This window comes from Canis aureus, chromosome 22 (genome assembly GCF_053574225.1).
Source record: "Canis aureus isolate CA01 chromosome 22, VMU_Caureus_v.1.0, whole genome shotgun sequence".
NCBI classification, from domain to species: Eukaryota; Metazoa; Chordata; class Mammalia; order Carnivora; family Canidae; genus Canis; species Canis aureus.
In genome coordinates this window covers 17,508,736-17,569,683 of record NC_135632.1, presented here as the reverse complement: position 1 = coordinate 17,569,683, position 60,948 = coordinate 17,508,736, and the positions used below count along the sequence as shown (strand labels likewise).

Genomic DNA, 60,948 nt, shown 5'->3' with positions numbered 1-60,948 from the left:
GCATCTGCTTTTGTTTTGTTTTTAATTTTTTTTTAAGATTTTATTTATTTATTCACAGAGACACAGCTAGAGAGAGAGAGAGGCAGAGACACAGGCAGAGGGAGAAGCAGGCACCGTGCAGGGAGCCTGATGTGGGACTCGATCCCGGGTCTCCAGGATTACACACCGGGCTGCAGGCGGCGCTAAACCGCTGCGCCACCAGGGCTGCCCCCCATCATAGAATTTTTCCTACCATTATACCTGTCTTATACCATTCTATATGGTTTGAACATTTTATTTTTTTATTTTTTTTAATTTTTTAAAAAATTTATTTATGATAGTATCACAGAGAGAGAGAGAGAGGCAGAGACACAGGCAGAGGGAGAAGCAAGCTCCATGCACCTGGAGCACGACGTGGGACTCGATCCCAGGTCTCCAGGATCGCGCCCTGGGTCAAAGGCAGGCGCCAAACAGCTGCGCCACCCAGGGATCCCCCAGCATCTGCTTTTGGATCAGGTCATGATCCCGGAGTTCTGGGATCCGGTCCCACATTGGGCTCCCCCCAGGGAGACTGCTTCTTCCTCTGCCTAAGTTTCTGCCTCTTTTTCTGTGTCTCTTGTGAATAAATAATTAAATATTAAAAACAAACAAAAAATATTTTTTTTTAAATCCAGGAAGTAGAATTACTGGATCAATAGGTATAGATATTTGTAATTTTGAAGGAAACGGGATCCGTGGGTGGCTCAGAGGTTTAGCGCCTTTTGGCCCAGGGCGCACTCCTGGAGACTAGGGATTGAGTCTCCTGTCCGGCTCCAGGCATGGAGCCTGCTTCTCCCTCGGCTTGTCTCTTCTTCTCTCTATCATAAGTAAGTAAGTAAGTAAGTAAGTAAATAAATAAATAAATAAATGAACAAATAAATAAATCTTAAAAAAGAAAAAAAGAAATAGGCTTTGAGGAACTTTTTTTTTTTTTTTTTTTGAGGAACTATTTAAAAAAAAATTTTTTGAAGGATATTGATCGATTACCATCTTAAAAGATATGCTCTTAACACACTCACCAGCAGAGTATTTGAAAGTTTATTTTTTAGAGCTTGGAGACTGGAAACTTAGAAATCATATTATATGGCATACTCACCTTACCCAGAAAGAAATCAAAACCCTGAAAGATTAAAAGAATTGCCCAAAGCCATAGAGCAAGTTAGGTATCATTTCTAAATTCTTTTTTTTTTTTTTTTTTTTTTTTTTTAGATTTTATTTATTTATTCATGATAGTCACACAGAGAGAGACAGAGAGGCAGAGACACAGGCAGAGGGAGAAGCAGGCTCCATGCACCGGGAGCCCGATGTGGGATTCGATCCCGGGTCTCCAGGATCAGCCCCGGGCCAAAGGCAGGCGCCAAACCGCTGCGCCACCCAGGGATCCCTCATTTCTAAATTCTGAAGGAGGAGGCCTGGATACTGAGCTCACATATTAGAAAAGCAACAAAGCCTCAAACAACCTTTTCTTCTCACAGCTCTGGGCATACATGCTCTTTCCCTTCCTCAACTGCCATCAAAGACCAGCACAAGGGGTGCCTGGGTGGTTCAGTCAGTTAAGTGTCTCTTGATTTCAGCTCAGGTCATGATCTCAGGATCAAGCCCTGTGTTGGGCTCTGTGCTCAGTTCAGAGTCTGCTTGAGATTTTCTGCCTCTCCCTCTCCTCTGCCTCTCCCCATCATGCTCTCTCTTTCTCTAAAATAAATAAATAAATAAATAAATAAATAAATAAATAAATAAATAAAGTCTTTTAAAAAAATGCCAGCACAAAAATGTCCAGTCATATACACACCAGGACCATCAACCATGGGAGGAAGAGGATAGAAAGGGAGAGGCAGATGGGATGCAGAGATTACTCAAGGGGGAACCAGACACTACATTTGCCTGGAAAGCAAAGTAATAAACATATAAGGCTTAGAAGGAAAATGTTATAAAACACCTAGACATGTCCACACACACATACACACATGCACAAAGGTTATAGATGAATTATTTAATACTATGCAACTTTAAAAAGAATGAAGGGGACACCTGGGTGGTTAGTTGGTTAAGCGTCCTACTCTTGATTTCAGCTCAAGTCATGATCTCTGGGTCGTGGGATGCCCAGAATCTACTTGTCCCTCTCCCTCTGCTTCTCTCCCAACTCACATTCTCTCTCTCTAAAATAAATAAAAAAATCTTAAAAAAAAAAAATGAGGCATTTCTATATGAACTGATCTGGGACAATCTCCAAAATATTATTCAATGAAACAGATATAGTAAAATATGCTGCTATTTGGTTAAGCATAGATTATCATCAGAAAGACATAAGAGGGGCACCTGGGTGGCTCAGTGGTTGAGCATCTGCCTTTAGCTCAGGTCGTGATCCTGGGGTCCTGGGATCAAGTCCAACTGGCATCAGGCTCCCCGCAGGGAGCCTCTTTCTGTGTGCCTCTCATGAATAAATAAATAAAATCTTAAAAAAAGAGAAAAGAAAGAAAAAACAAAAGAAGACATAAAAAACTAACAGGGGTTGCCGGAAGAAAGATAATTAGACGCTGGGAAACAAGGTTGAAGAGCAGAATTTATTTTTATGGTTATTCTTTTATGCTATTTGAAATTTATCATGTTCATGTATCATCACTACTTATTAAATATATAATTTATAAAGAAAATGTACATATACAGTATATATTTAATGTATTATATATTATATATAATGTATTTTTATATATAAAGAAAATCCATAAGTGGGGTGTAATTTAGTGAAAGGACTATCACTGAGGAAGAAGAGGCAAAAAGCAAGAGAGGAAGGGGTGGTGCCTTGTGAGAGTTGGTGTGGCAATGAGGGCACTAGAAGGACAGGAAGTAGGTTCAAGGACTAGCCTTGAAAACTGAGAAGGCTGATCACACTGTACTTTAAGTGCAATTGGTCTTCAATCCTATTACCTTGCAACTCTAGAATGGTGTCAAGCACTGAAGAAATAGAAGTTGAATGTTGGAAAACAATAAATCAGGCACTTTTAAAACCAGTTAGGGCTGGTATGCAGAGTTAGCTAGATCAAAGATTATAGCTCTGGTTCCCAGGGGGTTTGGGTGTGACTCTCCCTTCTGGAATGAAAACTATTTATCAAAAAAGGTGCTGCCCTTGTTTGTTGTTTCGGACAAGCTACCTGGGATTCCCCTTTAACCTGTTTCTATAAATAAGAAAGATGATGTAATGTAATTAACATTAACATTAAAAATAATCTGCCACCTTGAACACATCGAACCAAGAATTTTCTGGCCCATTAGGAAGGTGTCAAAGCAGAAATGTCTCAAACTCCAATTCCAGTGGCCTATTTGTAGTTTCGCCCTCATTCATCCACTACTGAATTTTTAGTGGGAAGCTTATTTTCAGCTCCTCAGGCAGCTCAAAGGCTTTATATTTGCAAAACAAAGCCCTAACTTCAAAGGGAATTACTTTAGTTTAAAAATGGGCTCCATCACAATGTTTTTCCTTAGGGAAAGGCCAAAGTGAAGATTTGGTTTTCTAGAACTTCTGCTTCTTCTTAATTAAGTCTTTTTTTTTTTTTAAGACTTTATTTATTTATTCATGAGACAGAGAGAGAGAGAGAGGCAGAGACATAGGCGGAGGGAGAAGCAGGCTTCTTGCCAGGAGCCCAATGTGGGACTCAATCCTGGGACTCTGGGATCACACCCTGAGTTTAAGGCAGATGCTTAACCACTGAACCACCCAGGCATCCCTAATCAAGTTTTATTTCCAGATGTAGGCAGTTTGTCTTTTTATACCAACTTTTGATACTGAAATCATGCAGGGATCACAAGTCTAGAGCAGTCTTGAAATACCTATGCAAATGAATAGGGAAATTTGCAGGTGTAGGATGGGTCTTGAAAACAAAAACCTGGATTGCACAGTCTGAAAGGGTGGGGACCAGAGTGAAATGTGAAATGCCTTCCCTAGTCCTCAATCCCCCAGACTGGTCAAGAGGCAGATAAATATTCTTATAAGATCAAGACTTACACACTCAGAGGGTTTAGAGATATTCCATCCAGACTCAGTTTTCAGGATGAAATCAGTAAGTATTTTTCAAGTATCTCCTTAACAGCTGCCAAGAGAATTTCATACAAGGCTGTGTTTTTCAAATCCAATAATACACAGACACTTTGGAGAGTAAGAAAATGTTCCCAGACCCTTGAGAATATTCATTTCTTCATTCACTCAGTAACAGTCACAGGCCCTGGAATAAGTGGTGGAAATATGGGGCTGAACAAAACAACTTCATTCCTACAGCATATGCTACAGAGGAAGAAACAGTCATTAATGAAGTCATCACATGATTAACTGCAAATTACAACCAAGTGCCATAAGGTGGGGGCGCCTGATGCTGTGAAAGTAAATAATAATGGGGCACTGGGTGGCTCAGTCAGTTGAGCATCTGCCTTCAGCTCAGGTCTTGATCTTGGGGGGTCTTAGGATTGAGCCCCTCATAGGGCTCTCTGCTTAGCGGGGAGTCAGCTTCTCCCTCTGACCCTCCCCTCTCTCACTCATGCTCTCTCTTTCTCTCAAGTAAATAAATAAAATCTTTCAAAAAAAGAAAGAGAAAGAAGAAAGAAAGAAAGAAAAAGAAAGAAAGAAAGAAAGAAAGAAAGAAAGAAAGAAAGAAAGAAAGAAAGAAAGAAAGAAAGAAGGAAGGAAAATAATAATGGAAGGGGAAAGCAAAAGTTTTCCTAAGAAAGGGAAAACTTGTCTCAGTCTAAACTAACAGGCAAAGAATGGCACAGAGAAAACAGCCAAGGCAAGGGTCCCGGGGACAGGAAGGAATATGGCTATTTAAAAACCAAACAAGAGGGCAACCCGGGTGGCTCAGTGGTTTAGCACCGCCTTCAGCCCAGGGCCTGATCCTGGAGACCTGGATCAAGTCCCACATAGGGCTTCCTGCATGGAGCCTGCTTCTCCCTCTGCCTGTGTCCCTGCCATTCTCTCTCTCTGTGTCTCTCATGAATAAATAAAATCTTAAAAACAAAAAACAAAAAAGACTAGAAAGCATGGGATGACTTAGGTAGCCATTACCATCAGTTGATAATATTTCCAGTACTCTTCCCCTCTGGAGCACTTGAGAAGACTGTACTTCCCTGCTCCTTTGAAGTTAGGTAGAACTCTTGAAGTTGAGTGGAGCCCTGAGACTTGTTTGGCCAGTGAAATGTGAGCAGAAGTGGTATCTGTTACCTCTCAGCCTCTCTGTGGAAGCATTGAAGAGATGAAGTGGGTTTTTCTCTTTTTCTCACTAGCTAATATGAAGGTCCACAGGAAAGGAACAAAATCTTTGACCCAATACAAGAAGGACAGCTATCCTGGAGAGCCGACAGGAGCTGACACAGACCGCGCATGATCTAGAAAAAAATCTTTGCCATGTTAAACCACTGAGGCTTAGGAGCTGTTTGTAATTGTAGCAAATCCAGTCAATCCTATTGATACAGATCCAAATCTGAGAAACTCCGTGTAGAGGAAACACATAACCTAAAGGAGGGGGAAAACCCTAAAATAATTCAGAATTTATTTATTTATTTGTTTTTAAGATTTTATTTATTTATTCATGAAAAACACACACAGAGAGCAAGGCAGAGACACAGGCAGAGGGAGAAGCAGGCTCCATGCAGGGAGCCAGATGTGGGACTCCATCCCAGGACTCCAGGATCACGGCCTGGGCCAAAGGTAGGTGTTCAACCACTGAGCTACCCAGGCATCTCAATAATTCAGAATTTAAATGCAAAGAATGTCTTATATCTACAGCTATTATCTATATCGCATCTGCATATACGGACATTCATTCATTCACGAATTTCAATATCTAGTTCTTCAAAACTATCTGATTTTCTTTTCTTTTTTTCCCCACAATGTATCTGATTTTCTTTTTTTTTTTTTTTTTTTTTTTTTTTTCAGAATGTATCTGATTTTCTATATGAAGTCTTAAACACTGAAGAATAATGTTTCTTTATTTTATACAGTTTGAATAGAAAACAATTTATCAAGTGCCTCTCTACTATCCATTAGCACCAGATTAAGTATCTGAATTTACTCATTTAATCTTCCTACTAGCCAAGGAAATAAGTCTATGATGATATGTATTTTCCAGATACGTAGTATTATTTCAGATATATATAATATTATTTCAGATGCATATAAATGAGCCTCAGAAAGGTTTATTTGTTTATGTATTTATTTAAATTTAAATTTTTATTTTTTTTATTTTTTATTTTTTTTAAATGTTTTATTTACTTATTCATGAGGGACACAGGGAAAGGCAGAGATAGGAGAAGCAAGCTCCCTATGGGGAGCCCAATGCAGGACTTGATCCCAGGACCCCAAAATCATGACCTGAGCCAAAGGCAGACACTCAACCACTGAGCCACCTAGGCATCCTTAGGCTCAGAAAGGTTTAACAACAGCTGGGAAGTGACATACCTAAAACTGAACCCAGATCTGCCTGACTCCTTAACAAATGGGCCTAACTTTTAGTGAATACTGTGGATATCTTGAGACTGAAAACTCTATTGGAATGAACTCCTTCAAGGTAAGGGTAATACCTTATTTCTCTTTGCATCCCCAGCAGAGTCTGTCACCTAGATATCCTCAAACCATATTTTTGGAAGTATCAAATGACTAATTGAAAAACATAAATGAGCTTTATTACTGATAAACTATATTAACCTCAAGGGACTATATTTTGTCTATGCACTTGTAATTCCATTTGATGGTAAACTCTTTGGGGACAAGTATTGTTTTTTGTTTTTTGTTTTTTTGGCAAGATATTGTTAAATAACAAAACCCAACTGAGTCCATTTTAAAGACCTACTTGGCTTTTTTAAACAGTTCATTAATTGGGCAGCATTACATCAAGCAGGTAGAGGGGAACTCTGAGGAGTTGTACAAAATGGAAGGTTTTTATAGAAAGCAGGATAGGGAAAGAAAGCTATAAGAAAAAAAAGCATTGTTTCAGGCAAGATCACCTTCCCTTATGGGGAAAAGTAGGGGGTCTTATAATACAGATTGCCTCATCTTCCTTTGGGGAAGGAAAAGGGCCATGTGAGAAATTACCTCATTGGTGCTTATCAGAAAATTGCTAATAGACAGGGTAAGATTTACATTTTGAAAGGAGGTTGCAACTTGCAATTATGTTAGGTATTAAGCCCCTGTTTGGGAACCTGGCCTAGCCCAAAAGACACCATTTTGGGCCTGTGGTTTTCCTAACAATACAGATACAATGTTTATTTTTATACCTTCCACAGTTGACAGAGGGGCTTGCTGAGTCAGTTTTTAGCAAATGTGGATTAGGTCCCTTCTTCTGAATCCACAAAGCCAGTAAATGCTGACGTAGAGATTCTGTTCATGGCAATAGCCCCTGGTCTTTCTACACCATACTAACTGCTGTCCTCTAGCTTCCCTGAGTTCTATTCTTCTAGGAATAATTTAGTTAATTCAGTGTTTTTGTGTTTGGATTCTTTTTCAATTTATGGCTCAACCATATGTAACAGAAAAAAAATGCAATTTTGTATTCAACTTTGAAAATGATTAAGTCATCTGTTATGGGGGGGGTGGGGGGGTGGAGAAAACACACCTGAATGTACATATGATTAAATGGCCTTGAGGATGTAACACAAGCCAACCAAAGCACAGAAATCCAGAGTTCACCCTGCAACAGCATCCTGAAATTGTGTCTCCACTTCCACTCTGGGTCTTTGAACGAGCTTCCCAGGTGTTATTTCCCAGTGATGACATGACTCAGTCTCTGGAGCTCTGGGTTGCTCTGAACTGGAAGGATACTATCTTATCACATTTCAGTCCAGGCAGCTTAAGGTAGGCTTTTTGAAACTTTTGACCAACTCCCAGTAAGGAATGCATTTCACACTGCATCACAGTACATTGAGTGTGTGTGTGTGTGTATTTATAATATTTATACTGAAATAAAAATGTGATGTAACAATACTTCATTATATGTGCTGCACTCTGATGTCGGCTAGTCTACTTCTATTTCTTTCTTTTTTTTAAAAAAGATTTTATTTATTTATTCATGAGAGACACAGAGAGAGAGAGGGAGGCAGAGACACAGGCAGAGGGAGAAGTAGGCTCCATGCAGGGAGCCCGATGTGGGACTCGATCTTGGCTCCCCAGGATCACACCCTGGGCTGAAGGCGGCACTAAACCGCTGAGCCACCTGGGCTGCCCCTCTATTTCTATTTCTATTCTATTTCACATTTTAAAAATTGTAGTTGGCAATCTACCAACTTAATTTCACCACCCATTGAGTCTCCCAGTTTGAAAAACACTGGCCCAATGCATCCACATAAGTTGCTGCTCCTTGAGTTCAGGGACACATGTCTTTTCTTACCTGTGTCTTTAGAACCTGTCACGCTTTTTTTTTTTTTTTCCTGAACAAATGAGGGAGTGAATACCTACCGTGTGCTAGAAGCGCAAGGATAACCAACACTGGGAACTAACACTGTAGAGATCCTTGCCCTGGTGGAGCTTATAGCCTATTGAGGAAAGGAAAAAAAAAAAAAGACCCACTAACCCACCATCAATAATCAGAGACAAGGAGTTGGGCACATGTAAAAAATCTCTTCCCATCTCTACTCCACAAAAAAAAAAAAAGTTCCTGGAACTTGTTGTTTCTGTCCCCATTTTCATTGGAAGCCCCAGTCCCCTCATTCCACAGGGGCCTGGTAAGACTCCTTATTTGAGAACTCCATCTCTACCCCCTGGAGTGAGTGGGGGGGCCTGGCTACAGTAATGATTATGATTGGTTTGACTTCAAGTGAATCAACTGAAGTCACCTTTATAATCAGTACATGGAAAGGGTGTCTTTTTTCTCTGGGACTATAGCTGTAAGATTGAATGAAGTGAGAGCTAACTTCCATTATATGAAGAGAACAGGTCAGAAAATGAAACTGAAATACAGAGAAAAAGATAGCTAAGAGCAGAAGCAAGAGAAGAAAGACCATCATTTGAAACTCAGTCTAAGACAGGTCTAGGGTCAGCAGATCAGCAACATTTCATAACTATTTGAGCTAATAACTCCACTTTTGGCTAGCACTGGTTTTAGTTGGATCTCTGTTATTTGCAGCTAACTGTGAAGGGAAGGTAGAAAGCCAATTAACTTCTTTTGTTTATGTATTTTAATATTTTTAATTATTTTTAAAGCTCTTCATTTTATTATTTTTTTAAAAGTTTTATCTATTTGAGTAATCTCTACACCCATGATGGGGCTCAAACTCACAGCCCCTAAGATCAAGCCGCATACTCCACCCACAAGCCAGCCAGCTGCCCCTAATTTCTTTTTTTAAAAAAGAGTAGAAAAGGGGGCCCCTGCCTGGCTCAGTTGGTAGAGTATGCAACCCATGATCCCAGGGATTGCTTTAGTTCAAGACCCAGATTTGGCATACAGCTTACTTGAGGAGAAAAAAAAAAAAACAACAACAACATTTGTGGGGTCACAGACACGCTTCTCCCATGATTGAGAAACTTGCCCAGAATATGCCAGGTTTCAAGGATTCCAGAGTTACAAAGTTGGCTGTTTTCTTTCCTTCCTTCCTTCTTTCCCTCTTCCTTCCTTTCATCTCTCTCTCTCTCTCTCTCTAAGATCACCTTATCAGTTGTGTGGAGAAAGATTAGGGGGGTTTATTAAGGGAAGAGAAAGCAGGGAAGCTATGATATATATATTCCTAGCTAGAAAAATAACTAGCTAACATAATTTAGACCCGAGTGTCATGGTAGCAAAACAAAGGAAGAGAAGCAGATTTAAGAACAATTTTGGTGGCGCTGCTAGGACTTGGTTATGGACTAGATAGATGTAAGGGGTTGAATTGTCAAAATGAATAAATAAAATGGATAAATTAATATATGCTGAGTTCAGCACAGAGAAAAGTGGTATGTCTTAGACCCTATGGTACGAAGTGCAATAGTGAAGATGAAAAATAGTCTCTGTCTTCAAGGAGTTTATAACAGGGATTTCTAAGATTCTTCTTCTTCCTTTTTTTTTTTTTTAAGAGTTTATTTATTTATTCATGAGAGACACAGAGAGAGGCAGACGGTGAAGCAGGCTCCCTGTAGGGAGCCCAATGTGGGAAAAGATCCTAGGACCCTGGAACCATGATCTGAGTCAAAGGCAGATCAACCATTGAGCCACCCAGATGTCCTGCTCCTAAGATTCAAAAAAGAAACCCAACAACAGCAACAACAACAACAACAACAGGAATAGCAAAGGTCTCACCAGCAGTTGAAAGAATGGGCTTTGTATTCCTTCTAGACGTGGGAGGACTGAGCCTTGCCTTTATAAGACAGAACTTGTGTTAACTCTGATAACCTAGCCTCTAGCCACCCCCCCTCCAGGCCATTGTGGGGATTAGGGGAAGGACTGCTATTGAGAGGGCAGTGGGTGAGGGGAAGGAAAAAAGATGGAGGCAAATATATGCGAGATGGGAGCCCATGCTGAACTTCATTGTCATAGTCAGCAAAATAGGATTTGGAGAAACAAGGGGTATGAGAATAGGTGTTATATAGTGATGGAATGCTAGCTTCTGAGTGCTCTATCAGGCCAACTATCTCAGAGAGCACAGAACAGAAAGAGTCTCACACCAGGTTAAATGCTCAAATCACACTCATTATTAAATCAAGGAAAAACACAAAGAGGGAGAAGCAAGGGGAAAGATGGGTTAGATTGACACATTTAGGATAAGATGCAATGAAGTGGAAGCGTGACAGTACCTGAATCCTGGAGGGAACATAACGTTCATGTGATCTGTCTCTTGGCTGTATCAGGACCAATATGTACTTACATTTTGGTGTACTTACAAAGTCTAGAGTTGAAGTTCGAGCAAAGGCGTGCCCACCTAGAAGTTTCCCTGAATCAGTGACACATGCTGACACTAGGTGACACAGCAGTACACCTGGCCACCAGTGTACTCATCAAGTGGCAGGTGAGCAACTATGGGGTGTTACTTGTATATTTTGGTCAGAGGATGTGGCCAGACTGGTTGTTATAGTCTGCATTAAGACTTCATGCAGGAGGGTCATCTGGGTGGCTCAGTTGGTTAAGTATCTGTGTTTAGCCTCAGGTCATGATCCTGGGCTCCTGAGAATGAGCCCCCCCATCAGGCTCCTGGCTCAATGGGGAGTCTGCTGGTCCCTCTCCGCACACCCCCACCTCATGCTTTCTCTCAAATAAATAAATAAATAAATAAAATCTTAAATTAAAAAAAAAAAAGACATCATGAATGAGGGGCCCCTGGGTGGCTCAGTAGGGTAAGTGTCTGACTCTTGATTTGGGCTCAGGTCATGATCTCAGGGTCCTGAGAGATAGCCCTGCTTCCTTCCAGGCTTTTTGCTCAGTGGGGAGTCTACTTCTTTCCTCCCACTCCTTCAGCCCCTCCCACCCCTCTCTGTCCAAAATAAATAAATAAATCTTAAAAAAAATCACTTCATGTATGAATATTTAGTGTCTTGGTACATTTGGGATAACACCAATACTTTGAGTTCCAGTGTCTCATATACTTTAACTACCTCAAAAATAGTAGGTATCTCTTGGACCTTCCATCCTTTGTATATTTAACACACACATCTTGTATATATTATCTTTCCGTAACAAATTTATGTAAGGTTTTGCCATTATCTTATAAATCATAAACTTATTCCTTTTCTAAAATGGAATAAAATGGTCTACAAAGCAAACGCATGTTACAGTAGGACAGTGTATCCAAGTCAGAGAAAACTCTGGGAATGGTATAAGCTAGTACCTGGAGAGGAATACCAAGTAAGATCCCTGGGGAGGACCCTTCAAAGACCTAAGAGGAGAGGGACTTTTTTCCTTGGGAGTCAGGAGCTAAACCCAGGAAGGGAAGGGGGCCAGCCAGAGCCTGCAATGGAGTGCTCAGGGGCCCATGGCTAGAGATGTGATAGGGAAGCAGCTAAGATAAGCAAATGCAGCCTATTATCCAACAGGATTGCTGACACCCAAACTTGGAGCCAGAGACTTTTCCCTGAGGCCCCCAAGGAAGGGAGAAGTCACAGAAGAGGTGAGAGGAAGCACTGCCAAGCAGAAGTCCAGCCTAGCCCAGTGCAGCCCAGCCTTAGGGCCTGTGAATAAAAACCAGCTCATACCAGGACTCCCCAGGTTTCTTGCAAATCTGTAACTTCCTTAAATTAGCTATTTTTGTTACTCCTTGTTTCCAGGCAGTTCAACTAGCAAAATGAATACGGTTTAGGCAAAGACAGGAGGAGGTGCAGTGGGGTGGGGGGTGGGGGGACTGGTTACTTATTTAAAAGCTGGCCTGGTGATTGGGAGCAGCCCCTAATGGGGAAGGTATGTGCTGTTGGGATGGGGTGGGTGGGGGAGGGTACAGCAGCGCCCAGGGAACCTACGGGAAGAGCTGAGGGAAGCCAGCTGCATCCTAGTGGAGGTGTGAAAGCTGGATGGGGCCGGCGTTGGGGGGGATGAGGGTTGAAGTGAGAGCTCTGATCCCGGCTGCTCTGCTAGCCCCTCGGGGTATACTTGGGCTTTTAAAACCACTTTGCTTTGTAGTCAGAGGTATAGGAACTGACTGCTGTGGGCAGGGGAGACTGTGGGAAAGAGTTGGGCCCCTCCCCTCGGGGCTCCCACCGTGCCTCCTCCATCACTGTACACTCATTGTCTGTTCTCTGTGGGTCTCCCCCGCCAGACGTGAGCGTCCCGGGAGCAGGCACTGTGTCCGATTCACCTCTTTCTGCCTCACAATGTGGCCCAGCGTGGGGCCTGACACTTGGAAGTTTCTCAAAGAGTTACTTGTTGAATGAATGAACAAATGAATGCTTTCTCCCAACTACTCTGAACTCTAGAAGGGATTTACAAAGAAGGAAAGGCCTGATCGCTGCTCCGGATTCCTTACATCACTTAGCCAGGCATTCGTGTGCCTCCGGGATTCAAGGAGGCAGTGAACCCCTAAGATTTAGTTTCTATGTTTATGTGCATTTTCCTGAGGATAAGATTCTACATAATTTATCAGGTTTTCAAAGAGGTGCCTGTCCCCCCCAAAGAATGAGAGTAATCATTGAGAAAACAGTTCCAGGATGGCGATTTTATTAAGTTTGTTCAGCATTTATTTCTCTGAACAAAATCACTTTTCATACCAACACTGCTGTTTTCTTCCTGTCTATAATCTCTTGAGTTTATTTTGTAATGTCAGAATCATCTGTTCACCTGAGTAAATGGTAACAAGATGCTGATGGGGGCCAGGGCATGCTACCCTGAAACAGGGCACCCTCACTTATTCAATATTTATCTTAAGCTGAAAGAATTTTTTTTTTAAAGATCTTATTTTTAAGTAATCTCTACTCCCAATGTGGGGCTCAAACCTACAACCAGGAGATCAAGAGCCACTGGCTCTAATGCAGAGACCAACCAGATGCCCCTAGCTGAAGGAATTTGTAAAAGCCAAGAAGCAGGAGGGTCACTCTGACCTCCCCCACTTTCTTCCCTGAAACAGGTCATAAAACTCCCCTGTGAAAGGCACCCTCCCTGTACCAGGAGGAAGCAGGACATTCTTGTTAGCAGGGACAGAGGATTTAGGCCGGAGAAGGCTGTGTAAACAAGCCGTGTTAAGCTAACCATTATCTTCCTAGTTACTTCTTCACCGTTTACTACCCCTAGCCCAAACCCCCTTGTCTTGTCAATTGTTCACAAACTTTTATTTCCCTAAAAGGTATAAAACCTTCCTGCTCTGGTCACTTCTTGAGGTCCTCATTCTCTTGGAAGGCTCTCACGTATATGTAAACATTTTTGAAAACCGTATATGCTTTTCTCCTGTTCATCTGACTTTGTCAGTTTCAGTTTCTGACCAAGCCAGGGACCCTGGGAGGGTTGAGGGAAACTTTTTCCTCTCCTACGGTACTATCACCTTCGCATTCTCCCAGAGCTTCCCCTTTTGTCACCCCGGCTAAGGCACCCTTAATTGATTTCTCTTGCATTCGGGGGTTTTGCAGGCGGGGAGCCAGCGGGGAGCGGGTGTGGGGCTTTAGAAGTGAGACCTCCAGCGCCGAGGCCGAACCAGGAAGAGAGCTGCTGAGATACTCGGCTACCTAATCCAGTTCTCCTGGCACGCTCAGCAGCCTCCCCTCCCTCTGCATAACAATGGAAGGAAAGAGGAAGTGGGAAAAAAATAAGGTCGTGTAATTGAGTTAGAAGGGGTAATTACCAGGACCCCGGAGCAGAGGGAAAGTACCTCTCAGAAAGAAGAGCTGAAGACCAGCCTACGAGGAATGAGTAACACATACTTGCTGGTGCAGGGGAGCAAAAAAATAAAACCTCAGTGCTGGATTGGCCAGGCACTGGAAAAACCTGAGGTAGGCAGCGAGGACTGGGCTACAGTAGATTCAAGGGAGGAGGAGAGTGAGCTCCGGGCCAGGCGGGGATTTTGCAGCAGCTGCTGTGCCCTGATACTGAGTATCGGTGCCGCAAGGGAGGGATGAGTCAGTCCCAGCAGGTCCAAGTTTAGGATTAAAGAGAGAGCCTGTAGGAAGGCACTCAGCAAACACCTTCCTGTGAGAGGGCTAGTGACCATGCTAAAGAGGGATCCCAGTCCCATACGGGACACCAAGGAAGCCCTGAACCTGCCAGAAGGGCTCATTTGCATGGAGACTGAGCATGAAATGCGGTTTTAAATTGCCTTCCCTTCCTCTCCCCAGAAGTTCCTGCCAGCTTTGCCACCCTTCGCTTGATTTCATAGAGTTGTTTAAAACCAGGGTTGGGGGATCCCTGGGTGGCTCAGCAGTTTGGCGCCTGCCTTTGGCCCAGGGAGCGATCATGGAGTCCCCGGATCGAGTCCCACGTTGGGGCTCCCTGCATGAAGCCTGCTTCTCCCTCTGCCTGTGTCTCTGCCTCTCTCTCTCTCTGTCTATCATAAATAAATAAATAAATCTTAAAAAAAAAAATAAAATAAAACCAGGGTTGGCTTAGAGTGGAAGGCGAAGGGGCAATGCCAGATTACGGTGGTGAATGTCACATCTTGCTACAGGAGGCAGGGAAGGGCAGGGCGTTTTGAAACGAGAATTCTTGGTTATGGGTGTGGCTGTAAATGCATCCTGCACCTTGATGCCTCATGGGAGAGAGCTAGGAGCTGTGCGGGGACCCGGCAACAGTGGGCTGGTTTCTTTGAGGAAGTAAAGCCCACCACCCCATCCTGACGTTCATGGTAGTTGAAAGGATGGCAGGACCCCACTGCATCACTCATCCTAAGTCTGTATGGAAACAGAAAATGCCCTGGGCACATACTGACCCGCTGTATGGACTGTTAGTTCATGGTGCCTGAGCAGCCCCTGAAGCAGCATGTTAGAGTCCCATGCAGGGTAGGAGGTTCTTAATAGGTGACTTTGATTAGATGGTTTTGTGTTTGTTTTGCGGTAACATATATACATCATGAAATTAGCCATTCTATTTTCTTCTCTAAAGATTTTTTTTAAGATTTTATTTATTTATTCATGAGAATACACAGAGAGGAGAGAGAGAGAGAGGCAGAGACACAGGCAGAGGGAGAAGCAGGCTCCATGCAGGGAGCCAGACATGAGACTCGGTCCCGGGTCTCCAGGATCACGCCCTGAGCCCTAGGCGGCGCTAAACCGTTGAGCCATCGGGGCTGCCCCTAAAGATTTTATTTTTAAGCAGTCTCTACACCTACTGTAGTGTTGGGTTTCGAACTCACAATCCTGAGACCAAGAGTTGCATGTTTCACCGACTGAGCCAGCCAGGCGCCCCTTAACCATTTTAAGATATACAAATTCTGTGATGTTAATTAAAACCACAATGTTATACAACCAGCACCATGATTTCCAAATTTTTTTCATCCCTCTAAACAGAACCTCTCTACTCATTTGTGCGTTTATTTTTGTTGTTACTGTTTAAATAACTTTTTCTCGGGTTGCGTGGGTGGCTCAGTGGTTGAGTGTCTACCTTCCGCTCAGGGCATGATCCTGGTCCTGAGGATTGAGTCCTGCATGGGGCTCCCTGCGAGGGAGGACCCTATGTCTGTGTCTCTGCCTCTCTCTCTGTCTCTCGTGGATAAATAAATAAAATATTTAAAAATAGTAATACATAAAAAATAAATAAATAACTTTTTCTCTAGGATATATGTTGATCTCTGCTGGTAGGTGGAGTCAGGTCAAGTTATACAGAGTGAACAGATTTCTTCACCTGAGTTTCTTTTGTCACAGGATTGCTGTGAGGTCTTTTCTGTGTAAACAGCTTTGCTACTTTCCTTCTACATGCCCACACTTTTTTTTTTTTTTAACAAAGTAGGAATTATATCAAACTACTCAAAACTTAGTGCTTAACACTACAACCCTTTTACTTGCTTGCAATTCTGTGAGTCATCAAGTTGGATGGGAATCAACTGAGCATTTCTTTCTCTTCTTCTTTTTTTTTTAAGATTTTATTTATTCATGAGAGACAGAGAGAGAGGCAGAGACATGCAGAGGGAGAAGCAGCCTCCTCTCAGGGAACCCGATTTGGGACTGGATCCTTGAACTCTAGCATCAGGCCCTGAGCTGAAAGCTGAGTTTAACCGCTGAGCAATCCAGGTATCCTTCTATTATTGTTAACTAGGGTCATTTATGCCAGTGTAGTCTTCCGGTGGTTCAGCTGGGGCTGGATGATATAATATGACCTCATTCATATGTTGGGAGCTGGCTATGGGCTTGGGTATATATTTCCAGCATGTTACATGGGTGGTAGGGTTCCAAAAGCACCAAAAGAGAAAGATTAAGACCCCATCCAAGTACTAACCAGGCCCGACCCCAGTGCAACTGATTTTCAAGCTGCAGTCTGACTCATCATTTGTTAATGTCCCATTGTCCAAAGCGAGTCACATGGCCAAATCCAGAATCTTTGTGAGTGAGGACTTCATGAAATCCAGATACAACCAGTGTGGTTCCTTGGGGCCATGATTGCAACAAGGCACCACACCTGCATTTTGCATTTTGCTTTCCCCCTTAACAGGATATTTATTTTCCAAGTTGATATAATCATCATAATTACATTTGTAATGACTACACAATAGTCAATCAAATGACTATGCCAAAATGTGCCTAATCGTTATTACTTTTTTTTTTTTTTTTGTGGTTTGTTCTAATTTTCACTGTTAAATATGTCATTTAGCTCTCCCTCCTTCACCTTGGCCACCTCCTCTGTCTGCCACTCCTGGTGCTACCTTGTGCTTCTTTTGTATGGATCAGTGCCTCTTGTGAAGCGGCCCCTGAGGAGACTCCGGCACTCTCCATGGCTGATGAAAGGCCCAAATAAGGAATCAAGACTGAGAACAAGGATCTATTAATTTAAAGGTGGTGGGCAGGATGGTCCAGCAGGCAGTGTAAGATTAAGAGGTATACATCTCCTAGTAAACTTGTGAAAGCCCACTGTAAACAGCAAGGTTTGTCAATGAGGCAGATCAGATTCTGTTTTGATGGGCAGCCAATCAATAGAACAGACACACCTGCACATTTGGAAATGGAAGATGAAGACATACTAGGTGTTTTCCAGCTGCAGACAGAAGGCTGTGTATTACAAAGGGAAAGTGAGGGGCATATGGCTCAGTTGGTAGAACATTCAACTGTTGATCTCAGGGGTGTGAGTTCAAGCCCCAAACCTGTGTTGGTGTAGCGATCCCTTAAAAATAAAATCTTTAAAAAAAAGCAAAAGGGGACCTGCTACTTTACTCCAGAACTTTGTTCTTCCAGACTAAGAAGACATTCTCAATGAGAAAAGCAAAACTTGGTTCCACCGGAACCATCCGGATTAATATGGTATAGTTTTCTCTATTCTATCATTTTCCTCTTCCCTATTCCTTTGTTGTACATAAAGTAATTGTGTTTGTACATAGCACATTACATTTTTTTAAACTAAATGGCCAGTAGTGTGTTTCGATGGACATCAAATGGAGATGGGATAGAGGAAAATACTGGTTCTATGGGACAGCCCAGGTGGCTCAGTGGTTTAGCACTTGCCTTTGGCCCAGGGTGTGATCCTGGAGTCCTGGGAACGAGTCCCACATCGGGCTCCCTGGGTGGAGCCTGCCTCTCTCTCTGTCTCTCAAGAATAAATAAATAAAATCTTAAAAAAAAAAATACTGGTTCTATGAAAATACCCCCTTACTCCATTAATGGCATACTCATTTATATGCCAGTAAGTTATTTTCCTTTCACTGTTTAACAAAAAAGGACAGCATAAAAAGCCTTGTATACCTTGTTCAAATGGAGAATTTTAACGTTTTTCATTTATCAATGTAAAACCAAGGACGATTTTATAACATTTTTGTATGTAACTGTTACATGTAGGGCATTCTGTCTTTAAGTAGGAATAAATTACTCGAAAAGAAATGAAAACTAGGGGCAGGTGGCTCAGTCGGTTAAGCGTCTGCCTTCAGCTCAGGTCAGGATCCCAGGATCCTCCATTGGGCTCCCTGCTCAGCAGGGAACCTGTTTCTCCCTCTGCCTCTCCCTCTGCTCATGCTCTCTCTTGCTCTATTTCTCTCTCTCAAATAAATAAGGTAAAAAAAAAAATCTTAAAAAAAAAAAAAGAAATGAAACCTAGGTAGTTCTTCCTTCAAGTGTCTTGTATAAACTTCTTGTTCTTTAAAAAAAGTTATTGGAACACCTGGGTGGCTCAGTGGTTGAGCATCTGCCTTTGGCTCAGGTAGTGATCTCGGGGTCCTGGGATCCAGTCCCCCATTGGGGTCCCCACAGGGAGCCTGCTTCTCCCTCTGCCTATGTCTCTGCCTCTCTCCGTGTGTCTCTCATAAATAAATAAATAAATAAATTCTTTTAAAAAGTTATTAAACAGATATTTATTGAGTACCTACTATGTGTAAAGAATTATTCACAAGGACTAAGGATGCCTGTTAGAATTTTTTCAGGAGAAATTCAGACAAACATGAATATATAACATGTACTGTGGAGAAAAAGCAGGGAAGGGAGATTAGAACCCGAAAGAAGTGGGTGGAGGGTAGGTTTGCTATTTTAGCTCTGAGCCACCCAAGCATCCTTGTAGTCTTATATCTTGACCACTTCAATCTTTTGCACCTTCTAGCTTTTGAGCTGTAATTGCTATTTTCTGTTGCTCTAGGGTATATGTACATGGGGGGAGACATATTAAGTGGCACACACATACGCACACACAAACATGGTCAGGATCACACTTTGACATATACATGTTTCCTGGTGTGAAAAAAAAATCAGGCATAAAATATCTGGAATCATAAAGGTCAAATAACAGGGGAAACCAATTTTTTAATCAGGGGACTTAGGTAGCTATTTCTTTGAATAGCAGCTGTATCTTGGCCCTGAAGACGAATAAAAGGTTCCTTGGCAGGGGTCCATCTGGGTATGTGTGGTTCTGACCCTGTGCTCTGTGCTCTGCTTGGTTGGGTGCACTCTTGGGCACTGACCAGGAGGTGGGGCCACTTTTGGCAAGAAGAACCCGAGTCTTGGGCTCTTTGTGTCTATTTCTTTTTTAATTTTTATTTATTTATTTTTTAAAGATTTTATTTATTTATTCATGAGAGACAGACAGACAGAGAGAGAGAGAGACAGGCAGAGGGAGAAGCAGGCTCCACGCAGGGAGCCCGATGTGGGACTCGATCCTGGGTCTCCAGGATCAAGCCCTAGGCTAAAGGCGGCGCTAAACCGCTGAGCCACCGGGGCTGCCCCTATTTCTTTAAAAAAAAAAAATATTTGGGATCCCTGGGTGGCGCAGCGGTTTGGCACCTGCCTTTGGCCCAGGGCGCGATCCTGGAGACCCGGGATCGAATCCCACATCAGGCTCCCGGTGCATGGAGCCTGCTTCTCCCTCTGCTTATGTCTCTGCCTCTCTCTCTCTCTGTGACTATCATAAATTTAAAATATATATATATATATATTTATCTATTTGTTTGAGAGAGAGTGTGTGTAAGTGTGCAGGGGGGAGGGGCAGAAGGGGAGGGAGAAGCAGACTCCCTGCTGAGCTCGACCCCAGGACTCTGGGATTATGACCTGAGCTGAAGACAGACACTTAATGGACTCAAACACCCAGGTACCCCTCTTTGTGTCTATTTCTACTTTTTTTTTTTTTTAAAAGAATTTTCTTATTTAAGAGAGAGAGAGAATGAGTAAGCAGGTGGAGGAGCAGAGGGAGAGGGACAAGCAGACTCTGTGCTGAGTGCGGATCCCAACAGGGGCTTTTATCCCATAACCCTGAGATCACAACCTGAGCCGAAATCAAGAGTTGGATGCTTAAGTGATTGGGCCACCCAGGCACCTCTGTTTCTACTTTCTAAGTCGTTTAGTAAGGGCAAGATCAGTGTCCCTGACACATATAGTATGTCTGTCTGCCCCATGAGAAAATGTTTCATTAATTAATTAATTCATGTATTTAGGCATCTGTTTATCCAATAATTTGTCTACTCATTTGGGCATGTATTTATATGTTATTGCATTCATTCATTCAGTACACATTTATCAAGGTCAAGATTCATGCTCGAGGGATCAATGATAACTAATTAGAGAACCTAAGTGGGTGCCCAGGGAAAGGTCCTAGTCACCAGATCTGCAGTTGTTGGTGTTGTGTAAATTGACATCCTGGCAATGTACTGATCAACTCTTCTTGGTCCATTAACTTTGAACAAATAAACTAATGTTTTACCACTGCAAAACCAAAATGTGCTGACTGAACCTTCTTTACCAGGAAAATGGTATTACATTTCTCTTTGTGATATGGAAGGTTAGAACAACAATATGTGACCTACAGCTCTGGGCACTGATTCTGTACTATGTCAGCTGTGAAGAAACAGATGTCCCTGCATTCTTTTTTTTGGCAAGTATATATACCTTTGTGCTTTTAAAGGATGATGGGCATTTTTTTAAAGAGCAAAATTCAGACTCCCTGTCCTTAAGGAGTTTATAATCCAATTGGAGCAATACAGCAAGTCTGCACAGAGTCAAAGATCACAGAACTAAGAAATTTTTTTTTTTACTAAAGGCTGGTATCTGGTCTGAAATTCCCTACCAACATGGAACTCTCCCTGCAAAGTACAATGAAAATAATCTTTTCAGCTCTGTACCAACACTTCTCTGGGGAAGAACTTACTATTAATTCTTTTATATTTATTTATTTATTTATTTATTTATTTATTTATTTATTTATTATTTTTTAAAGATTTTATTTATTTATTCATGAGAGACAGAGAGAGGCAGAGACACAGGCAGAGGGGAGAAGCAGGCTCCATGCAGGGAGCTGGATATGGGACTTGATCCTGGGACCCCAGGATCATGACCTGAGCCAAAGGCAGTGCTAAACCCCTGAGCCACCCAGCCTGCCAATAAATAAAACCTTGAAAAAAAAAAAGAAGAAGAAGAGAAAGTCTCTCTTCTTCTATCCCCATCCCAGCACCTCATTTCTCCTCTCCAGAGGCAACCACTGTTAAGTGTAGCCTTCCAGAGATGCACATACGTCAATTTTTTTTTAATTTTTTCCTTTTTAAAGTAAGCTTTACACCCAATGTGGGGCTTGAACTCACAACCTAAGATCAAGAGTCAAAACTCTACCAACTAAGCCAACCAAGTGTTCCTTAATATTCTTTTTTTTAACATTAGTGTTAGTATACAATATACAATATTTTCCCTGTAATAACATATCTTAGACATTATACCATATCATTACTTAGAGGTGTTTAGTTCCTTTGAATTGGTGCATAGCATTTCATTGTACAGATATATCCTAATTTATTAAATCTATTTATGAATATTTTGGTGTTTCCAACCTTGTTATTATAAACAAGGCTGCCAAAAAAATTAAAAAAATAAAAAATAAATGAGGCTGCAATGAATCATTTTTTTTTTTTCATTTCGATTACATATCTTTTTTTCATGTAAGTAGGCAAATTTGTAAGATAAATATCTAATGGCAGAACTTCTGGATCAAAGGGCAGATGTGTTTGTGACTTTTTTTTTAATATTTTATTTTATTTATTCATGCATGAGAGACAGAGATAGAGAGAGAGAGGCAGAGACATGGGCAGAGGGAAAAGCAGGCTCCCTGTAGGGAGCCGGAAGTGGGACTCTATCCCAGATGGGGACTCTGGGATCACAATCTGAGCCAAAGTCAAACACTTAACCACTGAGCCACCCAGGTGTCCTGTGTTTGTGATTTTTTTTTTTTTTAATTTATTTATGGTAGTCACAGAGGGGGGGGGGCAGAGACATAGGCAGAGGGAGAAGCAGGCTCAATGCACCGGGAGCCCGACGTGCGACTCGATCCCGGGTCTCCAGGATCTCGCCCTGGGCCAAAGGCAGGCGCTAAACCGCTGCGCCACCCAGGGATCCCTGTGTTTGTGATTTTGATAGACATTGCCAGTTGCCCTCAGTAAACGTGGTATCAATTTGCATTCCTTTCTTCAATTATGAGAGTATTTTTCCCACATGCAGTTACCAGGATATTAACGACTTTTTATCTTATTTATTTTTATTTTTTTAATTTTTATTTTTTTTAATTTTTTTTATTTATGATAGTCACAGAGAGAGAGAGGCAGAGACACAGGCAGAGGGAGAAGCAGGCTCCATGCACCGGGAGCCCGACGTGGGACTCCATCCCGGGTCTCCAGGATCGCGCCCTGGGCCAAAGGCAGGCGCCAAACCGCTGCGCCACCCAGGGATCCCTATTTTTATTTTTAAATATTTTATTTATTTATTTATTTATTTATGAGAGACACAGAGAGAGGGAGAAGCAGGCTTTATGCAGGGAGACCGATGTGGGACTCGATCTGGGGACTCCAGGATCATGCCCTGAGATGAAGGCAAATGCTCAACCACGGAGCCACCCAGGCGTCCCTCTTTGTTTCTTTTAAAAATATTTTATTTATTTATTTTAGGGAGAAAGAGAGAGTGCACATGCGCAAGTATGTGCCCTCAAGCAGTGCGCCCTCAAGAGCGTGGGGAGCAGAGCTAGAAGGACAAGCAGACTGCCCTGAGTGCAGAGCCTGATGTGGGGCTTCATCCCAGCACCTCGAGGTCATGACGTCAGGTGAAATCAAGAGTTGGATGCTAAAAAAAAAAAAAAAAAAAGAGTTGGATGCTTAACCCACTGAGCCACCCTGGTGTCCTGGATATTAATTACTTTTATTTATTTATTTTTATTTTTTAAAGATTTTTTAAAAACCTTTTCAAGATTTTATTTATTTATTCGTGAGAGACACACAGAGAGAGAGAGAGAGAGAGAGATGCAGAGACACAGGCAGAGGGAGAAGCAGGCTGCACTCAGGGAGCCTGACTGGGACTGGATGCTGGGTCTCCAGGATCACGCCCTGGACCGAAGGCAGGTGTTAAACCGCTGAGCCACCCAGGGATCCCCATTGCACTTCTTTTATTATGAATGAAGTTGAGTATCCTTTCATATATATGAGGGCCATTTGTATTTATTTTTCTACACATATTTTCTATGTGTGGCCTATTTATATCCCTTACATATATATTTTTACTTTTTGTTGATTTTCTTCTCCAAATCTAGATTTTAAATGTGTTTATATCATATTATTTTTATTATTATATTATTAAAATATACATATTATATATATGGTGGGCATGGAGCCCAACACAAAGCTTGAACTCACGACCCTAAGATCAAGACCTGGCTGAGATCAAGAGTTGGACACCTAAATGAGCCATCCAGCCACCTCTATAGTGTATACATTTTTAATTAGTTTAATTTAATACAAAAAGACAAATACTATATGATCTCACCCTATATGGAATCTATAACAGTGGAACACGTAGTAACAGATATAAGAACAGTGAGGAGGGGATTCCTGGGTGGTGCAGCGGTTAAGCGCCTGCCTTTGGCCCAGGGCAGGATCCTGGAGACCCGGGATCGAATCCCACGTTGGGCTCCCTGCATGGAGCCTGCTTCTCCCTCTGCCTATGTCTCTGCCTCTCTCTGTGTGTGACTATTATAAATAAATAAAAATTAAAAAAAAAAAAAAAAGAACAGTGAGGAGGACCCTGGGATCATGACCTGAGCTGAAGGCAGATGCTTAACCGACTAAGCCACCTAGGCAGCCCACAATTTTGATTTTCAATCATAGTTTAATACAGCTGGGGTAAAAAAGATGGGGTTTATTAGTATTTTCTTCTAAAGCTTCTTATTTATTTTTTTGAGTGCTGTTTTACCATTTCGAGGAAGGCTTGTCCACAGCAAGATCCTATATATATCGAAATTCTGTGTTTTCTTCTGGTACCTTTGTTCTTTCTCTTTTCACATTTCAGCCTTTCCTCTATCTAGAATTTATTTTGCCATAAAGTACAAGATGAAAAAGAAAAAGTACAAGATGGTGATCCAATTTTATTGTTTTCCAGGTTGCTCTTCATTTTTCCCAAACCTTTTATTGAATATCCATCTTTTTAAAAAGATTTTATTTACTTATTCATGAGAGACACAGAGAGACAAAGACATAGGCAGAGGGAGAAGCAGGCTCCCTGTGGGGAGCTTGATGTGGGACTCCATCCCAGGACCCCAGGATCACACCCTGAGCCGAAGGCGGACACTCAGCCTCTGAGCCACACAGGCAAACCCTTGAATATCCATCTTTCCCCAATTGATTTAGAATACTCTTGTTTTTCAAATAGGCTCCACACCCAATGTGGGACTTGAACTCACCACTCTGAGATTCAAGAGTCCTGCGCACTATGGAATGAACCAGCCAGAGTCTCACCCTCAGAATACTATATATATTTTTATTTTTTTATAGATTTATATGTTTGAAAAAGAGAGAGAGAGGGAGAGTGGGTGGGAGGAGGGACAGAGGGAGAGGAGAGAGAAAATCCTAAGCAGACTCCGCACTTAATGGGGAGCCAGATATGAGGCTCAATCTCACAACCCTGAGATCAGGACCTGAGCTGAGATCAGGACCTGAGCTGAAATCAAGAGTTGGACACTTACCCAACGGAGCCACCCAGGCACTCCCAGACTACTATCTTTATAATAAACTAAATTTGTAAAAATTGTAGGTATAATTTTGCATATATATGTTTTTGATTGTTTAATTTTGTTTCATGTTCTGACTAGTCACATCCCTATTCTGTATTGTTTTAATTATTCTTTTTTTTTTTTTTTTTAAGATTTTATTTATTTGAGGGATCCCTGGGTGGCGCAGCGGTTTGGCGCCTGCCTTTGGCCCAGGGCGTGATCCTGGAGAGCCGGGATCGAATCCCACATCGGGCTCCTGGTGCATGGAGCCTGCTTCTCCCTCTGCCTATGTCTCTGCCTCTCTCTCTCTCTGTAACTATCATAAATAAATAAATAAAATTAAAAAAAAAAAAAAAAAAGATTTTATTTATTTGAGAGAGAGGGGAATAGAGAGAAAGCCTGCAGGAGTACAGGGGAGGGGCAGAGGGAGAGGTAGAAGTAGGCTCCCCACTGAGCAGGGAACTTGGTGCGGGGCTCCATTCCAGGACCTTGAGATCATGACCTGAGCTGAAGGCAGATGCTTAACTGACTGAGCCACCCTGTACTGTTTTAATTGTTCTATGTTTAATATGTTTGATATTTAGAAGAGGTAGTGTCTCTCTCTCTCTCTCTTTTTTTTTTTTTTAGAATTATTTTTTGGTATTTCCTAAGTCTTAAAAATTATCTAGTTAGAATAAATAAAATCTTTAAAAAAGGAGAGGGGTGCCTGGGTGGCCTGCCTTTGGCTCAGGTCATAATCCTAGGGTCCTGGGATTGAGTCCGGCATCCGGCTCCCCGCAGGGAGTCTACTTCCCCCTTTGCCTATATCTCTGTCTCTTTCTGACTCTCATGAATAAATAAATGAAATCTTTAAAAAAAAGTTGTCTAGGGGATCCCTGGGTGGCGCAGCGGTTTGGCTGGTTTGGAGGTTTGGGAGCCTGCTTCTCCCTCTCCTGTGTCTCTGCCTCCTTCTATGTGTCTCTCATGAATAAATAAATAAAAATCTTTTAAAGATGCTGGTATAAACATTCCTATTAAAAATAAATAAGTAGGGATCCCTGGGTGGCGCAGCGGTTTGGCGCCTGCCTTTGGCCCAGGGCGCGATCCTGGAGACCCGGGATCGAATCCCACATCGGGCTCCCTGCATGGAGCCTGCTTCTCCCTCTGCCTATGTCTCTGCCTCTCTCTCTCTCTGTGTGACTATCATGAATAAATAAATAAAATCTTTATTAAAAAAAAAATAATAATAAATAAGTAAATAAATAAATAAAATTGTCTAGTTTAAAAAACTTGATTTTTAAAAAAGATTGTATTTATTTATTTGAGACAGAGATTGGAAGCAAGCAAGAGAGCAAAAGGGAGAGAAGGAGGGAGAGGGACAAGCCAGTGCAGGGCTAGATCCCAGGACCCTGAGATCAGGATCTGAGCCAATATCAAAAGTTGGATGGCCAACTGACTGAGCCACCTAGACCCTCCCAAAAACTTGATGTTTTAATCCTGGTTATGTTAAATGTATAGATTTATTTATTGTGAATTGACATCTTTATGATATTTAGTATTCCTACCTAATATGTATATTTTCTTCCTTCTACCAGACTATTTTTTGAGGCAACTCATTCTATCATTGGATGGTTCTGCTAATTTTTAAAATTCCTCCTTGTTTTGAAGCACGTCTTTCTTTCTTTTTTTTTCTTTTTTGAAGCACATGTCTTTCTATGCAGTTTTTAGGCAATGGCTCTAATTTTGTTCCTTGAAATTATACAGGAGTTAAAATGTAAAGTGTTTACCATGATTCACAAAAACCTACATTAGCATTTCCCAAATTTCTACTTCAAGGAACACAAAGGAAATTATAATTTGTGCACAGAACACAGACAAGTAGATGGAACTTTTGCAGTCCAAAGTGATGATGGTAGGGAGGGTATCAGGTTGCCCAGGGTCCTGCTTTTGCTGATTGGAGGGCTGAGGGGATCTAGAGGTGCAGCCATGCAAAACTCCTCTGGGGAACATCATCTGGGAGGCTGTTAACAAGAGGGTCCCCTCCTTGTCCATCTGTGCCTTTCTCATTTCATTTGAGCTTCTAGGACCTGCTCTTCTTTCCCAAACCTTAAAAAACCTTAAATATACCAAACACATTTTCTACAAGGGGCTTTGCATTTGCTGTTTCCTCTGCCTAGTGATATAGCTTCAAAAGTTCACACAGCTGGCTCCTTATTCTTCATCTTTTTTCTTTCTTTCTTTTTTTTTTTTAAGTAAAGTCTATGCTTAAGGTGGGGCTTGAACTCACAATCCTGACATCAGAAGTTGCATGTCCCACGGACTGAGCTAGCCAGGCACCCCTGCTCCTCAGTCTTTTGATCACTAGAATACTATACCTAAAGGAGCAGCCCTCTTCTCCCCCAAGTCATGCTATTTTCTCAGTGACACTTAGCTTTAGAAATTTCCAGATGATTTGTATGTTCATTGTCTCTTTCCCCATCATTAGAATGTAAGTTCCAAAAGTCTTTTTTTTTTTTTTTAAGTTCCAAAAGTCTTGTCTGCTTTGTTCTCTTCTGCCCATAGAGCCTTATTCAGTGCCCCACATAGGCCCTCAGTAAGTATTTGCATTGTAAATGAGTGAATGGGCTTCATAGCAGTTATGACTTCTGCTATCTACCCTATTACTTTTTTTGGCCCTTCTGGCCACAGAGAGACCACGGGACCTTATCATCCCCTTTGCAGAATCCAGATATACTGTGTCAGCAGTATTCTCGGAACCCATCCAGTTTAGTAACCCTATCAAAAACGGAAATGAAGTTAGCTTGGTAGGAAATGAGGTCAGTTTGGCAACCGATGGTGAAACATGTGAACAATGTGGGAGTTCATGGTCTGAGTTAACCATGTAAGATATATTCCATGGCAGAGTAATAGGAAGATCAAGTGGACCATGAGCTGTGTAGGGCAATTTGGGCTCAGAGAGGAAAGATCCCTATAAACTAGAGATTGCTTTCTGTGTAACCTGAGCAGGCAAATGTGTAGTGGAGCATGGCTGAGTCCTCCCAAACTGGGATAAGGATTTTGGGGCATCTGTAGCATGTGGCTTTGGCCAAAATCAATAAGCACTATTTATTAAACCTCCCATACCCTGTGCTAGACATCTGTTATCTCTACTCCTCCTAATACCCCTGTAAAGTAGGAACTATTGTCCATTTCAGGGAGAATGACACGGAAACTTAAATGACAAAGGACCTACCCAAGGTCACAGAGTATGTGATAAGGCAAGGAGTCAATCCAGGCCTTCCACCCCAGTTGGGGCTCCCCCTCTTTTTTTTTTTTCTGTGCTAAGTAAAGAAAACAATGCACATCTAGGGCTCTAGTGAATTCTTTTGCAAGCAAACGTTGAATCTATCTAGTGGGATACACAATGCTTAATCAATTCTGAAATGTTATATTTAAGTCTTTGGAATTATTTTTGTTAATGAACCACACAACAGAAATAGAAGATGAGTTCTGAAAAATAAAAACATCTTCCAAAATATCTATGGTAGTTATCAACATACTCAAATTTCCATGTGTCATCATCCATCAAGAACTAATACGCATAGGTGAGTAGCTCAGTTGGTTAAGCATCTGCCTTCAGCTCAGATGGTGATCCCAGGATCCTGGGATAGAGTCCCAGCTTCTACCTCTGCTTCTGCCTCTTTCTGTCTCTTATGAAAAAATAAACAAAATCTTAAAAAAAAAAAAAAAAGAACTAATAGGCATAAAAGCTAATCAATAGAACACACCCATAAATGAAAATAATGATGCTATTAATATGAAAGATGCTGTTAAGATGAAAGATACAGTTGAGCTCAGTAACCTCCTGTTTTATCCATATCTTTCCTGATTTGTGGAACCGATGTAATTATCACGAGAAAGAACAGAGGCCACTGAAAATTACACTTCCACGCGGAGGACACTGAATTGTTTAATTGCAGGCTCAAATCTTCCCATTTCTTCTGGATAATTAAAGCCAATGGTTGCCTCTCCCACCCCCATCTCTAAGCCTCCAACTCTGCACCAGGATGTTTGAATTGGCATTAGGGGGAATGAAGTTCTTGGGTGGGGTAGTTGGGAGATGTGGTCTAGAAACTGCCAGCAGCTATTCTTGAATTCACTTGTAGGAACTTGTCTGAAGGAGAGTGGAGCTGACATGCAGAGAGATGTACAGACATGAGAAAGAAGAGGAAGAGAGAGAGCCAGTGTTAGCTGCACTTGCCCTTGAGGCTCTTTCTGTGGTTGTCTAAGTGAGTTGAGTTGGGTTTCTTTCACCTGTAGCCAAGAGTCAGACGTTTACTTTATTCTAAACACCTCAACCATCAGCTTTCTTTTTTTTTTAATTTTTTTTTTATTATTCATTTATTATAGTCACACAGAGAGAGAGGGAGAGGCAGAGACACAGGCAGAGGGAGAAGCAGGCTCCATGCACCGGGAGCCTGATGTGGGATTCGATCCCCGGTCTCCAAGATCACGCCCTCGGCCAAAGGCAGGCGCTAAACCGCTGTGCCACCCAGGGATCCCAACCATCAGCTTTCTATTGGCTATTTGAACTTCATCCCCTCTGATCGAGGGGGACTCTGTTATGTGTGTGTTAGTTTATGTCTGTCCTCACCCATGCTCTCCTAAGAAATCTTCCCTTCCAGGCTCTGCCCTTACTGGTGATGTGTTCTCAGGGACTATAAATGAGTTTTAGTATTTACTTTTTTGAATCTTTTATTTTTTTTTTAATTTTATTTATTTATGATAGTCACACAGAGAGAGAGAGAGAGGCAGAGACACAGGCAGAGGGAGAAGCAGGCTCCATGCACCGGGAGCCCGACGTGGGATTCGATCCCGGATTTCCAGAATCGCGCCCTGGGCCAAAGGCAGGCGCTAAACCGCTGCACCACCCAGGGATCCCAATATTCACTTTTTTGAAATAAGGTTTGTTCTACTTTTTAAGTCAACCTCATCTCTTTAAAAAGAATTTTTTTTTTCTTTCTATTCACTCCTAAAACTGGATGTGGGCAAGCCTAGGGATCAACCGTGGAATAGTAATAAAGCACTAGAATTGGAGTCAGGACAAAGGTGCTTGAAACCCAGCCCTTTTATTTATTTATTTTTAAAAGTTTGCTTATTTATTTATTTTTAAAATGATTTCTACACTCCACATGGGCTTGAACTCACAATCCTGAGATCAAGAGTTGCAAGCTCTTCCAACTGAGCCAAGCAGGCTCCTCAAAACCTAGCTCTTTTCGTCTGATTGTGTGACCTTGAGCAAATTGCTTGACAGTTTTTGGATTTATTCTCATCTGTTCAATGAAATAAATATATGCAAACATCTTGTATAGTGCCTGGGACACCATGCATGCTCAGTAAATGTATGTTAAATGAATCACAGTATCTCTTTTTGAATCTACCATATGGATAATAAGTTCTCTTTGGTCTTTAAAGTTCTACCCCGTTTCTTAGCCCACTGAGATCAAAGGCCATACCCCTCATTTCAGTTTGATCAAATGTTGAAGCCCTAAAAGAGGGCATTTGTTTGGTAGACTTTATGTCACGTGCACCATGGCATGCGAGGAAGTTTCTACTGAAAGGATCTTCTAGGACCACTTACAAACTTTTTTAGTGAAAAGGCAGATTACCAGATTAACTAATTAATTCATGCTGGGGGACTACTAATAAAGGCTAATTTAGGGGCACCTGGATGGTTCAGTCAGCTAAGCGGCTGCCTTTAGCTCCGGTCATAATCTTGGGGTCCTGGGATTGAGCCCCATGTTGGGTTCCCTGCTTAGTGGGGAGTCTGCTTCTCCCTCGCCCTCTGCCACTTCCCCTGCTCATGCACTTGTGCAGGCTCTCTCTCCCTCTCAAATAAATGAATAAAATCTTTTAAAAAATAAAGGCTAATTTGTCATAAAATTATGACAATATACTTCAAAATCAGATATATTTATGGAGAGGCACCTGGCTAGCAAGCCACTCTTGAGCTCCATGTTGGGCATAAAGCTTACTAAAAAAAAAAAAAAAAAAAAAATTATATGCATACATTCATGGGGTTGATTATTTTGGATTATTTGTGCCTTTTACCCACTCCTTGGGGAAGAATGATCAGAACTGACAACAGAAACTCAACAGCTTTGCTGTTGACCACAAACATTTATGAAGCTACTCATGTGTGGTAGAAGAGAAATAAAAAGGTGGTATGTACAGACTGAATCCTGAAGACCTTGGCCATGCCAAAGACAACCTTACTGCAATAGTGTTCGTTTACAAATCAGCAAGCATATATACTAAAGAAACTGCTAAAATCTTTTAGGATATAGATTGGAAGGGGAGAGGACTATTTTACTTTATAGAAAGGGACTGCATTTAAAATTTTTCCCAGTTTTATTGGGATATGATTGATAAATAATATGGTATTTGTTTAAAGTATAAACATAAGAAAAATCAAGTGTACAACATAATTATTTGAGATGTATATACCGCAAAATGGTTACTGGAAAGAGATTTTAAAATACTTCACAATTTTGATGACCTTCCTTCTCTGTTCTTTAATCAGTTCTTCTGCCTCCTTCTTGACTCTTTGATACTAAATGTTTATTTCCTCTGATTATAAACTTAACCATAGATTCTTATCCCATATTGTGCAGGATTACAAGTAGATTATATTCAGATGCTAATGCAACTGGTGGCTCCCCTCCCATCGCCTCGGTAAGGCCAGGACTTGGTCACGCACCACGTTGCTTCTGCTCACCGAGTTCTGCGCAGGTGCAGCTGGGGCCAGAAGGATGCTCTGAACAGTTTTCTGACTGACACCCACGCCCATGCTTGGCCTGCTCCTGCTGGTCATTGTTTAAGTCTAAAGGAGCGTTGTTCCAGGGTCTTTAGTGAGCCACAAGTGTGGATTCACTCTTGATGTCTGAGTAAGCACTCTTCCCATTGAACTAGGCTCAAGTGGAAGGTTTCCCCACTGCAGAAAGTGCATTAGCAGAAACTCCTGCAACCTGGATGAAGGGAGCAAAGTTCAGTCTGCGTGGAGTCCTGGTTCCAGTAGTGCGGAACCTCACCTTGGCTATACTTCCTTGCCTTTAATTGTGTTTGGTTGGTTCTTGCCAACCTTCTAGTCAGTCATACTCAGGGGCTTCTCAGCCTCCCAGTCCGGTCTCCCAGCCCTCAGCCCAGCACGTTGGTGTACTTTTAGCTTACCACGTGACCCGAAGTCATCTAAAGCCATTCCTGTGCCTTGGGGCTAGGATCCCTAGTTTCTGGCTTAGTGATCAGCAGGGGAGGGTCCTTCCTGAGCAAGTGGCTTTGACTTTCACCCAGAAGCAGAACCTGAATGAAAATAGTAACTTTAATGCGAGAGGGAGAATTCCACACTAGATAACTTCTAGGGGAAGGTAAAGTGAAGAAAGAAAGAAAGAGAAATGGAATTTTAATACTGTTCAGTCTGTATCTCAACTAGGTTTAAAAATCAGTTACACAGAGAAAAGGAGCTGAAAAGATTTACATTAAAATGTTGACAGTTGGGGGCAACTGGCTGGCTCTGTGGGTGAAGATCTTGGGGTTGCAAGTTCCAGTCCCACATTGGGTATACAGATACTTGAAAATAAAATCTTAAAAAGAAATTTTCTCTTAATGAAAGGTTACAGGGGCGCCTGGCTGGCCCAGTAGGTAGAGCCTAGGACTCTTGATCTTGGATTGATGAGTCTAAGCCCCACGTTATGGGTAGAGTTTGCTTTTAAAAATTTAAACAGAAATTTTTATTTATTTATTCTTAAAAGATTTTATTTATTTATTCAGAGAGAGAGAGAGAGAGAGAGGCAGAGACATAGGCAGAGGAAGAAGCAGGCTCCATGCAAGGATCCCAAAATGGGATTCGATTCCCGCACCCCGGGATCATGCCCTGAGCCAAAGGCAGACACTCAACCGCTGAGCCACCCAGGAGTCCCAAGAAATTTTTCTTTTTTTAAAGATTTTTAAAATTTATTTATTAATGAGAGATACACAGAGAGAGAGAGAGAGAGAGAGGCAGAGACACAGGCACAGGGAGAAGCAGGCTCCATGCCGGGAGCCTGACATGGGACTCTATCCCGGGTCTCCAAGATCAGGCTCTGGGCTGAAGGCAGGTGCTAAACCGCTGAGCCACTGGGGCTGCCCAAGAAATTTTTTTTAAATGTTGGCATTACAGCTGGTTTTTTATATCTTTTTGTACTATCCTACAGTCAGTATTACCTTTTCCTTTTTGAATTTTTTAAAAAATATTTTATTTATTTATTCATGAGAGACACACACACACAGGCAGAGGCACAGGCAGAGGGAGAAGCAGGCTCCCTGCAGGGAGTCCAACATGGGACTCCATTCCCACCCTGGATCACGCCCTGAGCAGAAGGCAGTCACTCAAACACTGAGCCACCCAGGTGTCCCTTGAAATTATTTTTTAAATCACAAAAATAATGTAGACTCATTGTAATATTTCCAAATCACTCTGAATGATAGATAAAAGAAGTGGAAGTGCCACTTTACCCGAGGATCAATTCCCGTGCCCTCCCAAATTTACAGTCACTGATAAAAGTTTATTGTATGTGTATACATCCATGCATACATATGTTTAAATGAGGATATGTATATTTAAACATATGACCAGGGTTTTGGGGTTTTTTTTCTTAAGACTGATGTGGGGAAAAAAAAAGGCAAAAGGAAAAATTAAATTTCCTCACTCCCTGTAGCCCACTAATGGGTCCTTAAACAGGCAGAGTGACATTCCTCTAGGAATGAAGCTGAGGGCAAGAGACTATCTTAGCCGTCTGACCCCCAGGATCCTGTAAGTCTACTTTAACATATAAAAATTCCTTTGGAAACTCCCTTTATCTCTACCCCTCAAGATATATGTTGGCAATCATCCTCCAAGCATATGACCCACCGATATACATCTGAAGGGCCTCATGACTGAGTTTTTACTAAACAGTAATAAATGACCTTTCCCAACAATAGCTAGCCCCCTCAAGGTCCTGAAAATCTTGTTTCCAAAATACAGGCTTGTGCTATCCCCAACCCCCTTCCAGCTTGGAAGTGTACAATAGGCCACACTTCATCACCCCAGTGCATCTCTCTCTGCCCTTGGGTCCTGTCCCCGTGCTTTAATAAAACCACCTTTTTGCACCAAAGATGTCTTAAGAATTCTCCCTTGGCTGTTGACTCCAAATCCCAGCAACACTCCAAAACTACACCAATACTGTACATGTATTGAGGAGACTTTTCCGTGTCAGTTCTCATTGTTTCAAATTGCTGTTTAGGGATGTGGGAGAGGCTCAGCTGGTTAAGCAGCTGACTCTTGATTTTGGCTCAGGTCCTGATCTCAGGCTTATGAGATTGAGGGGCATGCTTGGCATTCAGTGGGGAGTCTGCTTGAGAGCTCTCTTTCCCTCTTCCTCTGCCCCCACCAATAAATAAATCTTAAAAAAATAAATTACAGTTTAGTATTTTATAGCATGAATGTACCGTAATTGGCTTTTTTATTTTTATTTTTATTTTTTTCATAATTGGCTTTTTTAATAAAGTAATATGCACGCATAAGATGTTCTTTTTTTTTTTTAAGATTTTCTTTATTTATTCATGAAAGACACAGAGAGAGAGGCAGAGACACAGACAGAGGGAGAAGCAGGCTCCATGCAGGGAGCCTGATGTAGGACTCGATCTCGGGACTCCAAGATCATGCCCTGGGCTGAAAGCGGCGCTAAACCACTGAGCCACCCAGGTGTCCCTGATGTTTAAATTCTTGAAATTCTCTTTCCCCATCTTTATTTTATGTTGTTTTATTTTATTTATTTATTTTTTTTATTTTTATTTTTTTTATTTTATGTTGTTTTAATTCACATTTTTGTGATTACTAGTAAGGATGGGTAACTTTCTTTTTTTTTTTTTTTTTGGATGGGTAACTTTCTATTTCTGTATTGGATGTTTATAACTTTTTTAAAAAAGATTTTGTTGATTTATTTGAGAGAGAGAGAGAGAGAGCACAAGCAGGGGAAGGGGCAGAGGGAGAGGGAGAAGCAGACTCCCACCGAGAGGGAGCCCCCCACGTGGGGCTCAATCCCAGGACTTGGAGATCATGACATAAGCCGAATTTTATAACTTTATAATTTTATATTGCAGATGCTTAACTGACTGAGCCACCCAGGCGCCCCATAACTCTTCTATAAGTTACATCTTTAATAATTTTATGATTTGTCGCTGTCTCATCTCTATTGATTATATATCCTGTGTATTATTGATTTGAATGAATACATGTGCTTTTTCCCTATTTTTATTTATTTTTTTATTGTTTTAAGATTTTATTTATTTATTCATGAGAGACACAGAGAGAAAGAGAGGCCGAGACACAGGCAGAGGGAGAAGCAGGCTCCTCGCAGGGAGCCGGACCTGGGACTCCATCCCCGGTCTCCAGGGTCACGCCCTGGGCTGAAGGCGGTGCTAAACCACTGAGCCACCCAGGCTGCCCTTTCCCCTTCTTTTTAGAGAGAGAGTGAGTGCATGCCTGTGAGGGCAAGGACTAGGGTAGTGGCAGAGGAGAATGGAAGGAGAGAATTTTAGGCTCCACACTCAGTTCCTAGCAGACTGGGCTGGATCTCAGGACCCTGAGATCATGACCTGAGCTGGAATTAAGAGTCCAACTCTTGGGACACCTGGGTGGCTCTGTGGTTGAGCATCTGCTTTCAGCTCAGGGCGTGATCCTGGAGTCCCAGGATGGAGTCCCACATTGGGTTCCCTGCATGGAGCCTGCTTCTCCCTCTGCCTGTGTCTCTGCTTCTCTCTCTTTCTCTGTCATAAATCAATCAATCAATCAATCAATCAATCAATCAATCTTAGGAAAAAAAAGGTCCAACTCTTAACCAACTGAGGCACCCAGGCACTCTGGTTATATGCACTTAAAATATGTCTTTCTAATTTCTCACTTGTCTTATAATTGCTTTTATGTGTGTGTTAGTTGCATAGAAGCTTTTAAATTTTTAGCGCCACTTTCAGTCCAGGGCGTGATCCTGGAGATCCAGGATCAAGTCCCATGTCAGGCTCCCTGCATGGAGCCTGCTTCTCCCTCTGCCTGTGTCTCTGCCTCTCTCACTCTGTGTCTCTCATGAATAAATAAATAAAATCTCTTAAAAAAAAAGGGGGGGGGGAGGGATCCCTGGGTGGCGCAGCGGTTTGGCGCCTGCCTTTGGCCCAGGGCGCGATCCTGGAGACCCGGGATCGAGTCCCACGTCAGGCTCCTGGTGCATGGAGCCTGCTTCTCCCTCTGCCTGTGTCTCTGCCTCTCTCTCTTTCTCTCTCTGTGACTATCATAAATAAATAAATATTTAAAAAAAAAAAGAAAGATCTTCAACATACGTGAACAAAGCAATAGAACAATGCATATCTTGTGAATCATTGCAGTAAAAAATATATATATCTGAGCATGAAAATATATATGTATAATATGTATAAGAGTTTAAAAATATAGATCCAGAGCGATATACACACATGACATGGTTTTTGTTTCTGGAAAAGGGAATAGGAGTATAGGGTTGTACTGGATATGGTGGAGGTGTTATCCACATGCTTTTTTTTTAAAGGACAAGGTACTTTAGACAGTTGCTAGGGATGTTGCCTGCTGACAACTTATGCACAGTGCCTTTAGAGGCATTACCCTCAGCTGCCTGTAGCTGCTTTGCCAAATTTAAGCTCCTCCCTGGGGACAAGTTGCATTGGATGAGGGGTTATTATGCAGTAAAAACATATGTCCCCTTTCCCCTAATTTGGGAAGTCCCTTCCCCAAGGGAAGCTAGAAGGACCCTTCTAGCTTCAGAGCTCCCCAAGACATTGCCTATTATCGCTTCTCTCATCCCTTCCAGATATTGTTTCTAAGCATACTTCTCAATAAACCACCAACACATGAATTTGTCTCAGAATCTATGTTCTGGGGTACCTGGCCTACAACAATGGGCAATAAATTATTGTAGGTGAAAATAGATGGGCGGATCTTTCACATTTTGCTCTCTTAGGAAAACTTAAGTGATTCATTTATTTATTTATTAGATGTTATTTTTAAAAAAAGCAATTTCTTTACTCAACATGGGGCTCGAAATCACAATGCTGAGGTAAAGAGTGGCATGCTCCATGGACTGAGCCAGCCATGTGTGCCTTGAGAAAATCATTTATAAGAACCCACTGTATAATTTTGAATTTGTGTTTAAACACTACTATTGAATAGGGGGCACCTGGCTGGCTCAGTCAGAAGAGCATGCAATTCTTGATCTCCAGTTTGTGAGTTCTAGCCCTGCGTTGCATGTAGAGATTATTTAAACAAACAAACAAAAAAAACTTTTAAAAAATGATATATTCAAAAAGTCTTTTTTTTTTAAAGATTTATTTGTTTATTTGATAGAGAGTGAGCAAGAGGGAGAGCACAAGTAGGCAGAGTGGCAGGCTGAGGGAGAAGGAGAAGCAGGATTGCTGCTGAGCATGAAGCCTGATGTGGGGCTCCATCCCAGGACCCCGGGATCATGACCTGAGCCAACGGCAGACATTTAACTGAGCCACCCAGGTGCCTGTGATATATTTAAAAAACCTTAAGAAAAAATAAAAACTACTATAAAAAATAAAAACTACCATTGAATAGGAAATATTATAATGTCCTAATTTTTTTAATCTCTATGCCTAACATGGGACTTGAACTCACAACTCCAAGATTGAGAGTTGCATATCCTTTTTTTTTTTTTTAAAGATTTTATTTATTTATTCATCAGAGAAAGAGAGAGAGAGGCAGAGACACAGGCAGAGGGAGAAGCAGGCTCCATGCAGGGAGCCGGACATGGAACTCAACCCCGGGTCTCCAGGATCACGCCCGGGGTTGAAGGCGGCGCTAAACCACTGAGCCACCCGGGCTGCCCAAAAGAGTTGCACATTCTACCAACTGAGCCAGTCAGGTGCCCCCTTATGTTGAGTTAACTTTTAAAAAAGAAAGTCTGGTGCCGTGTACACTTTTCTTCCCATACACTACTCTCACGACCATTGCAAGAGTCATTTCATTTCTACATACTTCCCTGAGTGGGAATGTGGTGCAAAGAACCACAATGTAATGCAAAGCCTTCTCATAGAGGTGGATTTTTCACTGCTCTGTAAAGATGATTAAACACACACACACACACACACACACACACACACACAATACAGTTGAACCAGAACAGGTGTTCAGAGAACCTTAACAACCATTGTGCCAGAGATGAGTTAGTTGTATGCTAAAGGAAATTCCTGAAGGAAGTTTGTTTAACATCACAAAGCCTCTGAATCAAAGTACCAGAAGTGAAACCCAGGGCTCTGAGCTGCAGATATCTAGTGCAGCATTCTTTCCAAAAAATAAAAATAATCATTTTCTAAAGGCTGAATATATTTTCTGCTTAGGATCCTCTTCTAGATGGGCACAGCAGATCTATATTCTCTAACTAGGGCAGAGGAATAAGGAAATAAGGGAAGAAGGAAATTTGTTCAAAGGATCTGCTAAGTCTGTGGTCACCCTGAGGAAATAGCTGTGGTCTTCAGCTTCTCAGGAGTCCCTTCCTGCCCCACTTTTCTCCAGAGTTCTATTTTCAAATGTCTCAGGGGTCTGATCTCCAGAAGCTATGGGGAAATACCATCCCACCTTATTCTCACACATCATGAAACTCCCCATTCTGGATTTGGTATCTTAGGTTGGCCAATGAAAAATTAACCACAAGTGGGGTGGTTGGATACTTCCCTCAAAAATGAGGAACTTCTGGACGCCTGTGTGGCTCAGTGGTTGAGCCTCTGCCTTTGGCTCAGGGCGTGATCCCCGGCTTGGGGATCGAGTCCCACATCAGGCTCCCTGAATGGAGCCTGCTTCTCCCTCTGCCTAGGTCTCTGCCTCTGTGTGTGTCTCGTGAGTAAATATATAAAATCTTAAAAAAAAATCAGGAACTTCAAAATTGAGGAGTCTATGTTTGTTGATCCTGGACAATTGTGCTTTGTTCTGCCCCAAGCAAACCTCATGCAACCATAAATACAGAAAATAACCAGTGTTGATGAGGAAGTGGAGAAACTGGAAGCTTTGTGTGTTGTTGGTGAGAATGTAAAATGTTACAGGTGCTGTAGAAAACAGTATGGCAGTTACCATATGATCGACTCAGCAATCCTACTTCCAGGGTTATGCCCCCAAAAATTGAAAGTAGGGTTTCAAAGAGATATTTTCACATTTGTGTTTATAGCAGCATTATTTACAATAGCTAAAATTTGGAAGCGATCCAAATGTCCAGTGATGGATGAGTGGATAAACAAAATGTGGTATATACATACACTGGAATACTATTAGCCTTTAAAAGTAAGAAATTCTGTAACACGCTACAACATGAATGAACTTTGAGAACACTATGCTATGTGAAATAAGACAGTTACAAAAAGACAAATACAGTATGACCCCTCCATTTTAAATTAATCAATTTTAAAATTCAATTAATTAACATAATGTATTATTAGTTTCAGAGGTAGAGGTCAGTGATTCCTCAGTCTTATATAACACAAAGTGCTCATTACATCATGTGCCCTTCTTAATGTCCATCACTCAATTACCATCCCCCACCCCTCCCCTCCATCAACCCTGTTTGTTTCCTATGATTAAGAGTCTCTTATGGTTTGTCTCCCTCTCTGATTTTGTCTTGTTTTACTTTTCCCACTCTTCTCCTATGATCCTCTGTTTTGTTTCTTAAATTCTACACATGAGTGAAATCATATGATAATTGTCTTTCTCTGATTGACCTATTTTGCCTAACATAATACCCTCTAGTTCACTCCACATTGTTGCAAATGGCAGTATTTCATTTTTTGATGGCTGAGTAGTATTCCATTGTATAGAAAATCACATCTTCTTTATCCATTCATCTGTCAATGGACATCTGGGTTCTTTCTTTTTTTTTTTAAGATTTTATTTATTTATTCATGAGAGACACACACAGAGAGAGAGAGAGAGAGAGAGAGAGAGAAGCAGAGGTACAGGCAGAGGGAGAAGCAGGCTCCATGCAGAGAGACTGATGTGGGATTCGATCCTGGGACTCCAGGATCATGCCCTGGGTGGAAGCAGGCTAAACCGCTGAGCCCAGGGATTCCTGGGCTATTTCTATATTGTGGACATTGCTACTATAAACATTGATTACCCCTCATAAAAAAAAGTTTATTTTATTTTTTAAAAATAATCTCTACACTCAACATAGGGCTCAAACTCACAATTACAAGATCAATAGCTGCATGCTTCTCTGACTGAGCCAATTGGGTGCCCTGTATGATCCTACTTACATGAGGTATCTAAAAGAATCAAATTCATAGAAACAGAAAGTTGAATGGTGGTTAGTTACCAGAGAGAAGGGAAAATGGGGAGTTGCTGTTTCATGGGTACAGAGTTTCAGTTTTGTAAGATGAAAAAGTTCTAGATTGATTGCACAACAATGTAAATATACTTTACACCTCTGAAATATACACTTAAAAATGAATAGGGTGGTAGATTTTATCTTATATGTTTTTTACAATTTAAAAAATATGAAACAGGGGATCCCTGGGTGGCTCAGTGGTTTGGCGCCTGCCTTCAGCCGGAGGCGTGATCCTGGAGACCCCCGATAGAGTCCTCGACGGGCTCTCTGCATGGAGCCTGCTTCTCCCTCTGCCTTTGTCTCTCATAAATAAATAAAAATTAAAAAGAAAATGATACGCTGAAACTGATATAATGTATCTCAACTGCATTTCAAAATAAGTAAAATATTGAAAACACTAAGTAAATAGGTCAAAAAACAAATGAGAGGAAGTTGCTTTTTTTTTTTTTTTTAAGATTTTATTTATTTTATTCATGAGAGACACAGAGCACAGGCAGAGGGAGAAGCAGGCTCCATGCAGGGAGCCTGACATGGGACTTGATTCCAGGTCTCTAGGATCAAGCCCTGAGCTGAAGGCAGCACTAAACCGCTGAGCCACCCAGGCTGCCTGCTTATTATTATTTTTTAGACTTTATTTATTCATGAAAGAGACACAGAGGCAGAAACATAGGCTGAGGAAGAAGCAGGCTTCTCTTAGGGAGCTGGATGCGGAACTCAATCCCAGGACCCTGGGACCACGACCTGAGTCGAAGGTAGACGCTCAACCACTGAGTCATCCAGGTGTCCCAATTTCCCAAAATTGATAAAAAATATGAATCCTGGGATGCTTGGGTGGGTCAGTGGTTGAGCATCTGCCTTCTGCTTGGGTTGTGGTCTCGGGGTCCTGGGTTTGAGTCCTGCATCGGGCTCCCTGAGGGGAGACTGCTTCTCTCTCTGCCTAAGTCCTTGCCTCTCTCTCTGTGTCTCTCATGAATAAATAAATAAAATCTTAAAAAACAAAACAAAACAATCCTTTGATACAGAAATCAGAATGAATCCCAGGAAAAAAGACAAATGAAAAAATAAATATAAATTCAACCTACACTCTTTTTAGGGAAATTACAGATCAAAGATAGAGAGACAATATTAAAAGTATCCAGGGGTGCCTGGGTGGCTCTGTTGGTTGAGCATCCAACTCTTGATTTTGGTTCAAGTCATGGTTTAAGTGTTGTAAGATTGAGCCCTACATTGTGCTCCATGCTGAGCACGGAGTTTGCTTGGGATTCTCTTTCTCCTTCTTCTGCCTCTCCCTCTTCCCACTCTCTTTTGCTCTCTCACAAATAAGAAAATAAAATAAAATAAAATAAAATAAAATAAAATAAAATAAAATAAAATGTATTTAGGTATCCAAAGAACAACCCAGATGAACAATCAATGACTGAAGGCAGTAGGTGAAATGGGTAAACAAACATTGTACATCAAAGTATGGACTATTCAGAGCTAAAAAGAAATGAGCTATCAAGTCATGAAAAGATATGGAGGAAACTTAAATGCATGTTACTAAGTGAAAGAAGCCAATCTTGAAAAGGCTACATACTGTGTAATTCCAAGTATATGACATTCTGGAAAAATGCAAAAAAAATTCTGCAGAACTATGGACCTAGTAGAAAGATCAGTGATTTGCAAGGGTTACTGGGGAGAGAGAGAACAACAGGTGGAGCATCACATTTTTAGGAGAGTGAAACTGAAGTGGGGGGTTCTTGTCTCCCGGAAGAGTTGAAGAATGAAGCTCGTGGACAAAGGAGAGTGAGTAAAGCAATAGAAGTTTATTAAGTGAGGATACAGAGAAAGCTCTCAGAAGTGAGAAGGGTCCCGACAGGGTTGCCACCGAGGGCTTTCTTGGCTGGCTTTTTATCGAAAACCTAACCAGGGAGTGGATGGCCTTGAGATTTCTTGTGCTGGCTCCAGTGAATGACATACGATGTTTTGAGTCTCGATAAATACTTGACAGCCCTCAAAGGAAGATACTCCCTAACATTTTGGAGCCAGGGGCCAGATTTATTTCCTTATCTATTTTTGTTGCATCTCAGTGTCCTTGGGGTTTATGGGAGCCTGACCTTGGGGCCTCTTGGTGTCCTCGGGATTTATGGGAGCCCAGAGATTTGTGGGAGCCTGACTCTGAGCCTTTCCCTTATTGTTCCCTGTCTCACCCTATCTGTCCCTAGATCAAAACTATTCTGTATCATCTTATAATGGTAGGGCAGCCCCGGGGGGTGGGGGGGGGTGGGGGGCTCAGCGGTTTAGCGCCACCTTCAGCCCAGGGCCTGATCCTGGGGACCCGGGATTGAGTCCTGCATCAGGCTCCCTGCATGGAGCCTGCTTCTCTCTCTGCCTGTGTCTCTGCCTCTCTCTCTCTCAATGTCTCTCATGAATAAATAAAATAAAATAAATAATGGTGGATACATAGCATTATATGTTTCTCCAAATCCATAGGATGTACAATACCAGGAGTGAATTCCGATGAACTGAGTGATAATGTTAATATAGATTCATTGATTGTAACAAATGTATGACTCTCATGTGGGATGTTTGATAGTGTGTTTAGGTGTCTAGAGGTCTTTTAGAGTTCTCAGACCTAACGTGGAGTGGTTCCCCCCACAAAACACCAGGCAACACTTAGGATGCCAAAAATTTAACTCAACTCTGACACTATATACCCAGAGATAGCTTCAGATGCGACAGGTTAAAGGTTCAGTTCTACAATATTCCTCCTAACCTCCCACCTCAGACACCAGTCACAAGCCTCAGGCTATGACCTGTGCTTCTGATCTACCAGCTACAGACTGGGGATTACAATGACCTCCTCCTTAGGTTGGATTAATTTGCTAACATGGGTCACAGGGTTCAGGGAAACCCTTACTTATGTTGTCCAATTTATTAAACGTTATTATAAAGAAAAAGATATGATAAAGGATAAGAATCAATAGTCAGATGAAGAGGTACGTAGGGCAAAGTCCCCCCAAAGAAAAGCTTTTGTCTTTGTGGAGCCTCAGGCCTAGCCCAGTGGCATGTGGAAGCATATGGTTCCCCAAGTGTGAAAGCTCTCTGGAAAGAAAAAGACCAAGAAGCGATTCTTTTGGGTTTCTTTTTTTTTTTTTTCTTTTGGGTTTCTATGAAGATTTCATTGCATAATCATGATTGACTAAGTCACTGGCCATTGGCTGAATCAACCTCCAGCTCCCCCACCCCCATCCTTGAAGTTCAGGGAGGGGTCCAAAAATTCCAAACATTTAATCACATAGTTAGTCCATCTAGCAATCAGACCCTACCCTTGGGTGGGGTCTGAAAGTCACCTTCAATAATGAGACACCCATTTCACTTGTATGGCTCTGAAGCATTTTCAGAAACTCTGAAGGAAGACCAAATATATCTGAGAAATATATGACCAAATGCATATTTCTTGTAAATCATCATATTACAGGAGGTAAATAGCTTTCTGTACTTTCCATTCAAATCTGCTATGAATCTAAGACTACTCTAACAAATGAAGTCTACTAAAAAAAAAAAATCAACCCAAAGGGGGAAAAAACCCTACCTAAACATCCAGAGAGAAAAAACAAATAACTAACAAAAGAACAATAATGACACTGACAGTAAACATCTTAAACAAAACAGCAAATTTTTAAAAAGTTAAGTTTATTTATTTTCTTTAGTAATCTCTACATTCAATATGGGGTTTGAACTCACAATCCCAATATTAAGAGGCAAATACTTTTCTGATTGAGCCATCCAGGTGCCCCAGAGAAATTTTTTTTAAATGAAAAAACAAACAAACAAACATATGGGGACGCCTGGCAGGGGCAGCTGGTTAAGCATCTGACTCTTGGTTTTGGCTCAGGTTGTGATCTAGGTCATGAGATGGAGCCCTGCATCAGGATCTGTGTTAAGCAGAGTCTGCTTGAGATTCTCTCTCCCTCTCCTGTCCCTCTTGCTCATGCTCTCTCTCTCTTTCTCTCTCTAAAATAAATAAATAAATCTTAAAAAATACACTTAATAAGAAACTTAAGGTTATTAATAAATATGATCTTGCTTTATTCCTTACTCCCTTCCCTCTGCCCTCTGTTTTCGTTAGTAAGCACGGCAGCTTTAATTTTGTGAATAGGAAAAGGGAGAGGCCAAGGTAAAGAGAGGAAAAAGGAAATTTATTGAGGGAGGAAAGGATATTTGTTTTTTAATAGTGATATTGACCTTGTAAGGGAAAGGATCTAATGGTGCCAAAGGCCATTGGTCTATTTCCAGTTTAGGTGGGAAGATTATTCCCACATTAATATCTATGGGATAGGAGAGGACTGTACCCATTTTCAATGATGGTGCCCATCTGCATAAGAACTTGGAAGCTCTAAAATATACTTTTTTTTTTTTTTTAAAGATTTTGTTTATTCATGAGAGACTCACAGAGAGAAGTAGAGACGTAGACAGAGGGAGAAGCTGGTTCCTCTCAGGGAGCCCGATATGGGACTCGATTCCGGGACTCCAGGATCACACCCTGAGCCGAAGGCAAATACTCAACCACTGAGCCGCCCAGATGTCCCTCTAAAATATACCTAGATACAATATCTCAGTCTCTGAGAGAAGTCACCCTCCTGCTCTGTCAAGCAATGCCAACTGCAACATTTCTAGAAATCTTAATTAGTCTTATACTTCCTGATATTTATTGGTTGAAATTCTGTAGGCTCCTTCTCATTCCAAAGTTTCTATTTGCTTATGAGCAGAGAAAGGCAGGCTAAAGTTCCAAAGGTTTTTACCTACAGCCTGGACCTTTCTCAAGAACTCTGGACTGCTATCTGAATATTATCACTGAGAATGTCTAAATAAACATCTTAAACTCATGTCCCGGGACACCTGGGTGGCTCAGCAGTTAAAGCGTCTGCCTTCGGTTCAGGGCGTGATCCTGGAGTCCTGGGATCGAGTCCCACATCGGGCTCCTTGCATAGAGCCTGCTTCTCCCTCTGCCTGTGTCTCTGCCTCTCTCTCTCTGCGTCTCTCATGAATAAATAAATAAAATCTTAAAAAAAAAAAAACTTATGTCCCCAAATCGAGCTCTTGATTTAGTTCTTTCAATTTATTTGTCTTGCAGTCTTTCTTATTACAGAAAATGGCACTACCACCCTTTCAGATGCAGAGGCCAAAAATTTGGAAGCGTCCTTCTCTCTTTCTTTCTTTGAAAAAAAATTTATTTAAGTAAACTCTATGGGCAACATGGGGCTCAAACTTATGACCCTGAGGTCAAGAATCACGTGTTCCACAGACTGAGCCCCCTCCATGAAGTTGGAAAACCATGAGGTTTTCCTTCATACCTCATGTCCAGTCCCTCAGGGAATCCTGTTGGCTCTACCTTTCAAAATGTATCTACAACCCAACCACTTCTCATTATCTCCATACTGGTCCAACTCTACATTATCTTTCACTTGGATCACTGCAATAGCTTCCTTAAGAATCACATGTAGTAGGAGCTCAATAAATATTTATTGAGTGAGGGATGCCTGGGTGGCTCAGTGTTTGGGCATCTGCCTTCAGCTCAGGTAGTGATCTTAGGTCCTGGGATCAGTCCCACATTGGGCTCCCTGCAGGGAAGAGAGAGCTTCTCCCTCCCACTGTTTCTCCCTCTGTTGTGTCTCTGCCTCTGTGTGTGTGTGTGTGTGTCTCATGAATAAATAAATAAAATCTAAAAAATAATTATTGAATGAATAAATGGAGCAATGCCCAGGTATGGGGTATCATTGGCTCTCTAGTGGTTCATGGTTAAACTTGAGATCCCTTGGCATATTGTGGAGAGGGAGTGGGAAGAAGTAATATTTGGGCAGCAAGTACTGTGGGTTCGTGGAGATGATGGGGAAAGTTGAAACAAACATGAAAAATACAGGAGAGGAGTTAGTGAAATTGGGACTCTGAGTGGGAATCAGCAAAGGCCCTCCAGCTCACGGAGTGCCCTGTCCCTGCTGTTGTGATTGCCCATTATCTTCCCATGTAGAGCCTGGCTGGATGCCCTGTTGCCTTCTGCTGACCAGTCCAACCTGGGACCCCCTGAGGTGATCTTCAAGAAGCCCCGACAGGTGAACAACCTTCACTGAACACGAGGTGAAGAGAGCAGTTGTCCTTCTGAGTTTTGGGGATGGTACATCCTGTGGAGGAAGTGAATTGACTGGATTGGGCATGCTCCTCAAACCCAGGCTGGAGAGGACTGGGTAAGGAAGGTATGGAGGTGGGGCCTGGTCTAGGATCCCTCCTCCTCCTGGGCCACCCATTCCCCTCCTTCTCCCTCTCCCTGTAGGAAATCCACCATCTGCTTCCAACAGCTTCAGTATTCTGTGTACTTGGAGAGTCCTTCTGGAAGCTCGTACATTGTTCTTTGCCCTGACTCTTTGTAGTCATTGTTTCAGTGAAGACCTAAAGCCTCGTTCTCTCGTCTTTGTCACTCAGGGGCTCTTTCCCATGCTGGCTAGAGGAGTATGGTTTGGGGAAAGTGCCTGGCTGGGTCCCCTACATGTTGAGTTCAATTTCCTCCTTTGGGTGTGTTTCAGCTTCCAACCGGGATCTTTGCCACAGCAATTACAACAACCACACTCTGCATGGAGGTTCTTAAAGCTATATAGGCAGACAAAAACCAGAAAGGAATTCTTCTTCTTCTTTTTTTTTTTTTAGATTTTATTTTATTTATTCATGAGAGACAGAGAGAGAGAGAGGCAGAGACACAGGCAGAGGGAGAAGCAGGCTCCCCGTTGGGAGCCTGATGAGGGACTTGATCCCAGGACCCCGAGATTACAACTGAATCAAAGGCAAATGTTCAACCACTGAGCTACCCAGGCATCCCCAGAAAAGAAATCTTTTTTTTTTTCTTAAGATTTTATTTATTTATTCATGGGAGACACACAGAGAGAAGTAGAGACAGGCAGAGGGAGAAGCAGGCTCCCTTCTGGGAGTCCAATGTGGGACTCAATCACAGGCCCCTAGGATCATGACTTGAGCTGAAGGTGGACTCTCAACCTCCGAGCCACCCAGGCGCGCCCGGTCAGAAAGGAATTCTTAGGAGAAGCCAAGCAGTTATCAGAATTTCCGCTCCCATCAGACCCAGAAGCTCTGTACTCGCCTGCCCATAACTGCTTAGTGAAAATTATTTAACCAGCTTGACTGCTCTCAATAACAACATTGCAATTCGATATCCTGAGGATGGGACGCTTGCGTGTCTCAGTGGTTGTGCATCTGCCTTCGGCTTGGGGCATGATCCTGGGATCCTGGGATCGAGTCCTGCATGGGGCTCCCTGAGAGGAGTCTGCTCCTCCCTCTGCCTGTGTCTCTACCTCTCTTTCTGTGTCTCTTATGAATAAATAAATAAAATCTTAAAAAAAAAAAAAAAAAGACATCCTGAGGGAAAGGGAAGCTTCCCCCACCCCTACCTTACTCTTCCTCCAGCCTTCTCCACCCAGCCAGTACTACTGTTATTCACCTGGCTACCTGAGAGAAAAAGCTAGAAGTGTGCCTTTACTGTTCCCTATCCCTCACCTCTCATCCTTTCTATCAACAAGGTCTGTTGCTTCTACAAAATATGCCCAGAATCTATCTTTTTTTTTTTTTTTTTTTGCCATTTATTAACATTTGTCTTCATCTTGGACAGGGGCAGTGGTCTTCTAATTCATTTCCCTCCTTCCACTCTTGTCCTGCTACAGACCACCCTCTTCACAGCACCCAGAGCCATCTTTTCAGGAAGAGCAAATCCTGTCTCACATCACTCCAAAGCTCCCACTGAACTTTTGATTCATTTCTAAGTTCTCCTCCTCCTGCTGCTCTTCTTCAAGAAAGAAAGAGAGAGGGAAAGAGAGAATGTGTGTGTGCACTGTGGGGAGGGGCAGAGGGAGAGGGAGAGAATCTCAAGCAGACCCCCCCTCCCCCCCCCGCAGTGTGTGTGTGTGTGGGATTTCTGAGATCATGAGCTGAGCTGAAATCAAGGGTCAGTTGCTTAACCAACTGAGCCATTCAGGCACCCCTGATTCATTTCTAGCTTCTTACCATGTTCATGAGACTATGCACAGTGCTCCAGCCTTTCCCTCCACTCACACATCTGCTGCTTTCTCCCTCAGCCACGTGGCCTTGTCTGTTCCTTCAGCATGCCAAGCTTGTTCCTGCCTCAGCGCCACAGGATTTGTTGTTGGCAATACTTAAAATGCTCCATGAAGATTTCCTTAGGGCTGGCTCCTTAGGATTTAGGTCTTAGCTCAGTACTATTGCTCCATAATGAAACCTTCCAAGACACAGTGGTTTCAAAACAGCAGTCATTTATTTTGCTTATATATCTGTAATTTGGGCAGGGCTTGATGGGAAAGATGCATTTATGCTCCAGGCAGCTGGGGCAAATCACCCAAGAGTGGGGATCTGCTTCTAAGGTGGCTCACTCACATGGCTGGCATGTTGGTGCCAGCAGTGGTCCATGAGATAAGCCAGGATGGAAGCATGGGGCCCTGGTTGTTCATGTAGCTTGGTTTCTAGGAAAGTGTCCCAAAAAACTCAGGCAGAAGCAATACTGTCTTTCATGACCTTTCTAAGGTCACATAGAATCACTCTGTTGTACTTTATTAGTTCAGCAAGTCAAAAGACCAGTCTAAGTTCAAGTGGGGGGAACATGGGCTCTACCACTTGAAGAGAAGGTGTCAGGGTTCATGCAGAAATGGAAAGATTGTTCTGGATAATTCTGGGTAATGTGGGCAGCCCCGGTGGCGCAGCGGTTTAGCGCCGCCTGCAGCCCAGGGCGTGATCCTGGAGACCCTGGAGCAAGTCCCACGTCAGGCTCTCTGTATGATGCCTGCTTCTTTCTCTGCCTGTGTCTCTGCCTCTCCCTCTCTCTGTCTCTATGAATAAATAAATAAAATCTTAAAAAAAAATTTTAATTCTGGGTAATGCTATCTGCCACACTATGTCCTCAGGGGACTTTCACTGATCACCCTATATAAATGAGCTCCTCCTCACCAGCCCAAATAGTTATTCTTTATCCTTTTAACCTCTGGTTCCTTCACAATACTTACCATTATCTTAAATTATCTTGTATGTGGTGCTTGGGTGGCTTAGTCGGTTAAGCGTCCAACTCTTGGTTTGGCTCAGGTCATGGCCTCGTGGATCATGGGATGGGGCTCCACACTCAGCATGGAGTCTGCTTGAAGGTTTTTCCCCTCTTCCTCTCCCCCCACTCCCGCTAATGTGAGCACATGCATGTACTCTCTCTCTCTCTGTAAAATAAATAGACCAAAAAAGTTATCTTGTCTATTTTTTAACTTTTTTTTTTAAGATTTTATTTATTTATTCATGAGAGACACAGAGAATGAGAGGCAGAGACACAGGCAGAGGTAGAAGCAGGCTCCATGCAGGGAGCCTGACGTGGGACTTGATCCTGAGTCTCCAGGATCACAACCTAGGCTGAAGGCAGCGCTAAACCGCTGAGCCACCTGGGCTGCCCATCTTGTCTATTTTTTTACTTGAGCAAGAGCCTTGCCTGAAGGGAGGCCGGATGGGAGGCTGGTGGTTATGGTCGCAGAGGTGATGGCTATTTAGAGATACCTAAGGATGGAGATTCTGGTATTAGACTGACTATGGGGGATGGGGAGAGAAAAGAGGACACTGGGTTGTTGGTCCATCCCAGATGAAGAAAGGGCACCGAGTATGCACGGCTCAGGATTCCCTGGCAGAGGCCATACTGGGACCTGCACTACTGGAAGGGTTAAGGGGAGCATGTGTGGGGAGACTGGCTAGATGCACACCAAATCCCTTTCCTCTTTTTCCCCGGTGCTTTCAGCCACATTTCCCAGCCCTTCTGCAGTTAGGTGGGGGCCAGGTGAATCTATGGTCAAGAAATGCAAATGGGGGGTTACTTGAGTGGCTCAATTGGTTAAGTATCTGCCTTCGGCTCAGGTCGTGATCTCAGGGTCCTCGAATCGAGCCCCACATCAGGCTTCCTGCTCAGTGGTGAGTCTGCTTCTCCCTCTCCCTCTACCACTCCCACCTCCCCACTTGTGCTTTCTCTCTCAAATAAATAAAATCTTTTTTTTTTTCAAATAAATAAAATCTTAAAAAAAAAAAGAAAGTGGAAGCTGATATGTATCACTTTCTGGGGTGGCCTATTAAAAGCCACCTTGTAAGGTTCTATATGATCTTTCCCTTTCCTTTGGGGGTGTGTTAAGGATGACAGCATCAAGATGGGGCAGGCCTGGGTTCCCACTGGAGAACCACTCCCTCAAAACCTTTTTTATTTCTTTTTTTAAATTTAATTTTATTATTATTATTTTTTAAGATTTTATTTACTTATTAATGATAGAGGGGGGCGGGCAGAGACACAGGCAGAGGGAGAAGCAGGCTCCATGCCGGGAGCCCAATGCGGGACTCAATCCCGGGTCTCCAGGATGGCGCCCTGGGCCAAAGGCAGGCGCTAAACCGCTGAGCCACCCAGGGATCCCCAACTTTTTTATTTCATGACACCGAAGTTTTGAAGAGACAAGGACAGTTGTCCAGTGTTCTCACATTCGGGATTTATCTCAATGTTTCTTCATGTTATTTAACTTCTTCCTCTGTTCTTTGTATTTCCTGCCAGCTGAAAGTCAGCTCTACAGCCTGATTAGATTCAGGTTAACTTTTTGGGTAAAAATATTTCGAAGATGATGTACTTTATATTGCATCCTATCAGGAGTGACATCAATATTAGATTGTCCCACCTCTGAAAATGTTATGTTTGAAGACTGAGTTTAGTTGGTGATTGTTAGATTTCTCCATTGTAACGGCACTTCCCCCTTTTGCAATTAGTCTGTAAACTATGGGGTAACCCTTGGTCACCATTCTAACATCCTGTTCCTGAACAACATTTCGTCTAATCTTTTTAGCATCCGTTGTGGTGTCTTCCCTCAATTGTTTACATTTTTTATTTTTCTAGCATTTATTTTATTTTTTTTAAAGATTCTATTTATTCATTCATGAGAGATAGAGAGAAAGGCAGAGACACAGGCGGGGGGTGGTGGTGTGTGTGAGAATCAGGCTCCCTGCAGGAGCCCAGTGTGAGACTTGATCCCCCGCCCTGGGATCACAGCCTGGGCTGAAGGCAGGCGCCCAACTGCTGAGCCACCCAGGCGTCCCTTCTATCATTTATTAAGCAACTTATTATGTGCTGACCATCTTCTCAGGCTTTTTTTGTTTTTTTTTTTTTTAGGTTTTTTTTTTTTTAAGATTTTATTTATTTATTCATGAGAGACAGAGAGAGGGAGAGAGAGAGAGAGAGAGACAGACAGAGGCAGAGGCAGAAACAGGCTCCATGCAGGGAGCCTGATGTGGGACTTGATCCTGGGACTCCAGGATCAGGCCCTGGGCTGAAGGTGGCCCTAAACCACTGAACTACCCGGCTGCCCTCTTCTCAGGGTTTTACCTGTATTTTCTTCCTTCCTTTCTTTTTTTAAAGATTTATTTATTTATTTATTTGAGAGAGAGAGAGTACTTGCTGGGAGTTGGAGGGGCAGGGAGGGGGGGAGAGAGAATCTCAAGTAGACTCCCTGCTGAGCACAGAGCCATCACGATGCAGGGCTTGCAACCCTGAGATTGTGACCTGAGCCGAAATCAAGTCATATACTTAACCTACTGAGCCACCCAGGTGCTCTCTTTTCTCTCTTTTAAAGTAAGCTCTACACCCAATGTGCCATGCTTAAATTCAGTACACTGAGATCAAGAATTGCATGCTCTACCAACTGAACCAGCCCCTGTATTTTTCTTTTTTCATCATTTAAATAATCCTATATGAGATAACTTTGTTTTATTATAATCTTTTAATACTGTTTAAAAGTAAACTCTACCCCCAAGTGGGGCTTGAACTCATGACCCTGAGATCAAAGACGAATGCTATACTGACTGACCCCAGAGGCCCCCCCAGATAACTTTATTTTATAAGTGGGGACTGTGATATAGAGAAGGTGTATTAGTTTTCCACCGTTGCTACAATAAAACACCACAAACCCAGTGACTTAAAGCAGCATACATTTACCTTAGTGTTCGTCAAGGTCAGAGGTTTTAGATGGGTCTCAGGACTGAAATTTTTTTAAAAACATTTTTATTGATTTATCTGAGAGAGAGAGCATGAGCATGAGCAGGGCAAGGGGCAGAAGGAGAGGGAGGAGCAGACTACCCCCCTCAGCTGGCAGGAGGACTGGGCCTGACCCGGGGCTCGATCCCAGGACTCACTGGACTGAATTTAAGGTGTATGCAAGGCTGCTTTCCTTTGGAAGGCTTTAGGGATAAATCTGTTCCTTGCAGCTCTTCGAGCCTGCCTGCATCCCTTGGCTCACGGTCCCCTTCCAGCTTTAAAACCAGCACTGGTGGGCTGAGTTCTCATATATTATTACTGTGATCTTCCTTCTGTTGTCACATCTCCTTCTCTGACTCTGCTTCTTTACTCACTTTTAAGGACCCTTGTGATTCCATTCCTAACCGGGTAACCCAGAACAATCTCCCTATCTTAAGGTCAGCTCATTCGTCACCCTAATTCCATCTGCAACCTTAGTTCTCCTTTGCTATGTAACTTAATATATGCCCAGGTTCTGGCGACTAGGACACAGGAGTCTTTAGAGAGACCATGATTCTGCCTACCATAGAAGGTAAGTAACTTGCTTGATCACACAGGCAAGACAGCAGCAGAGCTGGGATTTAGGGCCTGGCTGTCTGGTTCCAGGGCCCATATTTTAAATCCCTATGCTATACTTTGTTTTCTTTTTAAATATTTTATTTATTTATTCATGAGAGACCCAGAGAGACCCAGAGACAGAGACAGAGACACAGGCAGAGGGAGAAGCAGGCTTCCTGCAGGGAGCCCGATGAGGGACTGGATCTTGGACCTGGGATCATGCCCTGAACCAAAGGTAGAGGCTCAACCGCTGATCCACCCAGGTGTCCTGTTATGCTATACTTTCTTTAAAAATGTACTAAACTGGGGATTCCTGGGTGGCTCAGCGGTTTAGCGCCTGCCTTTGGCCCGGGGCATGGTCCTGGAGTCCTGGGATGGAGTCCCACATCGGGCTCCCTGCATGGGGCCTGCTTCTCCCTCTGCCTGTGTCTCTGCCTCTCTCTCTATCTCTCTCTCTCTGTCTCTCATGAATAAATAAATAAAATCTTTTAAAAAATGTACTAAATTGTAGGGTTGGGATAGTTTATTATATCTTGCATAAAATATCCCTCCATTTCCCCCTTTCTCTGATTTCATAAGGTATCATGAAATTCTCTATGACAGTCTGGCTTCCCGCAGTATGCTAAATAGTGTCTAGATCCAGAGTCTGGAGCTTGGACTCAAATCTCAGCTAGACCACTTATTTGCTATATGATTTGGGCAATTGTTAAATTTCTCTGTGTCTCAGTTTCCATAAGGTAGTGTGTTAATGAAATAATAGTATTTCCTCCATAAGGATGTTTTTTAGTTGCTTACATAGCAACTGCTATGCATGATCCACGATTTTATTCTTTCTGTGTATTCCTAAGGAGTTACCTGGCTAGACTGGCTTTCTGGCCCTCGTCTTTCATTCGTAGTCACCAAGGGAAGCAGTCACTTGAGACAGTCTTGCCACAAAGAACACCAAACTTAGCCTATTATAGTGACCGTTAGATCTGGTATAAAGATCCAATGATAAATTTTCTTATACCAGGACGCCTGGGTAGCCCAGCAGTTGAGCGGCTACCTTAGGCTCAGGGCGTGATCCTGGGGTCTGGGGTCGAGTCTCACCTTGGGCTCCTCATGGCAAGCCTGCTTCTCCTCTGCCTCGCTCTGTGTGTCTCTCTCCTGAATAAATAAATAAAATCTTAAAAAAATTTTTTTTCTTATACCACAATAAACTTGATCCCTTTAAAAAAAATTCTGTTAACTTTTTTTTTCTGTTAACTTTTATAGTACTTTTTTGAAGAATAGTGACATCTTTGCAGCATTTGTGTTTTATCGTCTTTTTAGAAATGTTAGACATTAATTTTTACCTAGTGTCCTTTTTCTGATTCAGGATCCCATATTACCTTGAGTTGTCATGTCTCTTTAGGCTCTTCTTGGCTATGAGAACTTCTCAGACTCTCCTTGGTTTTGATGACCTTGACAATTTTGAGGGGCACTAGTTCCTTTTGTACTGTGCTCTTCTGTTGGAGTTTGTCCAATGTTTCTCTCATGGTTAGTCTAGGGTTGTAGGTTTTGGGGAAGAAGATCACAGAGGTAAAGACCCATATTTATTGCATCAGATCAAGATATATACCATCCAACATGAATTATTGTTGTTGATACTGACCTCGATCACAAGGCTGAGGTGGTCAAGTTTCTCTGCTGTAAAGGTAATCTTTCTCCCTCTTTTTGTACTATTCTCATTGGAAGGAAGTCACTATGTCCAACATACACATCTAGAAGTAAGGAGTTATGCTCCAGCTCCTTCAGGAGTATATTAGTTTCCTATGGTTGTGAACAAAATAACACAAACTAGGTGGCTTAAAATGATAGAAATTTATTCCCTCACAGTTCTGGAAGCTAGAAGTCTGAAATCAAGGTGCCAGCAGGCCATGTTCTCTCTGAAGTTTCTAGTGGAGATACCAATCTGTACCCCCTCCTAGCTTCTGGGGCTGCTGGCAGTCCTTGGTGTTCCTTGGTTTGTTATACAACACATCGATGCGCCTGCCTCCATTGGCACCAAGTGTTCTCCCCTGCTGGCTTTGTCTGTCTGTCTGTCTCTCTTTTAAAGATTTTATTTATTCATTGAAGAGAGAGAGAAAGAGGGGGATCCCTGGGTGGCTCAGCGGTTTAGCGCCTGCCTTTGGCCCAGGGCGCAATCCTGGAGTCCCGGGATGGAGTCCCACATCAGTCTCCCGGCATGGAACCTGCTTCTCCCTCCTCCTGTGTCTCTGCCTCTCTCTCTCTCTCTCTCTCTCTCTATGTCTATCATAAATAAATAAATCTTAAAAAAAAGAGAGAGAGAGAGAGAAAGAGGGAGAGAGAGAGACAGAGAGAGCACAAGCAGGGGGGACAGCCAGAGGGAGAAGGAGAAGCAGACTCCCTGCTGAGCAGGAAGCTCTACATGAGGCTTGATCCTAGGACCTTGGGATCACGACCTGAGCTGAAGGCAGACAATTAACTGACTGAGCCACCCAGACACCCCTGTGTCCCTCCTTATAAGAACACCAGTTATATTGGATTGATAATATGATTCCATCCGTGAAGAAGACTGTTTTCCAAATAACGTCACAGTCACAAGAATCAGAATTTAGGACTTTAGCATAAATTATTTGCAATTCTTCTGCATAGGAGATTTATCACTTCTCCCCTATTTGTATATGTATTTATTAATCATTTATTTATATCAGTATAAACTTCCACTTTGCTATATTTACTTATTAATTCAGGAAATTGTTTCAGGATTTATCTTTTTTTTCTCTAAAAAAAGATGTTGGGGGCCTGGATGGCTCAGTTGGCTGGGCATCTGCTTTTGGCTCAGGTCATGATCCCGGAGTCCTGGGATCAAGCCCTCTTCTGGCTCCTTGCTCAGCTGGGAGGCTACTTCTCCCTCTCCCTCTGACCATCCCCCTTCTTATGCTCTCTGTCAAATAAATAAAATCTTTAAAAAATTTATTCATTTATTTATTTGAGAGAGAGAGTGAGTGAGCACATGAACCAGGGAGAGGGTCACAACCAGAGGGAGAAACAAACTCCTCCCTGAGCAGAGAACCTGAAATGTGGCCTATCCGCAGACCCCGAGATCAAGAACTGAGCTGAAGGCAGATGCTTAACTGACTGAGCCACCCAAGTGCCACCCATTTTAAGAAAAGATTTATTGGGCAGTCCGGGTGGCTCAGTGGTTTAGTGCACCCAGGGCTTGATCTTGGAGACCCGAGATCGAGTCCCACATCGGGCTCCCTTCATGGAGCCTGCTTCTCCCTCTGCCTGTATCTGTGCCCCTCTCTCTCTGTGTGTCTCATGAATAAATAAATAAAATCTTAAAAAAAAAAAAAGATTTATTTATTTAAAAGAGGGAGAAAGAGGGCGGGCAGCCCGGGTGGTTCAGCGGTTTAGCGCCGCCTTCAGCCCAGGCCCTGATCCTGGAGTCCTGGGATGGAGTCCTGCGTCTGGCTCCCTGCATGGAGCCTGCTTCTCCCTCTGCTTGTGTCTCTGCCTCTCTCTCCCTCTCTGTGTCTCTCATGAGTAAATAAATAAAATCTTTAAAAAATAAATAAATAAAAATAAAAGAGAGAGAGAGAGATGGCAGGGGGACAGAGAGAGGGGGAGAGAATCCCAAGCAGACTCCTCACTGAATGCAGAATCCTACACTGGGCTCTATTCCACAACCCCAAGATCACAACCTGAGCTGAAATCAAGCATTGGACACCTAACCAACTGAGCCACTTAGGCACCCTGAGTTTTTTCTACATAGATAATCGTGTCTCCTATAGGACTATATATATATCACCTCTTCTTTATTCATTCATCTACTGATGGACACTTGGGCTGCTGCTATATCTTGGCTATTGTAAATAATGCTGCAATAAACATAGGGGGCATGTATCCCTTTGAATTAGTGTTTTTGTATTCTTTGGGTAAATACCCAGTAGTGCTTTGCTGAATCATAGGGTAGTTCTATTTTTGACTTTTTGAGGAAACCTTCATACTGTCTTCCACAGTATCTGCACCAGTTTGCATTCCTACCAACAGTGTAGGAGCGTTCCTTTTCTCTATATCCTTGTCAATAATTGCTTCTTATGTTTTTGACTTTAGCCATTCTGACAGATGTGAAGTGATATTTCATTGTGGTTTTGATTTGCATTTCCCTGATGATGAATGATGTTGAGCATCTTTTCTTTTTTTTTTTTTAAGATTTTTTTTATTTACTCATGAGAGACAGAGAGAGAGGAAGACAGAGACATAGGCAGCGGGAGAATTAGGCTCCCCACAGGGGAGCAATGTGGGACTCGATCTCAGTACCCCGGGATCACCACCTGAACCAAAGGCAGATTCTCAACCACTGAGCCACCCAGGTGCTCCATTATTGAGCATCTTTTCATGTGCCTGTTGGCCATGTAGGTCTTTGGAGAAATGCCTGTTCATGTTTTCTGCCTATTTTTATTTTTATTTTTTTTGAAAGATTTTATTTATTTTTTATGAGCGACAGAGAGAGAGAGAGAGAGAGAGAGAGAGAGAGAGGCAGAAATACAGGCAGAGGGAGAAGTGGCTCCATTCAGGGAGCCTGACATGGGACTCGATCCCGGGTCTCCAGGATCACACCCCGGGCTGCAGGCGGCCCTAAACTGCTGTGCCACCGGGGCTGCCCTCTGCCTATTTTTAAATTGGATTATTTGCTTTTTGGATGTTGAGTTATATAAATTCTTCACGTATTTTGGGTACTAGCTCTTTATCAAGTATGTCATTTGCAAGTATCTTCTCCATCTCAGTAGGTTGCCCTTTTAGTTTTATTGTGTCCTTTGCTGTACAGGTTTTTTTTTTTTTTTTTATGTAGTCCCAATAGCTTTTTTTTTTTTTTTTTTTTTTTTCCCCAATAGCTTTTTTTTTTGCTTTTGTTTACCTTGCCTCAGGGGACCTACATAGAAAAAGTTGCTATGGCCAATGTCAGACAAGTTACTGCCTGTGCTTTCTTCTAGGATTTTTATGGTTTCCTGTCTCACATTTAGGTCTTTAATCCATGTTGAGTTTATTTTCGTGTATGATATAAGAAAGTGGCCCAGGGCAGCCCCGGTGGTTCAGCGGTTTAGCGCTGCTTTGGCCCGGGGCCAGATCCTGGAGACCCGGGATCGAGTCCCACATCGGGCTCCCTGCATGGAACCTGCTTCTCCCTCTGCCTGTGTCTCTGTCTCTCTCTCTCTGTGTCTCTCATGAATAAATAAATAAAATCTTAAAAAAAAAGTAGTCCAATTTCATTCTTTTGTATGTAGCTGTCCAGTTTTCCCAACATCTGTTGAAGACACTGTCTTTTTCCCATTGCATATTCTTTCCTACTTTGTTGAAGATTAGTTGACTAAATTGTGATTTTATTTCTGGGTTTTCTATTTGGTTCTATTGATCTGTGTCTATTTTTTTTTAAAGATTTTATTTATTTATTCATGAGAGACACAGAGAGAGAGGCAGAGACACAGGCAGAGGGAGAAGCAGGCTCCATGCAGGAAGCCCGACGTGGGACTCGATCCCCGGCCTCCAGGGTCATGTCCTGGGCGGAAGGCAGGTGCTAAACTGCTGAACCACTCTGGGATCCTGGTTAGCACAGCTTTGTAAGATAACTTGAAGTCTGTCAATGTGATGCCTTCAGCTTTGCTTTTCTTTTTCCAGATTGCTTTGGCTATTTGAGTTTTTGTTTTGTTTTGTTTTGTTTTGTTTTGTTTTGTTTTTTTGGTGGGCAGCAAACAAAGTTTATTGGGCAATAGTTATTGAGTGGTAGTACAAAGCTCCCAAAGAGGGAAAGGACCCAAGAGGGTTGCCCTCAAGGTCTTTTGTCATTCTATATAAATTTTAGGACTGTGGGGTGCTTGACTACGTCAGTCAGAGGAGCATGCAACTCTTGATCTTAAGGTCGTGAGTTCAAGCCCCATGTTAGGATTGTTTATATTAGCACTGTGAAAAATGCTGTTGTTATTTTGATAGGGATTTCATTGGATATGTAGCATGCTTTGGGTAGTATGATGATTTTAACAATATTTGTTCTTTTTTTTTTTTTTTTCATTTATTTATGATAGTCACACACACACAGAGAGAGAGGCAGAGACATAGGCAGAGGGAGAAGCAGGCTCCATGCACTGGGAGCCTAACGTGGGACTCGATCCCGGGTCTCCAGGATTGCGCCCTGGGCCAAAGGCAGGCGCTAAACCGCTGCGCCACCCAGGGATCCCAAGATTTGTTCTTTCAAGCCATGAGCATGGGATAATTGAGTCCAGCATCGGGTTCCCTGCAAGGACCCTGCTTCTCCCTCTGCTTATGTCTCCATCTTTCTCTCTCTGTCTCCATGTCTTAAAAAAAATAAAGTGATTACTGATATCATTAGATTAATATTCCCTCTGCTTATAACTGTTTCCTATTTGTTCTTTTTTTTTTTTTTAAGATTTTATTTATTTATTCTTGAGAGACACAGAGAGAGAGGCAGAGACACAGGCAGAGGGAGGAGCAGACTCCATGCAGGGAGCCCGATGTGGGACTCGATCCCGCCCTGGGCTTAAGACGGCGCTAAACTGTTGAGCCATGCAGGTGTCCCTGTTCTATTTTTTAAAGACTTTATTCTTTTGAAAGAGAGACAGAAAGCACCAGCAGAGGGTAGAGGCAGAGGGTAGAGGAAGAAGCAGATTCCCCAGTGAGCAGGGAGCCAGATGCAGGGCTTGATCCCAGGACCTTGATATCATGACCTGAGCCAAAGGTAGACACTCAACTGAATGAGCCACCCAGGTGCCCCCTATCTGTTGTTCTTGTTATTTGTTTCTTTTCTTACCCCTTCTTTCTGCCTTCTCTGGTTTTCAGTGAGGATTTTTACATGACTCCATTGTAAGGTTGATCTCTGTCTTTTAAAAAAAGATTTATTTATTTATTTTACAGATTGAGAGAGAGTATGTGGTAGGGAGGGGTAGAGGGAAAGGGAGAGTCTTTTATTTATTTATTTTTTTCTTTTGAGAGGGAGAGTCTTAAGCAGACTCCACACTGAGCTGGGAGTCTTACATAGGGCTGGATCTCATGACCCTGAAATCACGACCTGAGCCAAAACCACGAGTCAGATGCTTCACTGATTGCACAACCCATGCACCCCAATTTGATCTCTTTTTGATGAAAAGTTTTGCTGTTATTAGTTACAATAGTGGTTCTCAACTGACAATGATTTTGCTCCTTAGGTGACATCTGGCAATGCCTGGAGACATTTTTTTATTGTTATAACTGTGGGAGTGTTACTGGTATCTAGTAGGGAGAGGCTGGTGATGCTGCTGAACATCCCACAACGGATACTACTGTCTTCCACTGCAAAGAATGTTCTCATCCAAAATGTCAGTAGTTCCACATGTATTCTCCTTTGTGTACTGTGTAAAAGCATCTCTATCTCCTTCTGCCAATCAGGGTCAATTGCTTTTTCCAGTGTGGTGACTCTTTCTTGCATTGGCAGGATCCTGGTGAGGAGCTGTAGCTTGTAGTTCAGTGTGAACTTGTCACGGCCTCTTGGGGGCCAGAACCTCCTACCTTGCAGAGTCCAGAGTTGCAGGCACAGGAAGTACAAATGGGGTCATGGGAGACATGGCAAATGGGCCACTCCTGCTTCCACTCTTTGGTTCTCACACCCAGGAGGATGTTCCATTCCACCATAGCTTACCTTCTCTGGCTTAGCTGATGGATTGTCTCTCAGCTGTCTACACTCCAGTCTCACTTTGTGGCTCTCCTGCCCTGTCTCCTAAATCTGTGTCCCACTTGGATTAGTTTTGACTCCTCAGATTGCCTTTAAACTCCTGCCACTAGGTCTCTGACTTCCCCTTCTGGGAGGCTTCACTGATTTTTCAGGCACTGGGAAACTCAG

At 42.5% G+C, this 60,948-nt stretch overlaps 1 pseudogene across 1 annotated transcript; it reads left to right on the top strand.

Annotated features, from left to right (window-relative positions):
* The first annotated feature begins 14,150 nt into the window (after positions 1-14,150).
* On the top strand, positions 14,151-19,591 carry LOC144294320 (small ubiquitin-related modifier 2 pseudogene; annotated as a pseudogene). The gene is made up of 3 exons (XR_013361733.1): positions 14,151-14,368; positions 16,447-16,597; positions 17,175-19,591. The product of XR_013361733.1 is annotated as a small ubiquitin-related modifier 2 pseudogene (transcript).
* The last annotated feature ends 41,357 nt before the right edge of the window (positions 19,592-60,948 follow it).